The sequence below is a fragment of the Heterodontus francisci genome, chromosome 26, assembly GCF_036365525.1.
Source record: "Heterodontus francisci isolate sHetFra1 chromosome 26, sHetFra1.hap1, whole genome shotgun sequence".
Classification (NCBI taxonomy): Eukaryota; Metazoa; Chordata; class Chondrichthyes; order Heterodontiformes; family Heterodontidae; genus Heterodontus; species Heterodontus francisci.
The window spans coordinates 52,393,316-52,465,404 of NC_090396.1; the positions used below are offsets into that span (position 1 = coordinate 52,393,316).

Sequence of the window (72,089 nt, forward strand, 5' to 3'; positions counted from 1 at the left end):
AGGTTGATTTAAATTTATTAATTTTATTAATTTAAATATTTAAATCCAGGCCCTAGGCAGGGTGGGTGCCATGGAGCCTTGCCACCTCCGGGAGGATTGGGCCGGGCTCTCCCGACGTCGGCCTCCATGGCAGGCCTCTGCCAGAATGATCTTCCAGCGCACCCGCAACCCCCCCACCCCGCCCACGGAGCCCAACATCGCGGGCTTGGTAAAATCCAGTCTTAAGTGTCTAGTTATCTCATCCTTTATAATAGATTCTAAGTTTCCCTACTACTGAAGTGAAACTAACAGGTCTGTAGTTCCCCGTTTCTCTCTCCTTCCTTTCTTAAATAGTGAGGTTACATGCTACTTTCCAGTCTGCAGGACCTTTCCAGAATCTATAGAATTTTGAAAGATAACCACCAATGCATTCATTATCTCTATAACCACCTCCTTCAATACTATGAGATGTAGCTCATCTGATCCAGGGGATTTATCAACCTTCAATCCAGTGTTACGACCAAGGCAGGAGTTAATTCAATCCCACTACTCCACAGGTCACAGCATATTAGTAAAGTTTCCCACCTACTGGAAAAAACCAAATTAAACACTCGATTAGTCCCCGAGAATAAAGCACACCAAACCAGGTTTCTTTAAACAACAACAAAATTAACTATTTATGAATAAACTACATCTTAAACAATAATGAGATAACTCTATATGTAAAAAGATTCTTTTAAAATGTCCTAATTTTCCTAACCCTCATGCACACACACATACATTCAAAAAAATGGTTAACCGGGGTAAAAGACTTTTTCAGTTTACAGCCGTTTCTTAGGAATAATAAAATAATTGGGTTGTCTGGTAGGATATTTCCAGGTCAATGAGGTGTCCCAGAGTTGAGTCGTGAGATGCCACTCGAAGTCTCTCCAGGCGAGGTTGAGGATAGGCTTTCAAGGCAATTTGTCTGCAGCAGGCATCACACAGGTCTTTCAGCAAAGGGTGTCACAACAGATCTGCTTGATTTGAAGTAGCAGTCCAGCAATAGCAGCTTTCTTGATTTTTCAGGATCTCTCAAAACACAAGAGATAACAGCAATCACTCTTGAGGCAGGGATTTTTCAGAGACTGGACACAATAGGAATCTGCTACCTTTAAAATGCAGGCTTTCCTCCACAGAGAGCAGCAACTCCTCTTTTCCTGGGTCTTTTCCTCTCCAGGGGTCTTTTCCTCTCTCCAGGCAGACCAAAACCATCACCTCAAATGTAGGATTTCTTTCCAAGAGATGCAACTGTTCTTTTACAGAGAGTGAGTCTTTTCTCCGGTCTGCAAACAGGTCCCAGCCAGCTCAGTGCATGCTCAATTCACTAGTCTTTCGCAATGCAAGAAGTGAAACCAAAACTCTAACAATAAGTCATGTGACCTGTCATTTCCCTCTTCTGAGTTGTTTGGAACAGGTGTCTTGCAGTCTGTCCCACTCAGTTCAAACACCAAGTTTCAGCATTCAGTGTTCACAGAGAAAAATCCTTTTTCTCAGTTTTTAATAAAAAAACAAAGCTCTTGTGACACCAGTTAATTTTTCGAGTGCTACCTTTTTATTAATACTAATTTCTTCCAGTTCCTCATTTTTACAAGTCCCTTGGTTCCCTAGAACTTCTGGGAGATTTTCTGTATCTTCCTCTGTGAAGACAGACACAAAGTAATTGTTTAGTTTATCCACCATTTCCCTATTCGCCATTATAAATTATCCTGTCTCTGCCTGTAATGGACCCACATTTGTCCTTGCTAATCTTTTCCTTCTCACATACCTAAAGAAGCTTTTACAGTCCACCTTTATGTTTCTCACTAGTTTGCATTCATATTCCCTTTTCCCTTTATCAGTTTCTTGGTCATCCTTTGCTGGATTCTAAATTGCTCCCAATCTCGGGCTTACTACTTTTTCTGGCAACTTTCTAAGCCAATTCCTTTGATCTAATGCAATCTTTAACCTCTTTTGTTAGCCACGGTTGGGTTTTTGTGTCTTAGAGGAATGGATATTTCTTGTAATACTTCTTTAAATACTAGCCATTGCCTGTCTATCGTCAAATCTTTCAATGTATTTTCTCAATCCACCATAGCCAACTTGGCCCTCCTACCTTCATCGTTTCCTTTGTTCAGATTTAAGATCCTAGTTTCAGAATGAACGATATCACTTTTAAATTTAACATAACATTCTATCATATTATGGTCACTATTTCCCAAAATCTTCTTTACAGCAAGGATATTAAATTGCCCTTTCTCATGACACAATAATAAATCTAAAACAGTCCAATCCCTAATTGGTTCTTCAATGTACTGCTCCAGAAACCCATCTTGTACACAATTCAGGAATTTGTCCTCCACAGCGTTAGTGCTGATTAGATTTACCCAGTCTATATGTAAATTGAAGTTGCCCATTATTACTGTATTACCCATGTTCCATGCACCTCAAATTTCCTGATTTATACCATGCCCAACATTATCACTACTGTTTGGTGACCCATAAACAACTCCCACCAATGTTTGCTGCCCCTTGCTGTTTCTTAGTTCCACCCAAACTGATTCTACATCTTGATCCTCTGATCTAAGATCCTCTCTCATGAATGTACTGATCTCGTCCCTTATTAAGACCACTACCTCATCTCCCTTTCCTTTTGCCTATCCTTCTTAAATGTTGAATATCCTTTAATATTCAGTTCCCAGTCTTGGTCACCTTTAACCACCTCTCTGTAATGGCAATTAAATCATACCCATTTACCTCCTCTATTTGTGCCTTCAAATCATCTACCTTGTTGCGAATGCTGCATGCATTCAGATAGAGTGTCCTCAGTCTTTTTAACATTACTCTGCATTCTGATCCTATTTGATGCTCGTCTTCACTTTGTCTGACTTCTAATTTCGCTTTCTACTTTTCTACTTCCTGTTACCAGTTTTACTTCCCTCCAAACAGAGCACAGGTTCTCATCCCCCTGCCAATCTAGCTTAAACCCTTTCCAACAGCACTAGCAAATTTCCCTGCGAGGATGTTAGTCCCGGTCCCACCTGTCCCAGAACTGGTCCCAATGCCTCAGAAATCTGATGCTCTCCCTCCGACACCAATTCTCCAGCCACGTGTTCATTCGCTCAATCCTCCTATTCCTATGCTCACTAGCACATGGCACTGGGAGTAATCCTAAGATTACTGATTTGAGTTCCTGCTTTTTAATCTCTTTCCTAGCTCCCGAAAATCTGCTTTCAGGACCTCATCCCTCTTCCTACCTATGTTGTTGGTACCAGTGTGGACCACAAACTCTGGCTGTTCACCCACCCCCAGAAGAATATCCTGCCACCACTCTGTGACATCCTGGACCCTAGCACCAGCAAGGCAACATACCATTCTGGAGTCACATCTATGGCCGCAGAAACGCCTGACTGTTTCCCTAACAAACGAATACCATATCACTATTGCTCTTCCACTCTTCTTCCTCTCCTCCCGTGCAGCTGAGCCACCCGTGGAGCCACGGACTTGGCTCTGGCTGCACTCCTCTGAGGAACCATCGTCCTCACCAATAACCAGAAAACCGGTTAGCAAGTGAGATCAACTCAGTGGACTCCTGCACTACCTGCCTGGTTCTCTTAGGCTGCCTGGTAGTCATCCATTCCCTCTCTGCCTGCATGCTCCTAACCTGCGGTGTGACCTCCCTAAACGTGCTATCCAAGTGATAGCAGGAAGTACATGAATACAGATAATTATTTCATTAGACATAGATATATTTATATGCATTATATGTAAAAATCTATATAGACATGCATTCTTAGATACATGGAGGTAAACACAATATACAAATTACAGAAACATGGGAGACTATTGTGATAATCCAGGATCATGCACACTTACACCACACACACATGCACACATGGAGGGCTTGGCCTGAGTAGCACAGTGTTGTGTGCCATATATGTATATATGGAAGAAGAAATTAATTAAGTAAAAGGGAAAGCCACACATGTACATAGAAGGGAAGAGACAGCGCATTCAGTTTAGCCATTAGTATGCAGATTTGTGTACGTATGAATTAATTGAATGTCAACATTAGAGAAATAAGCCTTCACATTAAGCAGATAAAGAGATTAGAATATGGTTAAGGTTGCATCAAATGTTTCTCTAGTTTAAAACTAGACAGCTATCTTATGAATCGCTCATTGAATATGGAAGAAAACAAATTAATAAGCACACAAATAAACAACCAAGCAATATACTAAACACATCTTTCCCATTCAAAAGCCAGTATTAGTAGGGTAGCTGTGTTGCCAAGCCTCTCCCTATGCACTGTTTTTCAACCATTGAATTTTAATAGTTCTACAAGCTATTATGTAGTATCGTTTACCTGAGCTATTACAGTATCTGTATTGACTATCTAAGTGGCAATGCAGGAGCTATCCTTAAAGATCCATATAATACTCAATTTCCTTTTTATCCACATTAAGCAATAATACATCTTCAGTAGTTCTACTTTTATTTAATCGTCAGTTGCTTGATATGAAAACATGAATGACTGGTGTAGACTAGATCTAAGTAACTGCAATATACTAAAAGGTTTGTTTGATCCTCTAAATGTAATAAAATTCAGAATTTAATAAAATTGAAATATGGTCAAATCCACAGTCTGCTTTTTTCTCTTGGTCCTTTGTAGTGCCTTTTGAACTTCTGGTCTAAGTGTGTCTACAGCAATGAATGTAAGGGCTTTAGGATTTAGCAGTCCTATGCTTTTCACAGATTCTCCCTAACAGTTAGACCATCCTGAAGAAAACTATATTTAAATATTGACTTTAGTGGTGTATCCTCACACTCTGTTCTGTTTTCCCAATGGGTTAGATGGAATAAATTATTGTTCCTGGACCTACTAAAGGAGACTAGATAGTCTACAGAATGAATCTATGCTGGTTATGTTTTAAGGATTCAGAACCTTACATAGAGTACAAATTTTAGCGCTGCACTGGATCAAAGGAAATCAGCACAAAAAAACTTACAAAACCCATTAGTATGAGAAAGCTTTAAACACAGTGATTGAGAAGTGGGAGAACTACTTTTTCTAATTAGTCAGCCAGGAATAGGGTAAGGCAAAGAAATACCAAAGTTATGAGTTAAGAGTCAACCAGGAATGGACAGAGAAAGAAACAATATCAATAAAATAAGGAGTCTAAGAAATAAAAGAAAGACAAATACATGTTAAATGCATTAAACATAAGCTCAACTGCAAAAGCTGACATAATTGAAAGCTTGGGTGATTATTCAAAAGACACAAGTGAATGAAAACCAGGATGGAAACTGAAAATTAATATTGAAAACTGGATAGTAAAACAGATTAAAGGGAAAATTAGAATCGATTCAGCTGGTCAGATTAGATTACTATAAAGCAAATCATATGGGAGTATTAAAACATAATCAGTGAAATTATAGCACAGAAAATGGCTATTCAGCCATTTGCACCTGTGTCTTACGATCTCCTCAATTAGTGTTATTTACTATTTACTCACACATGGTTATCTACCAATATGGAAGTTCAGCTGGCATAATCAGGAAACGTTATATTGTTAATCCACATGGGAACAAAGTTACACTGCCACTTTTCAGCAGGTGGCTGACCTCTTTCATTGGTAACTCAACTCCTAACTGTTACTTTGTTCACTTAATACCACTTCTACATGTTCTGAATAGTTCCTGAATTTCCCTGATTGTCCTACATCATGAATTGATACAGATTTTCTGATCAAAATCAATGTTGGGCCTAAACAACCTGAGTTAAACAACCTTGGCAAAAATATATACATGAAAATAAAACGTAATAGAATGTCAGGTTACAGCAGCTGAAAACAGACCTGCAGCTCCAACAAGAGTTAAAAAGGCTAATAAAAAGAGAAAAATGGTAATTACAAAAATCATAAATCCATTTATAAAGGAGTTTCTAGTTTGTTATATGTAACACCCACCTGTTAATTACATACTCCAACTTCTATAGTCCCAAAACCAAACAATAATAACTTCCTCTGTCCACAATGTACCAAAATCATAAATCTGTCAATGAGGATTGAGTTTCCAATTTCTGGACCTCCTGCCAAATCATCGGAGTGTTCTAGATGGGCTTGGCCCGGTCTGCTGATTTATTGCCACACTTTCAGCCTTTGAATGGGCCAGATTTTGCTGAAAAAATAATGGTGTTTGAAACTGTGTGTGCCATTATTAATGTGAAAATCAGCTAGCAAATTGAAGCAAGGTAGAGATAGCCCATAAATTCAGAATCACCTCAAGTGGTTGCTCTTCCATTAACTTCTCGAAAATGGCATTTCATGCTTAACCTCCCTATGGTTTTCATGAAGTTGCTGCATTTGCACATTAATTACCTTTAAACTTGCCACAGAAAGTTAAGTTTAGTAATTAACAGTGTAAGTATCCTTTTAAAAATATAGTAATTGTTAATCTCTCTTGCCTATAAAATGAACAATAATAAGTATGGAGTCTTAGTACTTCAAGTTGTGAATTTAGAGATACAGCACTGAAACAGGCCCTTCGGCCCACCGAGTCTGTGCCGACCATCAACCGCCCATTTATACTAATCCTACACTAATCCCATATTCCTACCACATCCCCACCTGTCCCTATATTTCCCTACCACCTACCTATCCTAGGGGTAATTTATAATGGCCAATTTACCTACCAACCTGCAAGTCTTTTGGCTTGTGGGAGGAAACCGGAGCACCCGGAGGAAACCCACGCAGACACAGGGAGAACTTGCAAACTCCACACAGGCAGTACCCAGAATTGAACCCGGGTCGCTGGAGCTGTGAGGCTGCAGTGCTAACCACTGCGCCACTGTGCCGCCCATTATTTTAGGAGATTTTGAAAATGTCAAATTTTTAAAAATCAATATATTTCCTTTCCATCTTTTGTTCCCTCTCTCCAATCTTTCTTTCTCTTTTTATATTTCCTCTCTGTGCCTGATTTGATATTGAATTCACCCAATCTAATTTACTCTCTTTCTCCGTCCTTCCTCTGCTTATTTCTCAATCCTTCTAACATTGATTGAGGAGATACAGGGCAGGATTTTCCTGCAGGCTTCCACACCCTGCCATTAGGATGAAATGGGGGTCAGAAGCCTGCACTGTGTGGAAAACAGCCACACATCTGTGATTTTCCCTGAATTGGCCAATTAATGGCCAGAGGGTGGGCTCCCCCTCCAATTAAGGACAGCAGGCGGGCTGTCAAAGCTGGAGGGCCAATCAGAGGTTCACCAGCTTGAAAGCAGCATCTAGATGTCATGGCCGGTGAGTGAGAGAGGGTGCCCCAAAATGGAGGCACATTTTCTCCAACTTTTTCATATTTCAAATAAAAAATGGCCTTTCCAGCTGGGCCAGCACTGTCGAGGTGCAGGTGAGGGGGGTGGTGGGGGTGGTGAGGGGGGTGAGGGGGGTGGGGGGGGTGGTGAGGGGGGTGAGGGGGGTGAGGGGGGTGAGGGTGTGTGGTGGGGGGGGTGAGGGGGTGGTGGGGGGGGGTGGGGATCCCCTTCACAAGGCAGCCTTCGGCTGCTGCTGAACCCAGACAGGTAGGGAAGGCCTCTAAGCCTTCCTGATACACTAGTCCACCTGGTCTGCTGTCATGAAGCCCCCTCCAGGTTGCTAAATTGTCCCCCGCCACCTGCAGCAGCCTGGAGGCCGACTGGAAAATCCCAGTTGGCCTCCTTCAATAAGCCTACAGGCCTTTACTTACTTCGATTGGCTACCTGCCAATTGCGTGTGGGTAGTCTTGCTGCATCCCCCTCCCCCACCCCACCTCTGGGAAAATGGACCAGGGGCAGGAAGGAGCTGGAGAACCAGCACGCCACCCAGTGGCGGTATTTTAGCACCCGCCCACCTCCGTTCCTGGCCCCATTGGGGGGGGGGTGAAAATCCTGCCCACACTATCTGTCCTGTTGTTCACCAAGGTCTCAGATGCCCTATTGCCCTTGCTGCACTGTTATCAGCTCGCACTTCCAGCAACTTTGCAGACATAATTTTTTTAAATGTAAATGCCCACGAACCATGCTAATGGGGCATGCCACACAATACCCTGCTCTATCAAGATCTGGCCCTTTGAATGTTAATGGATTGTTCCACCTCAACATCACTGCTTTGTTATGTTGACCAGCTTTTGCAGGGCCTCTTCCCTAAACTTTTTCACTGTTGGCAGTTTTTTCAACAATTGCTTTCTTCATAGCTGGAATGTTGAACTTTACAACATTTATACCAATCAAGTGGCTAGTTAGTTGCTGGAGAAACATTGAAAAATCATTATTGCAGGCGCATCATGATTTGTTGCCAGTAAAATAAAACTCCATTATCAGAAAATTACATATTTGAAACCTGCATATCCCTTCAATGTCATTAGCAGTTCTTACATTTTGGAGAACAACATGTTTTAGCATTAACAGGATGGTTAGGCTTCTAGATAGTAAATGTTTCACATATACGCACAGACATACCTTGAGAATCTCCACATGGGTAGAATATTTCATAGAGTAGAGGTGTAAGAAGTGGAGCAGTGGAAATGGCAGCTCTTGTAGAGTATCGCTGGAGTGGGATTTTGAAAGTTGGGATATCTGTTAAGATGACAAATCAGGAACCTATCATTATACAGGGGGAATGCTACTAAAATGGGCTCATTGTTCAGCTGGCTGTTACACAGCTAAGCCTCTTTTTAAATACTTATCTGCAATTGTCAAAAATTGGATTGATACATCTGTCTAATCTCAGTCTGATGATCAGTAAAACAGGATGATTGATTTGAATTAAATCACAAATTTTATCCAAATGTTTTTGTGCTGCAATGGCAGGAGGGGAGATATGTATATCTGTGGACGATATAATGTGTGATGGTTTTCATTTTCTGAGTAAAATGTGAGATAGAAATAAGCTTCATGATGGAATTGGGAGGCAGATGAGGTTATTATGAGCTTTCATTGCAGAGATGATGGCACAGTGGCGCAGTGGTTAGCACTGCAGCCTCACAGCTCCAGCGATCCGGGTTCAATTCTGGGTACTGCCTGTGTGGAGTTTGCAAGTTCTCCCTGTGACTGTGTGGGTTTTCGCCGGGTGCTCCGGTTTCCTCCCACAGCCAAAGACTTGCAGGTTAATAGGTAAATTGGCCATTGTAAATTGCCCCTAGTGTAGATAGATTGTAGGAGAATAGTGGGGATGTGGTAGGGAATATGGGATTAATGTAGGATTAGTATAAATGGGTGGTTGTTGGGCGGCACAGACTCGGTGGGCCGAAGGGCCTGTTTCAGTGCTGTATCTCTAACTAAATAAATAAAGATTTGGATTCAAATGAGGGAATGAAGTTTTTTTCTGTTGGCTGTAAAATGCCTATGTGGAATTATTTTGGCCAGTTTCACCTATTTTGTGATGGAAATAGGACTGAAGTGCTAATTTAGCTTCAGAACAAATGCTCAGTTTGTGACATCCTGCATCCTGAATTTCATGGACCTGATGTGACCTAATTAAATCAATGCCCAGTAGTACTTTTTGAAATGTCTCTACAGACATTAAAAACATTCAGTTCCTTGGTTTGGTGATCAAGTGGAAGACATGCTGTGTGAGCCAGGTGCAGCAAAATCATCTCTTTATGAATACAGTTACAATTTTGCTATACCTCATGCACAGAGGAATTCATTTCTCTGTACTTGATTTATGCTAGGGCAACTAAGTGGTAATGATGGCTGGAAAAGTTGTTAAAGTAGTAGAATCCTCAATAAAGATTTGGTCTACTTCTCACTATCAACAGATGATCTACAAAGCCTAACTCCGCTTATTAATAGAACCACTTGCTGAAATAAAGCCATTGGAGTTTCTATAGCTTAAGGGAAGGTGTTGACATCTTTCTACAACTGCTCCAAATATTTTCTAACTTTCTGAGACATCTGCCCTTTTAACAGTTGTCTCCAACTGCACCTTATTGGTCTGTCGCCTAATACGCAAAAATAAAAGAAGAAATACCGAACCATTTGAAATGTGACAACACATCACTAATGAAAGATTAACGGGGCACATATTATGAGGGTATAAAATCAATTACCTTACAATACTGGCAGCTGAAAAAAACAGAAAAGACTTATTCACAGACACTTCTGGAGCAATTTACTCGAGAGTTTAATGGTATAGAAAAATTACAGGAAAATGTTCATATACTAAGCTTCATCTTACGTGATATTCCTTGCTAAAGTGAAGTAGCTTCTATAATTAGGTCTACTATTTTGCGATGTTCTTTTGATAAATTAATTTGTTACTGTTTTTATTCTTTTTATAAAGGATTACTCATACTTGTGGCCTCCCACTTTGCAACAACTGTTTTTTTTTCAGTAATTCACACTGAAATCTTTAATCACACCAACTATTTTTAAATAGTTTTTATTTTAAGGCATAGTTATTCAACCATAGTTTTTTTAAATTTTCAACTAATATTATTCAGTAAATGAATGCAAAGGCTAACCCTGATCTGGCCTTTCAATATGAGCAACATGGAACTTTCAAACACAATCACAGATATCAATGTTTATTGTTGGAAATGGTGTGTCACTACTCAGGTATTTTTTTATTATAAAGGAAAAGCTTACTGTTAAACCTGATAGAAATGTAAAATTAGCACCATACATGAAACTGAAAAGACCATCATAATTTGCCAGAGTGCACTCTGAAACCACAAGTCATCCTACTTGAAAGGATGTGAGGTAACCCGTTTATGGTAACAATTTATGTCTGTTTGTATTAGTTCCATATGTGGGTGATCCAAAACCATTCCATTTTTATTTCCGTTCCATCCGAGCTGGTTTCCAGCACACTACTAATCAACATAGACCTGTGGTAAATTGCTTTGCACCTCTTTGCAGAGAGTCTGACATGTTTACAATCGTTCACAAAACACACCACAGCGGAAACGGGTGCTCAAGTTTGGGAATAATAGTAAAAATAGACAATAAGAAAATCCTAAACTGTAGAAAGATGAGATTAATATGAGGCAACTATACACAATGAAAGGGTGTGAATGAGTATTTGTTCCTGTGAAATTTGTTCCATCAATTTTTCTCCCCTTCTCTCCTTTAAGAATACAATGCCCTAGATATTGATCACTCTCAAGTAAGTAGCCCATATGGCCATTATGCATCTGTGAGCCTGAACAGTGAATGTCAGAAGGCTATTTGACCACAATAGGTGGGGATGGAGGAGGTCAGTACAATTGAATCTGATCCTGTTGCCCAATGTCCAATTTAATGCACTTACAGCTGCAAGTGATCAGGAGTGGAGAATTTGGCTGATTTTATCCTTCCTAACCCAAGGGCACTCAAGCCAATTGTAGCACCCATCTCTAGTGATCAGCTAACTAGGCACAGACTAAGATGAGAACCTGGGACACTCCAGATTTATATAGCTTAGTCACTATCTGGAAAGGCACTAAACCACTGTGGGAGATTGAATGAGCATTTTACAAATTTTGAGTTTGTGCTAGATATTTTCTCAAGTACAACATAATTTATTACTGTGGCAGTGGAGCTGAGGCTCATCACTTCCACTACTCTGCAGAAGAGCAGACTGCAGAAGATAGAGAGCTTCTCCCAAGTCCCTCACCATCCAGTCCACCAATTTGTCCAAGGTGGACATATGTCTCTCCAAACTGGAACTGGAATCTTGAGCCTGCATGGCACCCATCTGAACTACCATCAACATGCAAACATAGACCACTGTTGTCAGAGTCCAGCTGCATCATCCCCAGTGGTGACCACAATCACTACGGTGGACTGTAGAGTGCTGATGCCATGTGTGATGATGCCACAGAGGCTGGAAGTGGACTCTTCCACACTCTCAGTCATTGTGCTGACAATCCTTACAATATGTCATGTAACTGCTTGTGTGAAGACAGCAGTTTTCTCTTCATGGCTGGGCCCAAGAAGTCCTCATCTCCACGATCCTCAGCAGAACAACTGCTGCTGTTCACTGATGCTGGGTGTTCCACCATGTACAGAGCCATCTGGGTCACTACCAAACCCACTTGGAATCTCCAAGCTGATGCCTGGTGGGATGAAGCAAGTGACGGTGCATCTACAGGAGGATTCTCCTCCTCTTGCTGTGCAGGAACCTAGAAGAGAAAAGAGACAAGAGTTAAGTTGGCAGATGGAAGTGGAATATTTGTAGCTGATAATTGAATGTAGACCTTGAAGTTGTGAAGCTGCAGCATATTTTCTGAGATGGATAAAGGGTTGCAAGTAATATGCTGGCACCCTGCTCTGATATGCCGCTAGCCTCATCTTCCCTGATGTGGCTGGCTCAGCCTAGGCCACATATCTCTATGGTGTCCTGCTCTGCTTGGGAGGATAATGTTGGCAGCTCCTCCCCTGCTTGTTCCTCTCCATAGCACAATTGAGTAACTGTTGAAAAGGTAAGTGGAGAGGCTTGTGCAGGAAGTGTATGTGTTGAGAGATGGAGAAGGAGCAAGGTGGAATGAGGATGGGGAGGTTATGCATATAAAGGGAAGTGTGTGGCATGTGAAGTGAGGAAGGAGTGCTGGGAGTAATTGGTGCTTGTGCAAGTGATAGCATGTGAAAAGAGAATAGTGTTAATGTGTGCTGTGCAGGGAGCTAAGGAAAAGGTGAGAGGTTTTGGGATGAGAAAGAGAGGAGTTGCAATGTGCCATTGTGATTGTATGCTGAAGGATGTGATGGAGGGGAGGAAATTGTTGAGTGATGGGGGAGAAGAGTGATAGGAGTGTTGTCAGGCGCTGTTGAGAATGGTAGAAAGATGAAGAACTGTACTTACCCTTGTTGCTTTTGCAGGTCATTGAATCTCTTTCTGCACTGAACCCAGATTCTGGGGTGAAGCCGGTGGCACTGACCCTTTCAGCCACCTCTATCCAAGCCAGTTTCATTGTGATCTTGGGAACACTCTTGTGGCTTCTGGGGAATAGTTGCTCCCTCGTAGCCTTCACTTCCTCCACTAGGATCTCCAAGCACGCAGCAGAAAAGAGAGGGGCAATCCTTCGACTTATCTCTAGAGGCAAAATGCGTTCGAGAGTTGTCCAATTAAAAATGCAAGCAAGGAATGCAGCCTTGCTTTAAGGGATGCATCCCCACTTTAAGTAGGCCTTGGGACTCACACCGGAAACGTCATGTGGGTGGGCTGCTCATATCAAAATGAGACTCTGAAGAAACATTTTCCTGGGCATCATATCAAAAATGTCATGGAGGCTTTCAGCCTGCCTGAATTGCAACCCAAGTTAAAATCAGGGTTTAAATGTTCTCTAATGTAAGTTGCAGTCTGGTATACGGGTATATGAGACCAATTTGACGTGCATTGTGCAATATGATACTCTATAAGAATAAATTCTGCTTTACCCACTGACATGTACAATAGAAAAACTAATAGCTAAACTCATAAATCAGACCATGAAAATTTAGATTGGATTTTGTTTAATTCTATAAAGAAAGCTATGATTATCAATTAGCAGATCTAGTTGGATGAGACAGTGAGACATTAATGTGTTACAAAGGCCACATTCCTTGAACGCCCAGATTCTACTAATGGTAATAATGATTATTACACCATATTTTGCATGGGAATGAAACAAGCACTTGGCTGCCTGTGGTTTTAATTAGCTAACAATGTTCTGTATCAGACAGGTTGTAACATTCATTATTACTATAACTAGCACTTATATATGTTACCACAATATACCATCAAAACATTCCTGATAATCTGCAAAATTTCCCATAAAATACTCCAGAATATCATTTTAGACCAAAAATCTGGAATAGAATTTTTTAAAAATATATTATTTCAGATAAACTAAGGTTCAGTGATGTGATATTGTTAAGAACAAAAAGCCTAACATTCTTCTTCTAATTAAAAATTGGGCAAGTGCCTATGTTTCAACATAACAAAGCAGGAATAAACTTGAAGCAACAGTTTCAGCAATTTCTAAGAGATTTTGTTAGTGACAATGCAAAACTAATAGCCAATCATGGCGCTTCTATTATACAAAAACATTTCTCAAGCAGCTAATGGTCCACTTAAATATCAAAAAGTATGTTAATCCAGCTATGGAGTATCCAATTTAGGGTTAAAATGATCCTGAAGTGAGAAAAGGCTGATTTAACAGCGAAGTCTGGCAAGTGCTGTAAATTTCTGTACAGGAGTCACACAAGCGTATTTTAAACAGTGCTGGACAGCCCCAAATATGTTAAAGAGACACCAAGCGTGGCAATATGTCACTGACAAAGCATACTCTGCCTTAACTACTCAGAGGACTGCACACTTTAAAAAAGCACATAAAGGTAATAAATGAACATTACTGTAAACACAGTCACCGTTAATTTCCACACGGTTCTCCCAACCTCACCTTCTATTTACACTGGGAGTTTCCACCAATCTTCCACCAAAGTTACAGTGGGAAAACAGGGAATCCTCACAGAAGTACTACATCAGAATATTTATAGATCAAAGTGAAGAAAGCTAACAGTTATTAAAAATGCTGCACTGACACAAAAAATGTTAGCAAGGATGTAGCAAGTAAGGTACTATAAAAAGTGAAAAGAATTGAGTCATGCAGATATGGCAGATGTGGTGATGGGAAAGAGATGAATCAGTCTCAATTCCCCCTGCACTTATGTTGAAAGGTGAAACTCATAAATGAAAGGGGGAGCACAGCATGTAAGGGAATAAATTCCATGATATTAAACTTACTTCCTATTACTGATTTATTCAAGATGGAGAGCTCAGAAGGTATTGAGACTATGGAGAATAGAGGAGTGTATAGAACTACTGTCTATACCATATTAACAGATGAAAAATCAACATCTCCATGGGTAAGCACATGATAATACATAAATGACATTACAGTTTCCAAATTAATGCAGTTATAAAAACATAAGAAATAGGAGCAGAAATAAGCTATTCGGCCCTTCGAGCCTGCTCTGCCATTCAATACAATCATGGCTGATCTCCTAACTCAATTCCACCTTCCCACATCATCCCCATCCCTTAATTCCCTTAGTAACCAGAAACCTATTGATCTCCATCTGGAATATGTTCAACAACTGAGCGTCCACAGCCTTATAATGTACCATCTTCATTCTTCACAGAACAAGAAGGCCCTCAGTCACACCCAAACAGCACCAAATACCTTAGCATCAATCATCACCACCCTCATTTAAAGCAAGCACCAGCACAGATACACTATAGGAGAAGTACATAGTAATGAGGACCAGGAAGTAAGACATTTATGAATAGTCAACAAGAGTTAGCAGAGGGAACGGTTGCTCAGGACAGCAAGGTCAAGTATACCGAGTTTTATGAGAAAAAGATCCGAGTGGTTTCTTTTCAAACACAAGTTATTACATGAGCAGCACTTACCTCTGTGCACTTTACATAGAACGGCGTCTAGTTAGTGGGAGGAGCCCAGCAACCAGGTACATCTTGCAATCTTCCATATGAGTCATATCATGCAAGACCGGTTTGTCATCATTGTAATCTGCTATTAAGCATGTTGTATAATTATTGACATCTGCATTGAAGACTTCACTTGCACAGACCAGATGCAAAGAAGAAGCCTTTCTCATTATCATGAATGTTCTCACTGCTGCTCTGGAGTCTTCGGGGTCTAAACTTCAAGATGCAGTTATATCTGTCTTCGACTTGCTCGGGGAACAGTATCAGGTAATCAAAACAGAGAGATTCCTAAACCTCAAATACCTATAGGTATATGCGCACACAGATTAGTGGGCATCATATGGAGATCCCCTCCAGCAATGGCTGAAGTAGAACACTGTGTGGAACAAAGTAATTGAGGTCACTTGCAACTTTTATCAAAAGCAACTATGTGCATAAATGACAATAGCTATTGTCACTGAAAGAATGAGCCTGCCGCAACCAAAGCAATGGTTGCCATTGCCAGTCCATCAGGGTTACAACAATAGAAATCTGAATTTGCAAAGTATTCTGTCTACATAAAAAAATCATACAGTGCTTCACAAATAGATGTAACAAAAACATGCTGAGCCGGGAAGGGAGAAATTAGATGGGGAGGCCAAAAGATTGTTAGAAAAAATTGGTTTGATGAGGTTTTTAAAGGCAGATAGAGAGGTGGAGAAACAGAACTGTTTAGTGAGAGAGTTCTAGCGAGTATGGACAAGGTGGCTAATGGGTTTGCCACCAAGGATGGGGAGTTACACAGAATACTGGAGTTAGAGGAATGGAGCACACAGGAGCAGATATAATCCATTTATAGAGAAGGATGGAAATTTTGAATTTAATATGATGGCAGTCACAAAATCAATATAGGTTAGAGGGAAAGGGTGGAGTGCGGCAGTTGATGGGCAGGTGTGATTTATTGCAAGAGAGGATATACGCAGCAGAGATTTGGACATATTGAAGTTAATGAAGGATAAGAGAACAGCAAGGAGAATATTGCAGTGATCAAGCCTGGAGGTGAAAAAGAGAAAGAGTTTTAATGACAGAGAGTCTGAGGAAGAGTGGAGGCAGGCCATCATGGGGAGGCGAAAGGAAGCAATCTCGGTTTAATGTATCATCCAAAAGTTGGCATCTCTAACAATGCAGCATTCCCTTAGTATTGCACTAAAGCGTCAGCCAAGATTGTTTGCTCAAGTCCTGCAGTATGCTTGAATGCACGAGTCAAATACATTGCAGATACACACAACTAGCAATGCATAACTGAATAAAATTAGCTCACTTTCAGTTTATCTTGCCTTCTGTCATTATATAATTGTGCAGAAAATAGTCATTGTAATAAAATCAAATAAATTTACAAAATATCTGATTCTTGATATGTCCCCGGTGGAGTTCTGGAAAGCACCTGTCTGGTTTAAGTTGAAGGCAGTTGCAACACGCACATGCAGAATTCACTACCCCTGGTACCGTATGTCAGTTGAATTGTCACTGCAAATCGGTGTGGACTAAATGGCGCGCCTCAGTCAGACGCCTTTGGTAGGGAAATGGATGGACATTTTTGAAGAGTTTAAAATGTTTGGATCCTTTTATGATGTGTGAACAAAATAAACGTAATCAATGAATATAGCCAATAAAAGCAGTCAGCCACCTACCACAAAGTGGCAGGGCAATATCGGAATTTCTTTGTTCCCAATTTACTTGTTGACGATATAACCTTTTCAGAATTGTGTCGGGTGAAGCTCCACATTAGCAAATAAGCATATGGAACAACAATATCATTTTAACCTTGGTAGCTGAGAAAATTCTTACAGAAGTTAGTAAATGTTAAAACTGCTTATTTTTAGACAAAAAATACAAACTTTAATTATCAAAACTCCAAATTCCAAAACGATTGAGACAAATTGTATGCTTATTCAAAGAACATAATAAATCAGTGAATATATTTGATTTTAACTGAAGCAAATCTGCTGGTCTTCCTTGGAAGTCAGATAGATTTAACAGGACTGTAATTGTCAAGGGATGTTTTTGTTCGTTTAGCTAAGTTAAGTAAGTTGAATAACTCTTTGGAAAAGCAACCATATTAAAACAGTTGGCTGTATTTATATGGAATGGCACTGAAGAACGGCTTGTTCCTCCCTTTAAAGCAATCCTGACTATTTTTGGAAGTTATGCTATCGTGTTTAGTGTGTTTATCCTTTGTCTGCTTGCTTTTGATTGATTGTAAGAGCTTGCAGCAGCGAGAGGGTTAATCCGATGACTCCATTCTCAACGTTCTCCATTCACTTGGCAACCGCTGACCCGTGCCTAGCAACGGTCAGAGTAGGCGAAATCCGATTGGTCAGTAAGTGATGTGGGTGACGTCACCGCTCCGAGGCCGGAGTGACGGGGGGTGGTAGCACAAAGTGGAGCGAAGCGGCGCGGAGATGGAGGAGCTGAGTGCTGTAGGAGAGCAAGTTTTCGCAGCGGAATGTATTCTAAGGAAAAGATTGAGAAAGGTTGGGGGAAAACAGTTTGTAAATGAGGCTCACAATATTGCACAGGGTTTCATTCGTGGTGATGAGGGAAGACTGATTTATTGTTGTTTATTTTTGTAGGGGAAGCTGGAGTACTTGGTGAAGTGGAGAGGATGGTCTTCCAAGTGAGTGGCATCAGGTTTAACAATACAACAACAGGAGCAGCGTGCTCCCAACTCCAGCAACGGGCTGGGCTAAGAGCTTCCTCCTTTGTTTCCCCCTTTTACCTCTCTTATTTCCCCGAATCTTATTCCTTCTCATCACTTCCATTGGAAAAAAAACCGACTGTGTTCTGTTTCCCTGTACTTTGTTTTACAATCCCCTGTAACTATACCTTTTTGTTTTGTTCCCTTTCCACCCTTTGATCTTTAATTGTTTTGTGTTATCTATTGTATAATATATCGAGGGTCTTTTAAATGAGTTACTTCCCTCTAATAATTTCTACTCTTGCTATATCTTGCTCAGGTATTTGAAACTTCATTTTGTAACTTTTATTTCTGTTTTTATGTTTAAGTTCTGACTTGGTTTCACTGTTTGTTAATTGGTAATATCTTTATTTTGCAGATATTTTTATTTTGTAATATTTCACTTATTTTTGTTTACCTTTCCAAACATGTTTTCTTTAATCACTTCAAGGCAATACTTTTACATCTTTTCAAAGATGTTTGAGATGTGGGATATTTGTAAAATAAAGAAAACCGTTGTGCTAAAATACATAATTTGCGGATTGCAGACTTACCCTTTCTGAATGTTCATTATTATCCAAATAAGGTAGATGGTTTTTGTTTGCTGATTTTAGCATACAAAATTAATCATGCTGGTTGTGGTTTGTTGCATCTTAATGCCTTACATTTATCTTTGTTTAGTTCTTGGAATTGCTTTAAACTTGTCGTCTTCTAAAATGCATTGTGATTTCACACACTCTTTGGGTGTCATAACTATGTTTTGTTTTTTTTTACAAAAACACAGCAGATAGTATGCTAATAAACTGCTTTTGTTTTGATGTAATCAGGTGGCTTCACAATAACCAGCTGTTCCCTGTTTCACAGTTTACTTACTTTCCATCTGTGCCCCTCTACAAAAGATCAGTTTTTCTGTATGAGACCAAATGCAAAGATGATGATGTAGTCGTTACTCACTTATTACAGAGCTATTGGACTTGATTTTTTGAGTAGTAGAAGACAGAATACAATATATTTGGCCTGAGCTTTTGCAAACTGTAACAGATTTGGTTTTAATCCTTTTACTTGATGATTGTGAGAGTGAGGCTGGAAGTTCAAAGAAGTAAAATCAAATCAGAGGAGACTAAAATGCAGTTGGAAGAGGTATTATTGCATGGGAGCTCTGAATTTGCTACGACTGAGCTCATGAGATTTTTTTTAACCATCTAACCCAAACAGAACAATGATAGCTTAGTTTCAGAACTAGTGTACACCATTGGATTTATGTTGCAGTGTTGTAAGGAAAAGACTTTCAGTTTTAAGATGCAACAGACATGGAATCCTGGCTGAAACATTCCACTTGCTAACTAACCTGGGGCTACTTCCTACCAGCCACTTATCAATCTGTAAGTAACATTATCCCCTCATCTCCAATTCCTTGTATATTTCGCTGTTCTCTTTCTAGCTCTGCATAATCCTTTGTAGCCTTTTGCATTCCTTTCCCGCTCAAATGATCACCTCATAATCTAAACCATTAAAGGTATTTTATTTCTGTTAGGCTTAGTTTCTTCTGCTTAAAGAGTAAGTAGTGTTTCATATGAGTGAAAAGTCACTTAAAATCCTACATTGAGGAATGATTTTCTAACCTAATTTGCTTTGGGGCTATTTTAAAGATGAGCAATTTTATGGTGCAACTATTAGCAACAAAATTAAAATTAAATGCTACATTTGCATTACATTCTATTAATGTTTAGTAATCTTGAGGGTAGGTGTTTGTTGAAGAGATCCTAATAGGCCTTAATTTGTTCAGCATTGTACAATAATTTATTTTTTTATTCATTCATGGGATGTGGGTGTCGCTGGCCAGGCCAGCATTTATTGCCCATCCCTGATTGCCCTTGAGAAGGTGGTAATGAGCTGCCTTCTTGAACCACTGCAGTCCATGTGGGGTAGGTACACCCACAGTGCTGTTGGGAAGGGAGTTCCAGGATTTTGACCCAGCGACAGTGAAGGAATGGCGATATAGTTCCAAGTCAGGATGGTGTGGGACTTGGAGGGGAACTTGCAGGTGGTGGTGTTCCCATGCATTTGCTGCCCCTGTCCTTCTAGTTGGTAGAGGTCACGGGTTTGGAAGGTGCTGTCTAAGGATCCTTGGTGCATTGCTGCAGTGCATCTTGTAGATGGTACGCACTGCTGCCACTGTGCATCGGTGGTGGAGGGAGTGAATGTTTGTAGATGGGGTGCCAATCAAGTGGGCTGCTTTGTCCTGGATGGTGTCGAGCTTCTTGAGTCTTGTTGGAGCTGCACTCATCCAGGCAAGTGGAGAGTATACCATCACACTCCTAACTTGTGCCTTGTAGATGGTGGACAGGCTTTGGGGAGTCTCACGCCGCAGGATTCCTAGCCTCTGACCTGCTCTTGTCGCCACGGTATTTATATGGCTATTCCAGTTCAGTTTCTGGTCAATGGTAGCCCCTAGGATGTTGATAGTGGTGGATTCAGCGATGATAATGCCATTGAATGTCAAGGAGAGATGGTTAGATGTTCTCTTGTTGGAGATGGTCATTGCCTGGCACTTGTGTGGCGTGAATGTTACTTGCCACATATCAGCCCAAGCCTGGATATTGTCCAAGTCTTGTTGCATTTCTAAACGGACTGCTTCAACATAATCTATTCTTTCTCCTCCTTCCCTGACCAAATTAGGAACATTTTAGGATTACTGTGAAAGGGACTTGAACAGGCAAATCACAATCGTGTCACATAACTGCAATTATTAAAAAAAACTTTCATTAACCAAGCACTACAGAGAAGAAACTAGTTCCTTGCACTCCTCCAAATTGTAACATCCTTAATAGCATGAATGAGATGCATTAACAAACAGATATTTAAGATACATTGGGGTTAGTGTGTTTTAATGCTTGCTTAAAAGCATTATATTTTTAGTTCCAAACTGCTCCTGTGACTGACAAATCTATGGCACTTGCATATATCAGTTAAATCATACTGAGGGCTTCATTCATTTAGGCTGTGCATGTGGTTGCCATTGTGTTTGATTCTGCTGTTTTAGAATTGTGGGAAACTGAAAGCAGATCATCATATTTAGACTTGATTGTCAGGACTCCCTCCCAAACTGGTGCCTGATAAGAGACAGTTACATTTACAGCCAGATTAGCATTAGATCCATCATGGGAAACAGTCTACCAGACACTTTGGATTATGACAAAATTGAATTTTTAATCTCCTAGGGAAGTACTAAGATTGTTGAGAAAAATAATGTTGCATAGCTCTTCTGAAAGGCTGGTTAGGTATTCTTAATCCTTTAGATGGAAACTGTACACTAGTTGGTCTGGTTGAGATATCACATGAGTACTTAATCCACATCCTTACTGGGTGGGGGGTGTGCATTGAGCCAAATGCTTCACCTTTTTGCTACTAGCAGTAAGAAGTGTAATAGGCTGTTGACCATTGTGTTTTTGCCCTTACTGTGACAGACATGCAGGTTATATTTACAAGGATTGTGACTGACCATGAGGTAATTCATAACCTCAGATCACATTAATTTACAACAGAAGAGAAGATCCATAGGCCAACTGCATCTTTGGATTTCTGAGAGCCTGCTTGCCCTAACCTTTTCCTGCACCCTTTTTAACATTTTTCCTTTCCTTGCTTTAGTCAACTGCCCTACAAGGGTCAAGTTAGAATCTTCTAGCAGCTGATCACTTCCATCTTTCTCTGCTTACCTGTTTCACTACCTTCAAGACCAAGTGATATTCTATAATCTCCAGTGCAAGCTCACTACTGGGAGCACTGTTTCCATGGTTTGAAAAACCTTCACAAACCTGTGCTCCATGTTGTCCTCTATATGAGTAGACACTGCAGAAAGTCTGCCTAGATTCCCTGATATGGGAAAGTGTAATAGAAGTCCAGAATATAAGACCCTTATGGAGTCAACTCAAAATCATGACAAAAAAAAATGCCACAGCCTACATAAATTCCACTTCTCAAGTGCGCAAGAGCCAGAACAACAGACTTGTACACACAGTATTGGTCTGAGTACAGCATGGCACTGAATTTTCAGAGTAGTAGTTTTTTTGGATGAGAACTTAAACTGAGGCTGTCTGTTTGTAAAGGTGGACGCAAAAAGATCCCATGGTATTATTTGAAAAAGAACTGTAGAATTCTCCCAGTGCCCTGGACAACATGTATCTAATTGCATAACATTTACTCTCTCAACCATTACCTTCAAAACAGACCGACTGGTCATTTCCCATGTACTATTCATAAGACTTTGTGTGTGCAAAATGAGATGTGTTTGTCAACAGTGACAACACTGCAGAAGTAATTCATTGGCTGTGAATTGCTTTGGGACAGGTGCTACACAACTTTTACAATTATAAGCTTCCATGTGGCACAATACATTTGTATGCTTGTGATTCTCCTCACGGCAAGTTCCGACGTTGTCTGTACCATCAGAGGAAAATTGATAGGCAGGTCACCCCAGCCCGTCCTCTTGTACCTATCCGGTAACAATTTGAGACCTGGGAAAGTAAACTGTGCACAGTGTGATATTAAAAAAAAATGTAAATATGAGTAGAAATTTCTAAATCTTAGAGTGCATCTATATTTTTAAAAAGTCACCATTTCTCTTTGTATTCTTTCACCTTTATTCCTCATTCCATTTGCTTTTCTTGTTACTTTGCTCGAGTTGTTCCTTTTTTTTTGCTCTAGCTTCCTCATTTTTCTAACCATTTATCTGACCTGCCTGTTTCTGCTTCCTAACTCCTGATATTGCCTTATAGTCAACCTTCATTTCAGCTTGCATCTGCTGTTTGTTTTTCCTTACCCAGATTGGTGCAGTGCTGAAGGTTACTTTGTTGCATGCTCCTGAAGCCTCCTTCTTCACCTTTCATTCCATTCCAGCAAAACAGGAAAGAAAAATAAATATTTCCCCTCACACTAAGCAGTCACCTCATCAGGCCTGTCTGGCTGACCGCATCTATAATAGCTGCTGGTATAGCTCTGCAGGAAAAACCTGAGGTTTCAGTTGGGCAATTGTAATGGATGCAAAGAATGACCCCCCAGGTCCTAGTGCCTGCAGTTAGTTTAATGAACTGGCAGCAGGCTGTTGTTGCAGTCTATTTTTATCTAAAGACTTTCTAAAGTGATTATTTAAAAATAAAAGACTTTTTTAAACTGATTGTAAATAAGGCTGCTTTCTGGATAAACCTCTATTTATAATTCACAGATTTAAGATTTATTATTACAATTTGAATAGTAAATCATATTGAGGCATCTTTATATTCCTGTTGCATCTGTGTCTGTCATTATTGGTTAATCTTTAATTTTTCATATTTATAGCAATCTACATTTTACCAGTTTTGTTCTTATCTCACATTCTTTTTATAACAGAAGGAAAGAAAGCCTTGCATTTATATAGCATCTTTCACAACCTCAGGACATCCCAAAGTGCTTTACTGCTACTGAAGTACTTGGAAATGTAGTCACTGTGGTAATGGTTGAAATAGCATATAGGTTGTGAGTCTGAGAAATGAATGCCACACAGTGGGAATATGCTTTTTTTTTAAAAAAAAAAGCCCATTTAAAATCTGTTATTAAGATATTGTTGTTTTTGGCCAAAATCTGGGATTAAACAAATATCCAGAATATCCCAATAACAAATTTTCATTAATTCTGCAAGCCTGACTACTGATGTTTGCAACATCCCTATCATTTTGACCCCAAGCTAAACTTCTGACTTCAGAATCTCTTCTTTGGCCTCCTTATCTCGAAAGACAATGGGTAAGCGCCTGGAGGTGGTCAGTGGTTTGTGAAGCAGCGCCTGGAGTGGCTATAAAGGCCAATTCTAGAGTGACAGGCTCTTCCACAGGTGCTGCAGAGAAATTTGTTTGTCTGGGCTGTTACACAGTTGGCTCTCCCCTTGTGCCTCTCTTTTTTCCTGCCAACTACTAAATCTCTTCGACTCGCCACACTTCAGCCCCGTCTTTATGGCTGCCCGCCAGCTCTGGCGAACGCTGGCAACTGACTCCCATGACTTGTGATCAATGTCACAGGATTTCATGTCGCGTTTGCAGACGTCTTTAAAGCGGAGACATGGACGGCCGGTGGGTCTGATACCAGTGGCGAGCTCGCTGTACAATGTGTCTTTGGGGATCCTGCCATCTTCCATGCGGCTCACATGGCCAAGCCATCTCAAGCGCCGCTGACTCAGTAGTGTGTATAAGCTGGGGATGTTGGCTACCTTGAGGACTTCTGTGTTGGAGATACGGTCCTGCCACCTGATGCCAAGTATTCTCTGGAGGAAGCGAAGATGGAATGGATTGAGACGTCGCTCTTGGCTGACATACGTTGTCCAGGCCTCGCTGCCATAGAGCAAGGTACTGAGGACACAGGCCTGATGCACTCGGACTTTTGTGTTCCGTGTCAGTGCGCCATTTTCCCACACTCTCTTGGCCAGTCTGGACATAGCAGTGGAAGCCTTTCCCATGCGCTTGTTGATTTCTGCATCGAGAGACAGGTTACTGGTGATAGTTGAGCCTAGGTAGGTGAACTCTTGAACCACTTCCAGAGTGTGGTCGCCAATATTGATGGATGGAGCATTTCTGACGACCTGCCCCATGATGTTAGTTTTCCTGAGGCTGATGGTTAGGCCAAATTCATTGCAGGCAGCCGCAAACCTGTCGATGAGACTCTGCAGGCAATCTTCAGTGTGAGATGTTAAAGCAGCATCGTCAGCAAAGAGGAGTTCCCTGATGAGGACTTTCCATACTTTGGACTTCGCTCTTAGACGGGCAAGGTTGAACAACCTGCCCCCTGATCTTGTGTGGAGGAAAATTCCTTCTTCAGAGGACTTGAACGCATATGAAAGCAGCAGGGAGAAGAAAATCCCAAAAAGTGTGGGTGCGAGAACACAGCCCTGTTTCACGCCACTCAGGATAGGAAAGGGGTCTGATGAGGAGCCACCATGTTGAATTGTGCCTTTCATATTGTCATGGAATGAGGTGATGATACTTAGTAGCTTTGGTGGGCATCCAATCTTTTCCAGTAGTCTGAAGAGACCACGTCTGCTGACGAGGTCAAAGGCTTTGGTGAGATCAATGAAAGCAATGTAGAGGGGCATCTGTTGTTTACAGCATTTCTCCTCGATCTGACGAAGGGAGAACAGTATGTCAACGGTCGATCTCTCTGCACGAAAGCCACACTGTGCCTCAGGGTAGACGAGCTCGGCCAGCTTCTGGAGCCTGTTTAGAGCAACTCGAGTAAAGACTTTCCCCACTAAGCTGAGCTGGGAGATTCCACGGTAGTTGTTGCAGTCACCGCGGTCACCTTTGTTTTTATAGAGGGTGATGATATTGGCATCGCGCATGTCCTGGGGTACTGCTCCCTCGTCCCAGCACAGGCATAGCAGTTCATGTAGCGCTGAGAGTATAGCAGGCTTGGCACTCTTGATTATTTCAGGGGTAATGCTGTCCTTCCCAGGGGCTTTTCCGCTGGCTAGAGAATCAATGGCATCACTGAGTTCCGATTTGGTTGGCTGTATGTCCAGCTCATCCATGACTGGTAGAGGCTGGGCTGCATTGAGGGCAGTCTCAGTGACAACATTCTCCCTGGAGTACAGTTCTAGGTAGTGCTCAACCCAGCGGTCCATTTGTTTGCGTTGGTCAGTGATTATGTCCCCTGATTTAGATTTGAGGGGGCAATCTTTTTGATGGTTGGCCCAAGAGCTCTCTTAATGCCATCATACATTCCTCTGATGTTTCCGGTGTCTGAGGCCAGCTGAATATGACTGCATAGGTGTTGCCAGTAGTCGTTTGCGCAGCGCCTGGCTGTTCTTTATGCAGTGCTTCTGGCTGCTTTAAGTGCTGCGGATGTTAAATCGCTGGGGGCTTTCTTGTAGTTCAACAGTGCAATGCGCTTAGCGGCTATGACCAGTTCCAGCTCTTCATTATGAGATTTAAACCAGTCTGCATTTCTCTTCGCACTTTTGCCGTAGGTGGTCAAAGCTGACTCATAGATGGCGTCTCTGATGTGGGCCCACTTGGTCTCAGCATCACCTGTGGGAGTGTTTTGAAGGGCTGTTACAAGTGAATTTAGAAATTTTTGTAACAGCTGTGGGTGAGAAATTGTGCTCGTGTTGATGCGCGGGTGGCCCTTCTGCTTGGAATGATGCAACTTCTTTGGTCTGAGTCTAACCTTGCTGCGCACCAGGGAGTGGTCGGTGTCGCAGTCCGCACTGTGGAAGCTGCGTGTGATTTGAACACAGTTTAAGGCGGCTCGCCTTGTGACAATGAGGTCTAGCTGGTGCCAACGACGCGATCTTGGGTGCCTCCATGAAACCTGATGACCGGGTTTAGTGTGAAAGAACGAGTTGGTGATGCAGAGGTTATGATAGGTACACAACTCAAGCAGTCTCTGCCCGTTCTCATTCATCCTTCCAACGCCATAGCGCCCAAGGCAGGAGGGCCATGAGTCATGGTCGGCCCCAACCCTGGCATTCAAGTCCCCCAGCAGGAATAGGTGTTCAGTGTTGGGGATGCTGCTAATGTTATGGAGTTCCTCGTAGAACTGATTTTTAGCTTCAGGTGGGGAGCAGAGTGTTGGAGCATAGATGCTGAGTAGGTGTACTGGACCAGAGGTGGTGAGCAGTCGGATGGACAGTATGCATTCCGAGCCATTTGAGGGAGGCTCTAACATGCTGAGCAAGGAGTTTCTGATGGTCAAGCCCACTCCATGCTGTCTTGGTTCTTCAGGATCCCTGCCCTTCCAGAAGAAGGTGTAGTCTTGCTCTGCTAGGGATCCACTCGCGGGGAGGCGAGTCTCCTGAAGTGCTGCAATGTCTACATTGAATCTACTGAGCTCGTTGTTAATGATGGCGGTCTTCCAAGAATCGTTGATTTGTGTAAGGTCTTCCGACAGGCCAGGACACATAGTTCTGACGTTCCAGCTTGCAAAGCAAAGGGCTGGTACCTTCTTTCCTTTTTTCGTGTTGTTTGGTGCGGTGTATCAGTCCACCTTTCAGGTAATGACCCTGAGCTCCAAGCACCCATTGAAGCAGGTAGACTGTGGCGGTACAGAACCTTATTGACCGGGGGCTGCCCGGTTTGAGGCGGGCGCTAGCTGTCCAGTGAGGTGCAATGACCTCTCCCACCGACAAAGGCAACCCGTGGCGCCCAGTTTCTACACCAATTTATCTGGACTTATAACTCGTAACTGCTGCCTTCCGTGTTCTCTACGTTACAAAGATTGCCTACTTCTACCTTCTGTCATATCATCTATCTTTGCAGACATCTGTTGCTGAAACCCTTATTCATGCATTTGTCACCTCCAAACTTGATTTTTCCAATGCTTCTTGGCCAAACTCCTTCTTAAAACCCAAAACTCTGGTGCACATATCATATCCCACACTGTCTCACTTACCCATTGCCTGTCCTTGCTGATCTGTATTGGCTGCTGTTTCCACAATTCCTCATATTTAAAGTTATCTTCCTTGTCCATAAATCTTTCCATGGCCTTGTCCCACCCTATCTCCATAACCTCCTCAAGCACCATAGCCCGCTCAGGGATCTCCATTCTTTTAACTCTGCCTTTCAGATGAGATGTTAAACCGAGGCCCCAAGGGGAATTTATCCCTTAATCTACATCACAAAACAGATTATCTGATCATTATCACATTGCTGTTTGTGGGAGTCTGCTGTGTGAAAATTGGCTGCCGCATTTCCTATGTTACAACAGTGACTACACTTCAAAAGTACTTCATTGGCTGTAAAGTGCTTTGAGGCGTCCGGTGGTCGTGAAAGGTGCTATATAAATGCAAGTCTCTTTTTCCTTTCTCCAGCTTCTAGTTTAAACCCCTTCCTTTATCCCACCACTGGTGGTTGTGTCCACAGCCCTCATGCCCCAGGCCCTGGCTTTCTCTCCCTAAGACTCTCCTTAAACTTTGAGCAAAATTTTGGTCTCCCTTCATAGTCTCCCTGTTTGACTCAGCAGTCATTTTTCCCCTCTGAAGTGCCTTGGAATGTTTTTATATCATAACGGCACTGCTTAAAACTACCTCTACCATCTCGAAGGACAGGAGCAGCAGGTGCATGGGAACACCACCATCTTCATGATCCCCTCTAGGTCACACCATTTTGACTTGTCCCTGGGTCAAAAACCTGGAACTCCTTGCCTAACTGCGCTATGAGAGTACCTTCATATGGACTGCAGCAGTTCAAGAAAATGGTTCACTACTTTATCCAAGGGCATTTAAGGATGGACAACACGCTTACATCCAATGAATGAATGAATTTAAATAAAAATACAAATGCAAATTGTAGTTATGCTAGTTTCTGTTCAAATTCTTTTCATTGATGGATACTAGTGATTTGCATGGGCTGAAATGGATGGTGAACGATATAAATGCAGTGAATATTCCAATGTATCGCACACTTATACCATAAAATTATTGCATCTGATATTCATGTACAAAAGCTTAACACATTCATTTGACATTCTTCTGTTTGCTATTTTGACAAATGGTAAACTTTTAAATGGGCTAATTCCTCAATTGATCTGCTGGATAGAGGAGTGTTGTACAAACCCATTAAACATTTGCACACCAATATTAGAAACTAAGTTAACTTTATTCTGCATTTAGAATGACAAACCATTGAAAATTCATTAACACCCCTGTGGTAAATGCCTTGTGTGAAAATTAATCTTTAGCTAATTTTCAATAGTATCTTTTTTGTGCATACAAGTCTTAGCTTTGGCCTTAATGCACTGGTTAAGTTTTAATTAACAAAACTGAGTTCCCAGTAAAATGTTAGTTTGTTGGACACTGTTTGTATAATTGAGCAAAGAACTACTACTTCTACATGGCCCAATGTAATTCTCCAGTTTCAGATTTAGGCTCCAAATAGGGCCAATTCAATAATCAAATGGATGAAATGCTTAAATTTAAAAATAATTCAATATAATACCAGAAATGTAATTAAAAATACTTGAAAGGAGAATGGTGGGATGGAGATTGAACAAAGCTCTAGGTTTGGTTAAGTTTTGTCTCCTAGTTCAAAAGTGTGTTTGATGGATTTTCCATTAACGTAAGATGATCTCACTTTTCAATATCAGAAAAATTTAATTGTCAAAAATATCAGGTTGACTATAATTGTAATTTTGGCAATTTTCAGTGCAGGCTTATGCAAAAGTGTACTGCACCTAATACACAGGTAAATGGTGGAAATATCACTAAATCCATGTTTGAATTTACAGGGTTAATAGTAAACACTAAGTTCAGTGTCTTAACAGAATAAAATACAACATCTACATTTTTGCTTTACTTTGTTAATGACCTATTATGTTGTGTTTTTCTGACAGACACAATAGCTGGGAGCCAGAAGAAAATATTCTTGATCCACGACTCCTGCTAGCTTTTCAAAGGAGGTAAGAATATTTGATAACCAAATTTTTTTTTCCTCCTATACTCTGTTTCCTGTTCTGCACTCCAGACAAGAGAGTGAACAGATCATTTGCACCTTCTGCTAATCCTGATATTCACTCAAATACTTTGAAACACAAAAGTTCAACCCTCAAGTTTCTATTTATTTATGTTTTCCTCTGCTTAATTTCCCTGCTCCACAAAACGGAGATTGGGAACAGTTTGTACCATTTTTCTTTTTTCCACATTTAGGGAGCATGCTGGAATTATTAACAAACATGTGAATATTTGGTTCCATTGGGAGTATCTATGGAAACTTTTTTGTTTATTTCAGCCAACAAGAGAGAGAACTGCAGAATCGGAAACGAGGCAAGAGGCCCAGGGGCAGGCCACGAAAACATGTGGTATGATTTTTTGTTTTTGTTTTTGTATCAGACTAGTGGTGAAAAGTGTAATTTTTTCCCAATAGCTTAAATTAACTCAAGTCGAATTAATATTACAAGAAAACCATTGCTGGGGCACTTTCCGGAATCTGTTGTCAATTCAGATAACAATACCTTTTAATAAAGTTAATTTGTAGGATTTTTTTTCGTTCATGGGATGTGGGCGTCGCTGGCTAGGCTAGCATTTATTGCCCGTTCCAAATTGCCCTTGAGAAGATGGTGGTGAGCTGCCACCTTGAACCACTACAGTCCATGTGATGTAGAGACACACAGTACTGTTAGGAAGGGAGTTCCAGGATTTTGTCGCAGCGATATTGAACGAAAGGCGATATCGTTCCAAGTCTGGATGGTATGTGGCTTGGAGGGGAACTTGCAGGTGGTGGTGTTCCTAAGCATCTGCTGCCCTTGCCCTTCTAGCTGGTAGAGGTCACAGGTTTGTAAGGTGTTGTCTAAGGAGCCTTGGTGCATTGCTGCAGTGGATCCTGTAGATGGTATGCACTGTTGCCACTGAGCATTGGTGGTGGAGGGAGTGAATGTTTGTGAATGGGGTGCCAATCAAGAGGGCTGCTTTGTCCTGGATGGTGTCGAGCTTCTTGAGTGTTATTGGAACTGCACCCATCCAGGCAAGTGGAGAGTATTCCTTCACATTCCTGACGTGCCTTGTAGATGGTGGACAGGCTTTGGGGAGTCAGGAGGTGAGTTACTCGCCGCAGGAATCCTAGCCTTTGACCTGCTCTTGTAGCCTCGGTATTTGTATGGCTACTCCAGTACAGTTTCTGGTCGATGGTCACCCTCAGGATGTTGATTGTGGGGGATTCAGCGATCATAATGCCATTGAACGTCAAGGGGAGGTGCTTAGATTCTCTCTTCTTTGAAATAGTCATTGCCTGACACTTGTGTGGCACAAATGTTACTTGCCACTTATCAGCCCAAGCCTGGATATTGTCCAGGTCTTGCTGCATTTCTACACTGACTGCTTCAGTATCTGAGGAGCCGTGAATGGTGCTGAACATTGTGCAATCATCAGCGAACATCCACACTTCTGACCTTATGATTGAAGGAAGGTTATTGATGAAGCAGCTGAAGATGGTTGAGCATAGGACTCTACCCTGAGGAACTCCTGCAGTGATGTCCTGGAGCTGAGATGATTGACCTTCAACAACCATAACCATCTTCCTTTGCGCGAGGTATGACTCCAACCAGTGGAGAGTTTTCCTTGATTCCCATTGCCTCCAGTTTTGCTAGGGCTTCTTGATGCCATACTCAGTCAAATGCTGCCTTGATGTCAAGGGCAGTCACTCTCTCACCTCGCCTCTTGAGTTCAGCTCTTTTGTCCCTTTTTGAACCAAGGCTGTAATGAGGTCAGGAGCTGAGTGGTCCTGGCAGAACCCAAATTGAGCGTCACTGAGCAGGTTATTGCTAGGCAAGTGCCGCTTGATGGCACTGTCGACGACACCTTCCAGCACTTTACTGATGATCGAGAGTATACTGATGGGGCGGTAATTGGCCTGCTTGGAGTTGTCCTGCCTTTTGTGTATAGGATATACCTGGGTAATTTTCCACATTGCCGGGTAGATGCCAGTGTTGCAGCTGTACTGGAACAACTTGGCTAGGGGTGCGGCAAGTTCTGGAGCACAGGATTTATACAATAATCAGTTAGTCTGGTAAATAATATATGTCTTACAGCAACCAATACCAGTTTTAGATCCTGTCCTGATTTATAAAGAGCATTGTTATAAATATTAATGACAATTTCCCCAGAGTTTTACTTTCAACTTTAACTTGAACCTCCTGCTGTTGGTTGCATTTTAGTTTGGTTAGCAATCAGCTGCCTCTATTTGGGCTTCAATGTGGAAAATAACAATGGCACATTTATTTAAAACGCAAATACTTTCACTTAGCAGACAATATAACTCAATTTGTGTCCCTTTCTAATGGATAAGTAAAAACTCTTTTTGATATTTTACTATTGTGTAAAGTATGTTTAAAGTGAAAATTCCATTATGATTGCTTGGTCAGCCATAACAAGTCCTTTGATGTGTTTGTAGTGCTCCATGCAGATTTTTTTCCCCATTATTTTGGCAGTGAAATGGGCAGACATGTGGCAGATGAAATTCATTGCAGAGAAGTGTGACGTGATGCATTTTGGGAGGAACAATGAAAAGAGGCAATATAACCCAATTTTAAACATGGTGCAAGAACATAGAACTGGGGGTTCAGATACTCAAATATTTGGCGTTTTCAGGATCAGTTGATAAAGCTGATTTTTAAAAAGCTTTATAAATAGAGACCTGGGCTGGAATTTTTTATTGGGCGGGAGGCCTCATCCACTGGCCGAAAAGTCGGTGGTGAGCCTGCCTCCTCTGGGCCTGGGGAGCCAGAATGGGAATTTTCGTTTCCTAGGTCTTTAATTGGCCTTGGGCGGGACTTCCACCTCCTTAAGGCCCGAAGTCCTGTCTAATGCAGCTGCCAGCCAATCAATGGGCTGGCAGCTCTTAGTCCCAGCAGCGCCACGGTGAGCAGTGGCCACTGCTGGGACTATACCCAACCATCGCAAGCAAGTTGAAGGACGACTCCGGAACTAAGGTAAGTTTTTAGGGCCGTGCTGGGGACAATTAGTCAGGCCCCAGCAAGGTTAGGGGGTGCAGGGGGAGTGTTGCGCGTTTGGGGTAGTTGGGACTTCAAGGGTGACCCTCCATAGGGCACAGGGTACCCGATCAGGAGGGCTCCCACCAGCCCGCAAGAAGGCCGCCTGGTTTCACCAGGTGGGCTTTTTGAGGCTTCTGCCATCAGGCCTCCAAGGGTAAAATACCCACGGTGGCGGGCGGAGGCCCTTAGGCTCCAGTTGATTGGCCACTTGAGGGCCTTGATTTGCCTCGGGCAGGCGGGCCGTTTCATGCCGCCCTGCGTAAAATTGTAAAATATAGTCGGTGGAATGGCCTCTTCCTGTGTTCTTTAATCCATTGCATTAGATTAGACCAAACTTTTTTTAAATAATTGTTTTAACTTTCAGTAATTTTCTAAATAGTTGTTTGGTAAAGAACTGGAGTATTGCTGAAAACAGTGACATTTTGTTGGTGCTTTTTGTCTTGCACTCAAGGACAATTCTCAAGAATACCAATGTAAGGGAAAACAAATTTATATTGTATGAGAAGAGAATGCTGATTGGTTGGCAAGTGGACTCTGATAGAGGTGTTGCTGTGGAGAATGCACCAGTTTATGGTGACTGACAGTTAACTGCCAAGATAAAAGCAAAATACTGCAGATGCTGGAAATCTGAAATTTAAAACAAAGTGCTGGAAATGCTCAGCAGGCCTGGCAGCATATGTGGAGAGAGGAGCAGAATTAACGTTTCAGGTCAGTGACCTGATGAAAAGTCACTGACCTGAAACATTAACTCTGCTTCTCTCTCCACAATTAGTTGCCGAGCTTCGTTTGAAATTTAAACCAGGCATCTTGACTCTGGTCAAGGCATTGGCCTGATGAATGAACTGGCGAATGGCTTTCACTTACTTGGTTTAGGTGAAACAGGCGGGACTTTTCTAAATATTAAATCTAGAATTAGTAGTTGGCAGGAAAAAAGACAGAGGTGCAAGGGGAGAGCCAGCTGTGTAACAGCCCCGACAAACAAATTTTTCTGCAGCACCTGTGGAAGAGCCTATCACTCTAGAATTGGCCTTTATAGCCACTCCAGGCGCTGCTTCACAAACCACTGACCACCTCCAGGCGCTTATCCATTGTCTCTCGAGATAAGGAGGCCAAAGAAGAAGTCTAGAATCATCATTTTTTTATTATTGATTGGAGAAAACTTGTCAAAATGAGTAATGTCACAATGTGATGTACATACCAACACAAGGATGGGATTCGTTAAGAGAAATACATTTTTGTTTAAACTTTAGTTGTGCACTAGCAGAATGGTAGATGTGTGCAAATACACAGGAATCAATTAATGGGACAGAATTTACTGTTTGTTTAAGAAAAGATAACGATGAGGATAACAGCACTCACGATTACTTATGCGCAAATTGAGCAGCAACTAGCAGTGAGTGAGATGCATGGTAAAACACAAAAATCCAGAAGTTGCTGTTAGAGATATGCTACTCTGCCATAAGCTGCTTGCTGTCTGGCTCCCGATTCAAATGTATTGAACAGTGTCAAGTTCCTGTACTTGGGTTGTGGATGCAGTCCACGCTCGCCACAGAAAGTTAGGACTTGCCTATTTCAGTCTAAAATACCAATTTTAATGGCATGCTAAGTCTTAATTACTGTTTTCACATCTGTGCAGTGGCACTGAAATTTTAAGTGTGGAGATTCATTTCTTCAACTATTAATTGTTGGAGATTTAATTGTTTTTCCTCCCTTCCTCTCCTCCTTTCTTTCCTTCCTTCCTCTCCTCCTTTCTTTCCTTCCTTCCTCTCCTCCTTTCTTTCCTTCCTTCCTCTCCTCCTTTCTTTCCTTCCTTCCTCTCCTCCTTTCTTTCCTTCCTTCCTCTCCTCCTTTCTTTCCTTCCTTCCTCTCCTCCTTTCTTTCCTTCCTTCCTCTCCTCCTTTCTTTCCTTCCTTCCTCTCCTCCTTTCTTTCCTTCCTTCCTCCCTCTCCTCCTTTCTTTCCTTCCTTCCTTCCTTCCTCTCCTCCTTTCTTTCCTTCCTTCCTTCCTTCCTCTCCTCCTTTCTTTCCTTCCTTCCTTCCTTCCTCTCCTCCTTTCTTTCCTTCCTTCCTTCCTTCCTCTCCTCCTTTCTTTCCTTTCCTTCCTTCCTCTCCTCCTTTCTTTCCTTTCCTTCCTTCCTCTCCTCCTTTCTTTCCTTCCTTCCTTCCTTCCTCTCCTCCTTTCTTTCCTTTCCTTCCTTCCTCTCCTCCTTTCTTTTCTTTCCTTCCTTCCTCTCCTCCTTTTCTTTTCTTCTCTTTCCTTCCTTCCTCTCCTCCTTTTCTTTTCTTCTCTTTCCTTCCTTCCTCTCCTCCTTTTCTTTTCTTCTCTTTCCTTCCTTCCTCTCCTCCTTTTCTTTCCTTTCTTTCCTTCCTCTCCTCCTTTCTTTTCTTTTCTTTCCTTCCTTCCTCTCCTCCTTTTCTTTTCTTCTCTTTCCTTCCTTCCTCTCCTTTTCTTTCCTTTCTTTCCTTCCTCTCCTCCTTTCTTTTCTTTCTTTCCTTCCTCTCCTCCTTTCTTTTCTTTCCTTCCTTCCTCTCCTCCTTTTTTTTCTTTCTTTCCTTCCTTCCTCTCTTTTCTTTTCTTTTCTTTCCTTCCTTCCTCTCCTCCTCCTTTCTTTTCTTTCCTTCCTTCCTCTCCTCCTTTCTTTTCTTTCCTTCCTTCCTCTCCTCCTTTCTTTTCTTCTCCTTTTCTTTTCTCTTTCCTTCCTTCCTCTCCTCCTTTTCTTTTCTTCTCTTTCCTTCCTTCCTCTCCTCCTTTTCTTTTCTTCTCTTTCCTTCCTTCCTCTCCTCCTTTTCTTTCCTTTCTTTCCTTCCTCTCCTCCTTTCTTTTCTTTTCTTTCCTTCCTTCCTCTCCTCCTTTTCTTTTCTTCTCTTTCCTTCCTTCCTCTCCTTTTCTTTCCTTTCTTTCCTTCCTCTCCTCCTTTCTTTTCTTTCTTTCCTTCCTCTCCTCCTTTCTTTTCTTTCCTTCCTTCCTCTCCTCCTTTTTTTTCTTTCTTTCCTTCCTTCCTCTCTTTTCTTTTCTTTTCTTTCCTTCCTTCCTCTCCTCCTCCTTTCTTTTCTTTCCTTCCTTCCTCTCCTCCTTTCTTTTCTTTCCTTCCTTCCTCTCCTCCTTTCTTTTCTTTCCTTCCTTCCTCTCCTCCTTTCTTTTCTTTCCTTCCTTCCTCTCCTTCTTTCTTTTCTTTCCTTCCTTCCTCTCCTCCTTTCTTTTCTTTCCATCCTTCCTCTCCTCCTTTCTTTTCTTCTCTTTCTTTCCTTCCTTCCTCTCCTCCTTTTCTTTTCTTCTCTTTCCTTCCTTCCTCTCCTCCTTTTCTTTTCTTCTCTTTCCTTCCTCTCCTCTTTTCTTTTCTTTTCTTCTCTTTCCTTCCTTCCTCTCCTTTTCTTTCCTTTCTTTCCTTCCTCTCCTCCTTTCTTTTCTTTCTTTCCTTCCTCTCCTCCTTTCTTTTCTTTCTTTCCTTCCTCTCCTCCTTTCTTTTCTTTCCTTCCTTCCTCTCCTTTCCTTTCTTTTCTTTCCTTCCTTCCTCTCCTTTCCTTTCTTTTCTTTTCTTCCCTTCCTTCCTCTCCTTTCCTTTCCTTTCCTTCCTTCCTCTCCTTTCCTTTCCTTTCTTTCCTTCCTCTCCTCCTTTCTTTTCTTTCTTTCCTTCCTCTCCTCCTTTCTTTTCTTTCCTTCCTTCCTCTCCTTTCCTTTCTTTTCTTTCCTTCCTTCCTCTCCTTTCCTTTCTTTTCTTTTCTTCCCTTCCTTCCTCTCCTTTCCTTTCCTTTCTTTCCTTCCTCTCCTCCTTTCTTTTCTTTCTTTCCTTCCTCTCCTCCTTTCTTTTCTTTCTTTCCTTCCTCTCCTCCTTTCTTTTCTTTCTTTCCTTCCTCTCCTCCTTTCTTTTCTTTCTTTCCTTCCTCTCCTCCTTTCTTTTCTTTCTTTCCTTCCTCTCCTCCTTTCTTTCCTTTCTTTCCTTCCTCTCCTCCTTTCTTTTCTTTCTTTCCTTCCTCTCCTCTCCTTTCTTTTCTTTTCTTCCCTTCCTTCCTCTCCTCCTTTCCTTTCTTTTCTTTCCTTCCTTCCTCTCCTCCTTTCTCTCCTCTCCTCTCCTCTCCTCTCCTCTCCTCTCTCCTTTTCTTTTCCTTCCTTCCTTCTTTCTTTTATTTCCTTCCTTCCTCTCCTCCTTTCTTTTCTTTTCTTTCCTTCCTTCCTCTCCTCCTTTCTTTTCTTTCCTTCCTTCCTTCCTCTCCTCTCCTCTTCTTTTCTTTCCTTCCTTCCTTCCTCTCCTCTCCTCTTCTTTTCTTTTCCTTCCTTCCTTCCTTCCTTCCTTCCTCTCCTCCTTTCTTTTCTTTCCTTCCTTCCTTCCTCTCCTCCTTTCTTTTCTTTCCTTCCTTCCTTCCTTCCTTCCTCTCCTCCTTTCTTTTCTTTCCTTCCTTCCTTCCTTCCTTCCTCTCCTCCTTTCTTTTCTTTCCTTCCTTCCTTCCTTCCTTCCTCTCCTCCTTTCTTTTCTTTCCTTCCTCTCCTCCTTTCTCTTCCTTCCTTCCTCTCCTCCTTTCTCTTCCTTCCTTCCTCTCCTCCTTTTCTCTTCCTTCCTTCCTCTCCTCCTTTTCTCTTCCTTCCTTCCTCTCCTCCTTTTCTCTTCCTTCCTTCCTCTCCTCCTTTTCTCTTCCTTCCTTCCTCTCCTCCTTTTCTTTTCCTTCCTTCCTCTCCTCCTTTTCTTTTCCTTCCTTCCTCTCCTCCTTTTCTTTTCCTTCCTCTCCTCCTTTCTTTCTCTTTCTTTTTCTTTTCTTTCTTTCTTTCCTCCCGCCCTCCACTGTCAGATTGAAGAGTTACTGCTTTGTGTACGGGGTGAAGTGTGATCTGTTTCCAATAACTGCTTTATGCAGAAATAGTCTGTTTAGGAAGGTGTTGTGTCAACTAATCTAGACTGGCAGTCCCATTTCAGTACTAAGGAAATGCTGCATTATCAAAGCTGCCATCCTTCAGATGAAAAGTCCCTGTTCTGGTGATTCAGTGCAGTTAAAGATCCTGTTGTAGTATTCAAAATAAGACAAGCAAAATGTTCTCCAGTGATCTGGTTAGTATTTGTCCCTCAACCATAATGTTTTTTGATAAATAGATCGATGTGACTTTGGACTTATTGTTTTGGTACAGTGCTGGTTTAGAATGGCTGCTGATTTTGTCTGCATAACAGCCTCTGCACTTCACAAAGTAATTTATTGCCTGAAGTGCTTTGCAGTGTTTCAGTATGAAAGGTACTTAACTGAATGAAACTATTATAATTATTAATTACTGTGATGTTTTAGAGGCTGTCAAATGTTCATTAGTTAGAAATGCTAAGATTTGCAGATTAAAATGATTTTTACAAATCTGAGTGTAGTTTTTTTTAAAAAAAGGAATAAACAACGTCCGAACAAAACCAACTGCTGAATGAGGCAGGGCAAAAGAGTTATATTGGTGCAGGGATGTTTGCAAAGTATAGACTGTTTTCATGGAAGTATTAACAAATGTTTCTTATCTCCTGCACACTTGAGGAACATGCAATTCTGATTGTGCATGTGATGGGTTCCTGAATTTAAAGGATCACCATTTTCAAGGAAAAAAATGTTTGGTCAATCTTGTGTGCAAAATCATTGTCTTTCAAGTTTTTTAACTACTGAGAAGAGAAAGTTGGACAGAAGGTTTCTTGAGAGTTCTTGCTGGTGGATTGGGCTTCTACTTATTCTGATAGTGTTACCCCGCAGTGACATATCTAACCTATTTATATGGTGAATCAGGGCATGTAAGTCTGCATCATAGCACAAATTGAATGTGCCACTGGGTATTGGAGGTCCTTTATGCAGATATTTGTTTGTGAAATAGATTTGCCAGTCCAGAAAGATGTACTCTGCATGATATTTTACTCTGCTTTGAGTTTTCTGAAGTTACTCTTTTTTAAAAATGAGTATCAAAAGTGATTAAACTTGTTTGATCAGTCTTGAGCAAGGGAACTCAAACGGAAATAAAAGTTGAAAGAAATACAGGAAAGGAGATATTGGGTGTTACATATTATTGCTTTCACAGCTGTGGCAGACGGATCGTGATTGCAGTACCCCTAGCTAATGCTGTTTTCTTTTTCTAATTGAAGAATAAAAAACTGCTACATCTAGATTCTGCTAACACCAAGTAGTATTAACCACCTCCAAAAATTGTTTTTTATAAATTGAACTATAAAGGAAATGTCACATTCCTGAAACCAAATGATTGACAACAAGAATTTAAAACCTGGCCATTCTGTTAGAAATCCTGTTCTACTGTATTATTACAGTGCTTGATTTAACACAGCTGGTACCTTAAGGGAATCAGCGACATCTAGTGTATAATCTAGACGACCGATCACATTAGCTGCTTGGTTTTACAAGAAAATTGAATCATTTGTGGATAAAACTACAAGCTAAAGCTCAGTCCCTCAATCCCTAAAGAATGATGAAAAGAGACAGATAAGTATTTACTCAGTTTGATACTTTGCTTTGTTATACAATCATTGCAGGCATGATTTTTAATTGGGAATGTTTAGTTGTTAAATTTGAAAAAGAAAAGTGCCGGTTGGCTAAAGTGATTATGGAAAGAGTTTCAAAATGAGTTTCTTTACAAGTTTAAATTTTTGCTGTCCCTGCTACCAGCACTGTGCATCATCTCACAGCTGAGTAACTAGACAGAAAACCTGCTTGTTCACTTCTGCTAATTCCTCTCTGAAACTAATAACTAGTAGAGGTATTCCTAGACAGCAACCTTGGGAGACTTTACTTTTTTTCTTCTTTTGCCCTGATAACCCATACAAGATGAGCTGATGCTGTAGGTAACTGTGGTCATAAACCAATCTTCTACAGCTATGTGGCACAAAACATTGGAAACGATTAAACATTAAGCTGGATTTTAGCTGTTGCTCAGTTGGCCAATGCTGTGGGTGGGCTGACCACCCAATCTCTCTGACAGAAGGGATGGTCCATATCCAGGATCTGGCCTCGTTAACATACATCCAGTGAGCTGCACGCCCCAAATGGGTTTCTCACTGGCTCTGGGCCAATGCAATATTGGGTGCCCATATGATTGACCCAGTTGCCAGTAATGTAAGTCCAGAGGGGGATACAATTGCACAAGTAGTGGGGAAGCCTGGCAGAGCCCTCCCTTACCCCACAAAAAATTTCAGCACTTAAGGTTAACCTTCGCTTTATCTTCAGCCACCAGTTCTTTCTGAGCAGAGCATCAACTGGTTACGCTCACGCAGTCGGCAGTTAAAATTGCTTCGGAGTCCTATGTATGTCTTTGTACCCTGATTGACATAGATTAAGGAGATTTCCACTGTGAGCACTTGGCTGACCCAGAGGAAGGCCCTAAGAAAAATGGTTGTGGAGTGGGAATGGAGCAGTAAGTCCACTACCAATTAGCTTTCGCTAAGCAGGTGGCATTAAATTACTCCCTTTTAATGTTTCTGCTTACTGTCTTTTCTGTCTATTTTCAGCTGTTTTAACTTAATTTCTAAATACTTTTACAGTTTCTGCACCTTTTTTTTTCTCTTTCTAAAACAAACACATTAAATCCTGTACTTGGCTTTTTTCCCTGAGCCTCTATAAATTCAGTCTTGAAGGTCATGTGGATGTCTTCTGCTAAAAATAGAATGCCACTTTGTGTAGCAATGGATCCTTCCCTACTCTAGGGGCAGTATACAGGGTAATCTTCCTGGTGTTTGCACATGGCAAGGAATCTCAGCTGCTGAGAGCCATTTGTGGTAAAATGATGTCCTGTCCATCTAAAGTCATGGTTTTTTGCCAGTGGGTGAGGGTCAATTACCCCGCCTCCCCAATGTACGCATGAAAAATTAACCCAGTAGCTTTAGCCTGCAACTGTCATGTGATCTTGATACTGGTTGCAAAGATTGGAAAATTCCCTTTACTTCTCCAGAATTGACATCCTTGGCTTTCAAACACAAAGTAATTCAAATTTTCCTATCATTTCTACAGTTTTAATTGGTGACTAATTGCAGATTTGCAAGAGCCTCTTGGATTAATGTGCTATGTATGGAATGAATAAGCTTTATTATTGAAATAAATTGTCTTCATAGTCTTATTTTCGAAAATCAATCTAAGATCTGTACATTGATTACGCTGCTCGTGCAGCAGTGACACGTATGTATTTTTAATGATGCAGAAACAAAAAATGCTGGAAATGCTTAGCAAGTCAGACACCATTGGGCTGGATTTTGTGCTGGAGCTGGGGCTCCTTGCGCCAGAGCAAAAAGCGGGAGGGGGCAGGAACCACACCTCGGCCTTTTTGCAGCCATCGCCCCCCCACTTGCCCTGGAGCAATCCTCCGGTCTCTAACTTCTAAGTTTCACAAGCTGGGATCCCCATCCCTTTAAAGACAGGGATCCCTTCTCCAGAGCTGCTGGCCAATCAGAGGACTGGCAACTCAGCAGTACCAGCAGTGTCACTGGGAGCAGTGGCCACTGCCAGTACTGCAGAGGCCTCGGACACAGGCCCAGCACTGGAGCCCTGGACCTCAAGTAAGTGAGGTGGGGTCGCTGAGGCCAGTCTGGAAGGCCCGGCAATGGGGGGCTGGGGTGTGGTTCAGTCCAGGGGGAGGGGGTAAGGTTTATAGTGGGGATTCTCCATGGGCCACAAATTGCCCACAAAGGGGGACCCCCCCCCCACCAAATCTACAGAGGAGACGCCTCATTTTACAAGGCGACCCTGTGTGGTGGTGGCCCCACCTCCGGCCACTGGTAAGATCCCAGTGGTGGCGGGAAGAGGCCCTTAATTGACCGTTAATTGACCAAATTGTCTGTTCTCTCCAAAGATGCTGTCTGACCTTCTAACTGTTTGCAGTATTTCCTGTCTTTATTTCAGATTTCCAGCATCTATAATTCTGTTTTTTTTTGGTTGATACAGAATTTGCAGAGACAGAGTTAGTTTGTGTTCCCTTTTTGTTTTGCATAGGAACAAGAAGCTCCTCTTTCATCAAAGTCAAGCAGTTCTTCTGAAGAGGATGAGGATGAGGATGACGAGGAGGAGGAGGAAGAGGAAGAGGAAAGTGATGATCAGACCCAGAATACATCCCGGAGCAATGAACGGCGGGAAGAATCTGACCGTATCCTTCAGAAACGGAGCCAGACTGAAATCAACCAAACTAAAGATCTGAAGGACACTGGCAAAAAGAAACGCACCAACAAAGTAATTTGCAGTGAACTTCGGAAGAACATAAAAATTAAACCAGGAAAAGCTTTAAAAACATCTGGAAATGATACAAGTGGTGACTCTGGAACAGATGAGTCGTTGAAAGAGAAGCTGGGAAAGCCAGAAGGATCTTTGAGTGAGAATAATGTGGGTTCAGAAAAGAGCACATTGGAATCTTTGACTGCATCTAGTGGAATGTTAAATTCAAGCATTTTCAGTTCATCAAAATCCAGTAATTCCAGGTCAGCCTTGCAAGCAGCAAATCGTACAGGATCAGGCCAGCACTCTTCCAGCATACATCCTGCTAGTCCAATAGCGCTGAATAAATCTGCCTCTGAAATGCAGCCTGGGAATGCAACATTGCTAAATCCACAAGGAGTGAATGAGAAAAATAAGCTTGGATTAATCAAGAATCCTGGAAATGCTAAAAGCTCGATTGAGTTTTGCAAATTGGACTGCGACTCAAAGGGTTTGAATATTCCTGGATCAGTGAAGATCAATTCCAGTGTTTGTAGTTCAGCTAATTCAGGATCAAATTCCCAGAGTGTGAACAGTCAAAGTGGTAGTGTCCTCAACCGGAATTTACTAGTGCCAAACTCTCAGAATACTAATAATTCAGGGTTAAATTCACATGCCTTAAATCTGCAGAGTACCAACAAGATGGGGCTGAGTTCAAAGAGTGTAACTAGTCCAGGAGTGAATTCATCGGGTTTGACTTCAAAAAACATCAACAACAATTTGTCATTTGTGATTTCCAGGAGTGTTGGAACTCCAGGACTGAATTCAACTGAATTGAACTCGCATGTTGTTACTAATAAAGGATTAAGTTCACAGGCTGTCAGTAGCCAGGCATTATGTGAGAGCAGTGGAAAAGAGGGTGTTGAGAAGGAGAATCAGATAAAAGTAGATAAGGAGACTACAAATACTGCAATCCATCATTCTGACAACCAATTCAGAGATAGTGACAAAAAGGATATTTCATCTGAGACATCCAAACAGAGCAGCAACATGCCAACTGAATTGAGCACAGGTGAGGAGACGATGAGTTCGGACTCAGATCATGACTCTTCGTTTTCGAGCATGGTTCCAAACCCATCCATTTCTGTCCAGACAAACCAAGACTGGAAACCTACCCGCAGCTTGATCGAACACGTGTTTGTCACTGATGTAACTGCCAATCTGGTCACAGTGACAGTGAAGGAAAGTCCGACTAGTGTGGGCTTTTTCAACATCCGACATTATTAGAGCTTTAGTTGAAAAAGAAACTCTAGTGATCGAACGTTATTCTTCCACTGGAAATCAGTTTTTATCTGGGCCTTTATGAGCTTTTGACTGGTACTTTTATAGCTGTAAGCACCATTTTACAATGATGCACAAGTTACAGTTTCTTCCACTTTGAACAAAAATAGTGCATTAAATAGAAAGTGGCCCATTTTTGAAATGGTTATTTTTGTCAGATTTATTCTGTCGATCTGTAATCCAACCCACAAAACCTTCTTTTGCATGTAGGATGTATTATGTAAATTGAATCCGATTTGAGTACCTGCAAAATAACATCCATACTTGTCTGTCCATTTTTATAAAATGAAGGTTAAAGAATGAAAAATGTGAACAAATAAATAATTTTGTATTGATGCCAGGGGCAGTAAAAGTCTGGGGAGATCAGCCATGACGAAGGGCTATGTTTTAGTGATATATTCTAGGTGTTTAGTCAGTGCATGAAACTTTATAAATATAGAAGGAAAAGTGACCAGGGAGGAATAGTTAACTTGTTGCTGAAACAACTTATGAATTTGATTTATATTTGTTAGGAAATGCAAGGAAGTTATTACCCAGCAACAAGTGTACATGCTCTTATCAGCAGGGAAAGGACCAGTGTTGATAAATCTGTGGAAAGTCAGGGCAGCTGGGAGCCGAGATAATAACCTGCCACCAGAAAGTCCCAACATCACCTATAATTGTCTGCTTCAGTTGGGCTGATTTAAAATTAGTGTTCTGCAGGGGCACAATATGGGAAGTGAACAAATTAATGCTATTTGATGATATACCTGAGCAATTTTAGTCTGATCCTTGTACAGTGGAAGCTTCTTGAAACATTTCAATGGTGGCCAAAATATTTTGTTCAATAATTTGATCAAGAAAACTCTACAGAACATGAGTTATTTAGGTTAACCGTGACTAGTTATGGACTCTATGTAATCCATGCTGATAAGCAGTTAATAGAATCAAACTGACATTGTGGCCACCAACAGTGTATCAAATGACAAGATGTAATTTTTGAGCTTGTTTTGTTGGGTAGTATAGTTTAGGAACTAGGTTACAGGATGGAATAAGATACTAGCCTTTAATCTTTTGGGCAGACATTTAATCCCTCCTAACTGGATTCAAAGTACCTTTTCAAACTGCTCGCAATTGTATTTGAAATCTTCAGGCTTTTAAAAACCTAGCCAATCCCTATTTTCTATTTATCTCAATTTTTTTTTATTTTCAAGCATGGTGGTATCCTGCACCGTAGATGTTGGATTCACTGTGGAGTCTCAACTTAACTAACAGCTGGAGTTTGGCCACCAAGACTTTGAACCCATGACTCCGGTGATACAAGCTGAGTACATGGGAGCAAGATGAGCCATTCAGCCCTTTGAGCCTGTTCTGCCATTCCATTAGAATATGGCTTATCTGTACCTCATCTCTATCACTTTATGCTCTTACATAATTTGTTAATCTCAGTCTTAAATTTCAATTGATCCAGTATCCACAGCCTTTCAGGGGAGAGAATTCTACATTTCCACTGAAAGGTGCTTCCTGATTTCACTCCTGAATGGTCTGGCTCTATTTTAATTTTAGAATTTTACCCTCTTGTTTGGGATTTCCCCACCAGAGCAAATAGTTTCTCTATATCTAATCTGTTGAATCCTATTATCATTTTAAATACCTTTAAATTAGGTCACCTAAATGCAAGGAATGCGACCCAAAATTTTGCAACACGTCCTCATAATTTAATTGTTTAAGGCCCATTACCATTCTGGTGATTCAACACTATTGTTTTCCCTCCCACCCCTCCAATATCATCTGCCCAGAACTGAACACACTATTCCCAATGGGGTCTGATCAAGTCTCTGTACAACTGAAGCATAACTTCCTCCCCTTTTGTATTCCGACCCTCTTGAAATGAAGACTAACATTCCATTAGTCTTTTTGATTATTTGTAGCTGCATAAGCCAAGTTCAAAACCTAATTAACAACCTTGCTGGTGGTTTAAAAAGTTTTGAAATGTAATTTTAAAATTAAACAGCTCGCTGTCTGTTTAATAGATAAATGGCCATACGGATGAGGTACTGGAGAGTGACTGGTGGTCATGAAATCATACTTGAACAAGGAATTAATACCTTCAGGAGGGGAAAGAGAAGAATAAGGGAGAATAAACTAACTTTTTTTATTATTATTATTATTGAGGTCTTGAATAGCTGTAGATTTAACCTTTAGGCTAACTCTCAGCAGTAGGTTCAGCATTAACTTAATTTTTATAAAATTAAAATGCGTATCGAAGTGCTACTGTGAAATTGTTTTTGTACTCTAGTTTTCTCAAAGGAACAAAGTTGGTAAATAAAAAAAAATTCAAACAGCAATGAATTCATTACTTTGAACAACTACAACACTTATGAAAAGTCCACGTTTTTTCCCCCCTCCCCACACTCTACAGGAGACAATATGTTGCAATTCTATCCTCACTGCTGAAAAAAAGGACAGGTCTGTGTGGGCTGTCTTACTTCACAAGTGTTACCCATACTGTTCTTTGGTTAGTTCAGTGCAGGTTTTGCTGGAGTCCCTGCATCCAGCAGCCCATCCGTGCATCTATGTCTAACATGTGTTTATAGCCTCACACCTCTCAAAAGGTGTTAAACATTTCTAGAGCAAGTAACTGTTCATAAACCAGCAATTCGTACAAAATGAACCAGTTTTCTTCAAGTTATTTGTGCATTTGTTATTCTTTGTAAAAAAATTATGGGGGAGAAAACTCAACCTACCTGTAACAGTAGCTATTGTTTGCCATAAAAGCTTCTAAGAGCTTTCCCTCCTCCTCTAGAGCCAGGAGCTTCAAACTTCAACAGAAGCATAGAGCTCTAAATCTTGTTCTGATGCATTAATCAGAGTTGCAATTTTCACCCTCTCCTTTATGAAACTACCATACTTGAGTGCACAACGGTAACCCATATTACAAAGCACCAGGCAGAAAATTAATGAATAACAAAGATGAGGTGAAAGCTCAAAACAAAAAATGAAGGATTTAATTTTTTCATGACTTTGAACAGTTTACTTACTAAAACTCCTGTGCTGAAGATGTGGTTTTGGATATGTTGTTTGTTTGTGTTGCTGTGGGACACCCGGCTACAGAGAAATTTTGCGATGTGCTTTGATGCTGAGCTTGAAGATTATCGTGAAATTTAGTGCGGATGATAGTAATTTGTTGGCACCCAGTTTTGGGCACAAAGGCAGCGATGGAGTGACAGTGGTGGTATGGAACCGCAACAGCATCTAAACCAGGAGGCCCAAGGTCTGGCTGAAACTGATTTAAAGTAATCAAGCAAGTTCCTCCGCAGTCAACTCCTCTATTTGAAGCACATACACAACAGACAACAGTCCAAATTTAAGTCGTGGGAGGGCTGAACTGGAGTAGAATGGTGTGGGTGCAATGATTAGGATAGTGTGGGGTCAGGCTCTACTCTTCCTCCAGCCTGAATTTTTAATTTTTTGTTCTTTAAATTATCTTTTGCTGGCTGCTACAGCTACTGTAAAGTGGAACAGGTCTGGCAGTATTGAGTTTTCTACAATGTATGTAAATGAGGGACAACAGCAACTTGCATTTATATAGTGTCTTTAATGTAGAAAAATGTCCCAAGGCGCTTCACAGGAGTGTTGGCTATCCCATTGTGCATCTTGAGTTAAAATTTCCCTCCACTAAATTCGATAATCTCCAAGATCAGCACCAAAGCACATCACAAAAATTCTCTCTGGTCTGGTGCTCCACAGCAACACAAAAAAACATATCCCAAACAACTTCAACACAGGAGTTTTAGCAACTTAAACTATGTAGAACAGTGAATAAATTAAATTTGATAACGAGCAATAGAAGGAGCTGTTTGGTCAAAGAGGTAGGTTTTTAAGGAGGAAAACGAGGTAGAGGAGTGGAGAGGTGTAGGGAGGGAATTCCAGAATCTAGGGTCAAGGCAGCTGAAGGTACAACCACCTTTGGAGTAATTTTAATTAGAGATGTCAAGAGACCTGAATTAAGAATTGGAGGAGGTTGAAATAATATCACAAAATGCTGAAAATAGCAGGTCAGGTGGCATCAGTGGAGAGGGAAATTAAGTTAACGATTCAGGTCGATGACCTTTCATCAGAACTCAGGTGATGAGTCAGTACCCAACTCTGCTCCTGCTTCAGCTTATCTGCTGCTGAAACCCTCATCTGTGTTTTGTTACCTCTAGACTTGACTGTTCCTATGCACTCTTGGGCAGCCTCCCACTTTCTACCGTCTCTAAACTTGAGTTCATCTAAAACTCTGCTGCCCGCCTCCTAACTCTCACCAAGTCCTGTTCACCTGTCACTCTGGTTGCTGACCTACATTGGCCCCCTGTTAAGCAATGCCTCCATTTTAAAATTCTCAACCTTGTTTACAAATCCCTCCATGGTCTTGCCTGTCCCTATCTCTGTAATCTCTTCCAGCCAAAAAAGCCTCAGATATCTGAGCTCCTCTAATTTTGGTCTCCTGATCGTTCTCTGTTTTAATAGCTCCACCATTGCTTGCCATGCCTTCAGCTGCCAAGGCTATAACCTCTGGAATTTCCTCCCTAAACCCCTCTACACCTCTATCTCACTTTTCTTCTTTAAGAAACTCCTTAAAACCTACCTCTATGATCAAGCTTTTGGTCATCTGACCGAATATCTCCTGATGTTTCTCTGTCATTTTATTTTATAGTGCTCCTATGAAGTACCATGGGACATTTTATTATATTAAAGGCCCTAAATAAATACATGTTTTAATATTGGGAAGATTTTTTTTATTCATTCATGGGATGTAGGCCTCACTGGCCAGGCCAGCATTTATTGCCCATCCCTAATTACCCGTGAGAAGGTGGTGGTGAGCTGCCTTCTTGAACCGCTGCAGTCCATTTGGGGTAGGTATACCCACAGTGCTGTTAGGAAGGGAGTTCCAGGATTTTGACCCTGCGACAGTGAAGGAACGGCGATATAGTTCCAAGTCTGGATGGTGTGTGACTTGGAGGGGAACTTGCAGGCGGTGGTGTTCCAATGTATTTGCTGCCCTTGTCCTACTAGTTGGTAGAGGTCGCGGGTTTGGAAGGTGCTGTCTAAGGAGCCTTGGTGCATTGCTGCAGTGCATCTTGTAGATGGTACACACTGCTGCCACGGTGGTGGAGGGAGTGAATGTTTGTAGATGGGGTGCCAATCAAGCGAGCTGCATTGTCCTGGATGGTGTTGAGTTCTTGAGTGCTGTTGGAGCTGCACCCATCCAGGCAAATGGAGAGTATTCCATCACACTCCTGACTTATGCCTTGTAGATGGTGGACAGGCTTTGGGGAGTCAGGAGGTCAGTTACTCGCCTCAGGATTCCTAGCCTCTGACCTGCTCTTGTAGCCACGGTATTTATATGGCTACTCCAGTTCAGTTTCTGGATGTTGATAGTGGGGGATTTAGCGATGGTAATGCAGTTGAATGTCAAGGGGAGATGCTTAGATTCATTCTTGTTGGAGATGTTCATTGCCTGGCACTTGTGTGGCGCAAATGTTACTTGCCACTTATCAGCTCAAGCCTGAATATTGTCCAGGTCTTGCTGCATTTCTACATGGACTACTTCAGTATCTGAGGAGTCATGAATGGTGCTGAACATTTGTGCAATCATCAGCGAACATCCCCACTTCTGACCTTATGATTGAAGGAAGGTCATTGATGAAGCAGCTGAAGATGGTTGAGCCTAGGACACTACCCTGAGGAACTGCTGCAGTGATGTCCTGGAAGTGAGATGATTGACCTTCAACAACCACAACCATCTTCCTTTGCGCGAGGTATGACTCCAGCCAGCGGAGTGTTTTCCCCCTGATTTCCATTGATCTCAGTTTTGCTAGGGCTCCTTGATGTTATACTTGGTCAAATGCTGCCTTGATGTCAAGGGCAGTCACTCTCACCTCACCTCTGGAGTTCAGCTCTTTTGTCCATGTTTGAACCAAGGCTGTAATGAGGTCAGGAGCTGAGTGGCCCTGGCACAACCCAAACTGAGCATCACTGAGCAGGTTATTGCTAAGCAAGTGCCGCTTGATGGCACTGTTGATGACCCCTTCCATCACTTTCCTGATGGTAGAGAGTAGGCTGATGGGGCAGTAATTGGCCGGGTTGGACTTGTCCTGCTTTTTGAGTACAGGACGTACCTGGGCAATTTTCCACATTGCAGAGTAGATGCTAGTGTTGTAGCTGTACTGGAACAGCTTGGCTAGGGGTGCGGCAAGTTCTGGAGCACAGGTCTTCAGTACTGTTGCTGGAATATTGTCCGGGCCCATTGCTTTTGCAGTATTCAGTGCCTTCAGTCGTTTCTTGATATCACGCGGAGTGAATTAAATTGGCTGAAGTCCGGCATCTGTGCTGCTGGGGACTTCAGGAGGAGGCCGAGATGGATCATCAACTCGGCACTTTTGGCTGAAGATTGTTGCAAATGCTTCAGCCTTATCTTTCGCACTGATGTGCTGGGCTCCCCCATCATTGAGGATGGGGATATTTGTGGAGCCACCACCTCCAGTTAGTTGTTTAATTGTCCACCACCATTCACGGCTGGATGTGACAGGACTGCAGAGCTTAGATCTGATCCGTTGGTTATGGGATCGCTTAGCTCTGTCTATCGCATGCTGTTTACACAGTTTGGCATGCAAGGAGTCCTGGGTTGTAGCTTCACCAGGTTGACACCTCATTTTGAGGTATGCCTGGTGCTGCTCCTGGTATGCCCTCCTGCACTCTTCATTGAACCAGGGTTAGTCTCCTGGCTTGATGGTAATGGTGGAGTGAGGGATATGCCGGGCCATGAAGTTACAGATTGTGATTGATTCTGTTGCTGCTGATGGTCCACAGCACCTCATGGATGCCCAGTTTTGCATTGCTAGATCTGTTCGAAATCTATCCCATTTAGCATGATAGTGCCACACAACGCGATGGGCGGTATCCTCAATGTGAAGGCGGGACTTTGTCTCCACAAGGACTGTGCGGTGATCACTCCTACGAATACTTTCATGGACAGAGGTATCTGCGGCAGGCACATTGGTGAGGACGAGGTCAAGTATGTTTTTCCCTCGTTGGTTCCCCCACCACCTACCACAGACACAGTCTGGCAGCTATGTCCTTTAGGGCTTGGTCAGTAGTGGTGCTACCGAGCCACTCTTGGTGATGGACATTGAAGTCCCCCACCCAGAGTACATTTTGTGCCCTTGCCACCCTCAGTGCTTCCTTCAAGTGGTGTTCAACATGGTGGAGTACTGAGTCATCAGCTGAGGGAGGGCAGTAGGTGGTAATCAGTAGGAGGTTACCTTGCCCATGTTTGAGCTGATGCCATGAGATGTCATGGAGTCCGGAGTCGATGTTGAGGACTCCCAGGGCAACTCCCTCCCTACTGTATATCACTGTGCTACCACCTCTGGTTGGTCTGTCCTGCCGGTGGGACAGGACATACCCGGGGATGGTGATGGCAGTGTCTGGGACATTGTCTGTTAGGTATGATTCCGTGAGTATGACTGTCAGGCTGTTGCTTGACTAGTTTGTGGGACAGCTCTCCCAACTGTGGCGCAAGCCCCCATATGTTAGTAAGGAGGACTTTGCAGGGTTGACAGGGCTGGGTTTACCGTTGTCGTTTCTGGTGCCTAGGTCGATGCCGGGTAGTCCATCCGGTTTCATTCCTTTTTATTGACTTCGTAGCGGTTAGGTACACCTGAATGGCTTGCTAGGCCATTTCAGAGGGCATGTAAGAGTTAACCACATTGCTGTGGGTCTGGAGTCACATGTAGGCCAGACCAGGTAATGACAGCAGATTTCCCTAAAGGACGTTAGTGAACCAGATGGGTTTTTACAACAATCGACAATGGTTTCATGGCCATCATTAGATTAGCTTTTAATTCCAAATTTATTAATTAAATTCAAATTCCACCTTCTGCTGTGGTGGGATTCGAACCCATGTCTCAGAGAAATACCCTGGGTCTCTGGGTTACTAGTCCAGTGATAATACCACTGCCTACCCCCGAGGGTTGGAGGTTAGGCAGTCTTGGTGATGGCACAGATACATGGTTGGAAGCTCATCTGGGGGCCAAATCCGAGACCAAAGTTGCGAACAGTCTGCTTTAAGCTCGGACAATTGCTAGGGAAAGGGATAAAGTTGGTAGTTAGGGAATGGAGTTTGCGTCGAGGACTGTAAGCACCAGCTTCAATCTTTCCAATATTTAGTTTGAAGAGATTTCTAGTACAGGATGTCAGACAAGCAGTCTGACAACTTAGAGACAATGGAGAGGTGGTTGTGTGATAAAGCTAGGTGTTGTCAACGTAAATATGGAAGCCAACCTGTTTTTGGATGATGATGCTGAGGGGCAGCATGTAGATGAGAAATAGGTGGGGGACTCCAGAGTTAATGGTGTGGAACTGGAAGAGAAACCATTCCAATTGATTCTATAGTTACGACTAGATAGGCATGAATGGAACCAGGTGAGTGCAGTTCCACCCAGCTGGATGACAGTGGTGAAGTGTTGGAAGAGGATTGTGTGGTCAACCATGTCAAAGATTGTAGACCGATTCAGACAAAAAAGGAGGGATAGTTTATCATGGCCACTGTCACATAGAATGTCATTTATTTATTTATTTAGAGATACAGCACTGAAATTTGCCCTTTGACCCACCGAGTCTGTGCCGACCATCAACCACGTATGACTTTGATAAGAACTGTTTCTGTACTTTGGTGGGATGGAAACCTGATTGGAGGGATTCAAACATGGAGTTCTGGGAAAGATATGTGAGAATTTGGGAGGGAACAGCATGTTCAAGGATTTTGGAGGGGAAAGGGAGGTTGGAGATGGAGCAGTAATTTGCAAGGACAGAGGAGTCAAGGGTTGTATTTTGAGGAGAGGAATGGTGATGGCAGATTTGAAGAGGAGGAGGAAAAGTACCTGAGCAGAGATAATCGTTAACAATATCACCTAATATGGGGATAAGGATTGGCAGTTGGTTGGTCAGCAGTTTAATGGGAATAGCGTAGAGGGAGCAGGAAGTGGGTCTCATGGACAAGATGAGCTTGGAGATGGCATGACTGGAGATTGCAGAGAAACGAGTGAAAGATGCAAGCTCAGAGCTAGGGCACTGGGGAACCTTAGAGGAAATTTGGCCCAATAGGTTAGGGGAAGTGGTAGAGGCAACTGAATGGATGGTCTCATTCTTAGTGACAAAGAAGTCTATTAGCTGCTTGCACATGTTTATTTTAATATGTTTCATGGGATATGAGCGTTGCTGGAAAGGCCAACATTTGCAGCCCATCCCTAATTGCCCTTGAGAAGGTGGTGGTGAGCTGTCTTCTTGAACCACTGCAGTCTATCTGGTGTGGGTACTCCCACAGTGCTTTTAGGAAGGTAGTTCCAGGATTTTGATCCAGCGACAGTGAAGGAACAGCGAATATGCAGATGGTGGTGTTCCCATGTCTCTGTTGCCCTTGACCTTCTAGGTGGAAGCGGTCATGGGCTTGGAAAGCGCTTTTAAAAAAAAATTTGTTCATGGGATATGAGTGTCGCTGGCCAGGCCAGCATTTATTGCCCATCCCTAATTTCCCTTGAGAAGGTGGTGCTGAGCTGCCTTCTTGAACCGCTGCAGTCCATGGGGTCGGTGCACCTACAGTGCTATTAGGAAGGGAGTTCCAGGATTTTAACCCAGCGACAGTGAAGGAACGGCAATATAGTTCCAAGTCAAGATGGTGTGTGGCTTGGAGGGGAACGTATAGGTGGTGGTGTTCCCATGTTGAAGGAGGTGTGGTGAGTTGCTGCAGTGCATCTTGTATATGGTACACACCGCTGTTTCTGTGCGTCGGTGGTGGAGGGAGTGAATGTTAAGGTAATGGAGGGGTATTGATCAAGCGGGGTGCTTCATCCTGGATGGTATTGAGCTTACTGAGTGTTGTTGGAGCAGCACACATCCATGCAAGTGGAGAGTATTCCATCACACTCCTGACTTGTGCCTTGTCGATGGTGGAGTCAGGAGATGGATTACTCACTGCAGAATTCGTAGCCTCTGACCTGCTGTTATAGCCTCAGTACTTATGTGGCTGCTCCAGTTCAGTTTCCGGTCAATGGTAACCCCAGGATGTTGATAGTGGGGGATTCAGTGATGGTGATGCCATTGAATGTCAAGGGGAGATGCTTAGATTCTCTCTTGTTGGAGATGGTCATTGCCTGGCACTTATGTGGCGCGATTGTTACTTGCCATTTATTAGCTCAAGCCGTAATGTTGTCCAGGTCTTGCTGCATATGGACACGGACCACTTTAGTCTTTAAGGAGTCGCAAATGGTACTGAACATTGTACAATCATCAGTGAACATCCCCACCTCTGACCTTATGATGGAGGGAAGGTCATTGCTGAAGCAGCTGAAGATGGTTGGGCCTAGGACACTACCCTGAGGAACTCCTGCAGCAATATTCTGGGCTGAGATGATTGGTCTCTAACAACCACAACCATCTTCCTTTGTGCTAGGTATGACTCCAACCAGCGGAGCGTTTTCCCCCTGATTACCATTGTCTTCAATTTGGTTAGGGATCCTTGATGCCACACTCAGTCAAATGCTGCCTTAATGTCAAGGGCAATCATTCTCACCTCATCTGTTGTTGGAGGAAAGTTTGGAGGAGGCAGGAGAGAAGTGTTTGCAAAGCCGGTTTGTAGTAGAGAAAAGAAGCTGAAGGTTATCTTTGCATTCCAGGATGATTCTGGAATAGTGAGCAGCTTTGGCAGAGCAGAAGAGGACCTAATAGTGTTTTAAATGGTCTTGCCAGTTCTGCTGGTATATGGTTATACAAATTTCCACCAAATACATTCAAGACTGCATCTGTTGGACTTAAGGGAGCAAAGATGAGGGCCGTACTGAGGGAATAACCAGGGTGAGATAAATTAATGGTTTTGATGGGGTTATGGTATCAAAGGGCAGGTAACATCGTGGTTGAGCAGATTGGTAGCTGCAGAAATACCAGTGAATGGAGAGCCAAAGGCTAGACAGTTGGGATTTTGGAAGTGCAGTTGTAAGTGTATTGGGAGAGTTTTTCCCAGGGGCAGACACAGAAGCAAGTAGAGTTGTAGGAAGTAGGGAACTAATGTCTGCAGGAAACTAATGTCTGCTCCTTCAACATTCCCTTTAAGGATTACTGTTTAGATTCTCAATGCTAGTACACATAGGTGGGGCATGCGCAGTGCTTACTCCATCTAGTTGTACCTCAAAATTGTAATTATAATTCTATGTTCATACGAGTACCCAGATTTACATATTAAAAAATGCCTCCCTTCTAAGACAAGTGGGCACTTCAGCCACCCAACTCAGCACCCTATACAAGATGGCAGTGGCTGTAGCACCAGCATAAATAGAGCGGTTGATGATTCCAAGCCATTTTCAGGCTCATTTACATTATGTGGGCTGGCACAAGATTGGCCTGAGTGAGTTCAACCTGAACCATGGAAGTTAAGCCTGTTCAAGGGCTTAATAATTGAAGACCCGAAGATGGGAATAACCTTCCTGATGCAGCACTAATACAAAATGTTTCTCATGAGCTACAAATCTATCATGGGAAGTAAAGGAATGGAGTGAGGGGGTGCATAATGTAACTAATAGAATAACAATACAGAGAGGGAGAGAAGTATAAACAAAAGCTCCTGCATTTTGGAAGAACAGGGCATTGAGTCCTTTCTGGGATATGGTTCCATGGGTACTAGTTTCCTCTGGTACTTTGCCCAAGTACCTATTCTTAATTTGCAAAATCTTGATAGTGTGTGTCAGCAGGTTAATTTATCATCGCGAACATCACAACCAAGCCCAATCCTCAGTTAACCGGACATCTACACAGAGACACATTTTCAGTATATGTCACTGAATAGCAATCGTGTGCCGTTTTCGTCTGTTATTGGTCTAAAGCCACCCCTGCAAAGATCAGCTCAAGGAATAGAATGGTAATTAAATATGTGACTTTCTAGTCTGTTTGGCTCAGTTCCATGCTGTGCTTGCCAACTGAGTTGGAGTTTATTTTAAATCTTTACCAGGTAATTGCTGTTCTTCATTCTATTTGATACATGTTTCCTGTGGACATAGTTTTGCTGACATGCTGGGGTTACAGTTGCACCTCGATCTTTTGACATCCAGAAAGGAATTCAGAATTTCTGACTTCTACAGAACTGAATGATTACTGTCCAATATTTTTAGTTTTTAAATTTATACTCCTGTCTAGACAACTGACGAATATATATAATTTTTAGAAATGTATAGAAAAGAAATAACTTGTATTTATATAGTGCCTTTTATGGCCTCAGGACATCCCAAAGCACTTTACAGTCCAAGAATTATTTTTGATATGTAATCACTGTTGTAATGTAGGAAGTGTAGCAGCCAATTTGCACTTAGCAAGGTCCCACAAACAGTGATACACATGGCTATATAATCTGTTTTAAGTGATGTTGGTTGAGGGTTGAATATTAGGCAGGACACTGGAGAAAATCCCAATATCTTCAAATAGTGCCATGGAATCTTTTACATCCACAGGGGGCAAGTGAAGCTTCAGGTTAACATCGCATGCAGAAGACAGCACCTCCAATGCAGCACTCCCCTCACTACTGCAATGAAGTGTCAGCCTGTATTGTGTACTCAAGTCTCTGGAGTGGGACTTGATCCCATGACCTCACTCAAGTGAGAATACTACTACTGAACAAAGGCTGACACCTAAAGCTGGGAGTCTGCTAAGTTCCTTCTCCTCTTGGTGAAGGAAATTATTAGGAGGCAGCCTGCACAACATCTGTCAAGCAAGCAAAATATCCCATCGAAACTCTCGGCTGTACAATTTTACAAGGAAAGGGACAACTGGCAACAGGCACAATGGCATGGAAAACTACTGTGTGGGGAATCACAAGAACCTACCTGCGTTCCATCTCTTCATGAAGCAGCATTCCTGAGGTAGATGTTGGTTGAGATCGTGGCCTAGCAAATAATAATTAATTTGGATGTTGATTGTTGGGCACTCTTACCTGTAGTTTGATCCATACATCATCGGTGGTAATGATCTACTCCTTCCCTGTTTGTTGCTCAAAATTGTTATCTCTGAACAATGTGTGTCACCCATTCGGGTTGATTTTATGCCTGTGTGCTACTGGCAGGAAGACTCACAATACACTTATGATTTCCAGCTATGTATTACTGGGGAGTGAACCTGCCCAACAGTATCACACATGCCTGTAAAATTGGTCTTTATATACCCTCATCAACCTGCCACAAGGTGCACACGAGCAAGGCAGAAAAGGATATGTTTGTGCATTTCTTTTCTATTTGCTTCTTGTATGTCTTAGGAAATGAATTGAGTTCAATGTGGGGAACTATAAAAGAATCCACTGGATCCAAGAAAGGTAAATTGGAATATTTTCTAAACTGTGGTGGAAAAAAAGGATTTTGTCGCATCAAAGTTTATTGCAGTGGTACTCTTCAACTCTGAGGGAAGAGCCATAGCTGTGGTGAAAACTAGTTGCTGGTCAATATCCAAACTATGGCACAGCTATATAACGGTCTCTTTTAAGTAAGGTATCAAATACACATCTTTGATATGCCCAGAGAATATTTTCTTGGCCAGTAAATGCAGGTCTTGGTTTTTGGACAGATGCACATATAGTGTGTCAGACAGACGCGCCTTTCTTGCCCTCTGACGAATTGCTCTTTCTCTTCCATTGTAGCGCTCAAAGGAATTCTGATCCTCCCCATTTTGTTTGCTGCAAGTGAAATATCAACTGAAAACACAACAGTTCTAAGAAATGCAAATGAAAATCCAAATCTTGCATTGTAAAGAATCAAACCTACGCAGCAACAAACTTTAATAGGCAAATAAAAACCTAGATCAAACAGTATAATAACCAAAAAAAAGTTTTTTTAAAATGGCTACTCACATTTAAGGAGCCCACTTGTGCAGGCCAGACTAACCACAAGCTTCTGTGACCATTTCAATAGGGCAAGCAGTACTGCCAATGAGAAAGCCCCATAATCCAGCATGGGGCCTATTTCAATAACATTTCAATGGCTAATAAAATTCCACTTGTCACCCATGCAGCTTTGAAAATTTTAACATTTGTTTTTACCACCAAATGTGGCTCACTGTGAATCAGCCATGACTTGCTTTGCAAACCCACACTCAACTCCAATGAGCAGCCTCACTAAATCTGAGCTTATATTAAGCAGTCAGTAATACTAATACTGAGTAGCCTAGCAATAATGTTATGTAATCTTAATGCTCAAACTCTTAATGCATTTATATGAAATTATTTTACCTGCTTGTTTAATGATGGTGTTAGCCTGATTATTTTACTCAATTTTAAACGGGTTAACACCTCCTTTACAATAGTGGGAAAAGTAATTTCAATGTCAGGTATGCATTTTAAGCATATGAACACTGTAATTTCTAGGCTATAAATTATTAGAGGAAATAAAAAGTCTAATGCTTTAGACAGAACAATTTGAAGTTATCCTACAGAAATGCTTCTATCTCCTAAAATAATACTAGATTGCTTTGAGAACCACTTCAGCAGCTTTGATAATTGCGCCCTGGGAAAATACATATTAATACATCCTACTGATCCATATTTTTTGACAAGTTCTTTGCTATTAGATAGCATCCTCAAGTCCAGATCGGTACCATTCTCCCTGTCATTTCACTGGGATTAAATGAGTGCAATGAAAATTGGATATAGAAGTTTCAGTTGAAGAACTGCATATTATTTTCCAAGCTTATTGTGTTGTAAAAGGAACATAAATAGACCATTTGGCTACTGAACCAATCATGTCAATTTGTTAGCCATGTTGGCTCTGTCAATTCCCTGCCTCATGTTCAATTATTAATCCCCTGGTGTCACTGTGGTCAGGCACATTGAACAGAACCAGAATAACATCATCGTTTAAAAGCTGCAGTGCTGTATGTTCTAAACAACTGATACCTTACAGTGATCTCAATTCTGTAATTTAATTGTGAATTTAAATGAATAATATTGACTGTAAAAACCTGATTTTATGATCTGGCATTCCCTTAGCTGGCTTTATTAGATTTCTTTGTTTTAATTATTTCAGAAATCCATTGTTCAAAATACAAACTGGACTTCCTCACCCTAAGCAATATTACAAATGTAAATGTAGTATTACAAATGGTAAAGGTCTTTAATTTTACACTCTATCCTCATGCCTTACCTAGTTTTAACACGCAAGACAATTTGCAAGTTAATTTAATTTTCGTGCGTTGGGGTTCAAAATGGATAGCTGTTCATATCACAAATATTAAATCAACAAAGAACTCAGGATACAGATTTTAGTGGAATCTCCAGATAGCTAACATTTGTCTATTGGTGAAAACACCATAGAAATGTATGGGTTTTAATCTGATGGCAAGAGCACTAAATGCTTGAATGCTCACAGGTGAAACAGGAGAGTAAAAATGCACATAATAAAAACAGAAAATGCTGGAAATACTCAGCAGGTCTGGCAGCATCTGTGGAGACAGACCTGAAACGTTGGGCTGGATTTTGTTCTTCAGTTGGCGTTGGGTTCCGTGGCAGCGGGGTGGGGGGGGAGCCTGAAGATGCCTTAGGGAGAGGGCTGCCATGTACCCTAAAGCCAGGAGGGCCCGGCCCGATATTACCTGCAGCGACGAGGCCGCCCCGCCGACGCTCGGCAACGGGACCCCAATTTGAATATTTAAATAGGTTATATCGAATGAATTAATAACACCCACGTTGCCACCTGATGTTCCGTTGTGATCTTTGGCCCAGTGGCCAGCAGTCCTGCGCCTTCGGATCCTCGTCTGGGGAAACAAAGTGCCACACTGGTGGGGAGGCAGGGGAGGTAAGTTTATCAGTGCGGGTAGGTGGGGGGGGCGAGGGGGTGGGTGTTGGTGGGGACGGTGGGAACAGGGTCAAAATAATGTCATGGGTGTAGGGGATGGTGGTAAGGGTTGGAGTTTAAAGTTTATGCAGTTTGTTGGGGGAAGGTCAGATGGACAAGGTAAGTGCTTTGGGGCGAAAGGGCAAATCATTAATTTAATTGTTATGGGGAGGATGGGAGAGGGGCAGAAGAAATGCCTTTATTTTTAATTCTTGTACCTTTAAATATTTAAACTTCCTGGTGGGGCTGACAGTCCTTTAAAAATGACATCAGCGCCTGCACACAGGCAGCTGATGCCGCTGCCGGGGACGGATGGTGGGGGGTGCAGTGCACCCCGGCTATTTAAATGAGCCACTGAACAGAGGATTGTGGTGGCTCTGCGACATGTGGGCCGCTGTTTTTTTTGCCCGCTGCCAAAATTTGCGGCGGGTGCAGAAAATTCAACCTGTTAACTCTGTGTCTGTCTCCACAGATGCTGCCAGACCTGCTGAGTATTTCCAGAATTTTCTGTTTTTATTTCAAATTTCTAGCATCTGCAGTACTTTGCTTTTGTTAAGTAAAAATGTGTGTTTATTCAGCATTGTTGCTATAAATGCCCATCTAGTTTTCCAGTGGGAAAATAGATTTTGTAATCATGAAGACCAGAAATCAGCACAGTTTCAGAACCTTCGTCGCAATCCATAACCGTTTGTAGGCTTTAAATTGGTGCACAGAATTTGCAAATTTAGAGCCAAACCAGCTTAGAAATTCTTGTTCATAGTACATTGTTAGAGTGTTGAATTATGCATGCACAAATACTAAAACATGACTTCTCATTTTCTTCATATTGTATTTTACTAGAGCATGCTCTGGATGACTTAACAGTAAAATAAGCTTCTCAGTCACTGCTGATTTGCTTTTTCATCTTTCTGATGCAGGCATAACATTTCCTCAAATAGTTTGTATATTAAATAGTCAGCTGACTGAATATTGTTACGCTGCTGCCTAAAGGACTAGTAGTCTACAGGGAAAAGTGCTTTCAGTGAACTTTCACCCCACGTTCTATGCCATTCTTTTAACAGCATCCTTTCTTTTTGAACAAATTCTTAATTGAAGGTCTTTCCCATTGAATTCAGAAGGTCCCTGTCTCAGTCATGCAGAAGGGAAGCAGCCAGTCTGCTAACACCACACAGGATGTACATTACTCGCCAACATGAAAATTGATGTTTGATTATAGAGGTGCTCTGTGAGAATTTGCATCCCTGCCAGACACCAGCAGAGTACACCTGCTTCATTTCCATTTGATTGAAATGTCTGACTTTTGTGCTGTGCAGGTGGAAATGGTTACAAGATTTTTTTAAAAAGTCAAAATATGAAAACAAAGCTTATATTCACACATTTTATAGATCTCCTTTGGTTCTCAGAAGAAATCCAGCATCTGTTGTTTGGCTTCCATTTTTTTGTATGGTCTCGCTCTGGGATTCTGTAACTACTCTGGAGCAGCACTTCTGCTGTGGCCCTGATTCAGATATTGGTAGTTTTATTTTATTTGTTTGTGGGATGTGGGCATTGCTGGCTCGGCCAGCATTTATTGCCCATCCCTAATTACCCTTGAACTGAGTAGCTTGCTAGGCCTGAATGATCCCTGAAGTCTTAATCATTGAGGAGGAAGAAAAGCCATGTAACCAATTAGGAAGAGGAAAATTCGGAAATGTTCACGAAGGTGGATATTCACAACAGAAATTACAGTTGTGTATTGGTTTTACTTTCCACCTGGTGTCAGACCAAGTCGGGTTTGATCTAGACTTGATTCTCGAGCTATACTGACATTTTCACTTTGATTCACACTCAAAACTAAACTGCATTTTGGCACTATAAAAGCAACCTTTATAAGTGGCTTCCCATTCAACTGGTTACTACTCTTAATTCCTTAAAGTGTTTTTCTAATTTGTTCAGTTTCACCTCTGTACTTTGAGTACTATATTTCTCATCATTTTTCCTGTAATTTTTTTCTTTAATTATTTTCAAGCCTTTCGATCAAGTTCTCTGAATTCTTGCTTTCTCATTTCTTTTAGCTATGCATTTGTGAATGTTTATGTATTTTTTGAACACTGTCGTGAATGTAAATTTGAATCAGTGTGCTTCATGGCTGACAGATATGTTAAATATTTTCCGAAACACAATGGACATAGGTGATGCCAATACAATCTTATAACTGTATACATAGATTCTTTATAAATAATATTTGCTATTTCTGGTATCACGTCAAAATTACATAAATTAACCTGCAGTCAGCTGCTCACACAATATTTTACATGTAAACTTTATATATAGTACAGTAATACACTGAGCAGTTCAGATCACAATATAAATTGCACCAATCGATGGCATCTGAATCCCAAGAATGTTACTGCTTTGAAATAATTCATACATATTTGATACTCTCTACACTAATTGCATTATTAATAGATACATTACTGAATTATACTGGTCCTATTAGCATTAAGAATGAGGCATATTGGATTTTAATTGCTTACATTGTCAGAAATGGTGGCCTTGTGTCAGTTCATAAAGAACATAATATTCTTTCTGGAGAACATTTAACAATATTAACATACTTGCTTAAAACTTCCAGTACACTGTTAACATTGCATCATTAAATAAAGCATTTAAAATCTAATCATTAATTTTAAGAATCTGTTTTTATTTCTTAAAGATCTTGGGGATGATTTGAACCTCATTTTGCCTGTTTTCTGGACAGAAAACAGGTGTAAATATTTCCAATTTTGGGGGTTAACCTCCAACACTCGATTCTGGCAAGATCCGAATTCTAGGTCCATGCCTTTTTTCTTAATTTGTCATAATATGTTTCTGTCACATTGTAACCTGCAGAAAAAGGTCTTGATTGTATTCTCATATATTACACTGGCAAATCACAAAAGATTTATATCACAAGAACTGAAACCGGGTTTCCATGGATGATGGCTATAATCTGCTTCACTTATGTATATAACAATTCTACTGGAATGGTAATTATTACGCACACAATTTTTATAAAGCAAAACATTCAAATAATTAAATAACTATTAACCATTAAGTGCTCCTTCAAATCTCTCTCTTTGACCAAGCTTTTGGACATATGCCTTTACAGTTCCTTATGTGGCTCAATATCAAATGTTGCTCCATAATGCTCTTGTGAAATGCTTTAGGAAGTTTTATTACGTTAAAGGTGCTATATAAATACAAGTTGTTGTCATATTTCTAGTGACAAGGAACATTCTATTGTGTTTTGTTCTGGGACAGGGAACCCTAAACAAATTAATCAGCTATTTAATTCCCTTATCACAAAACATAACAATAACATAACATACTGACCATACAATGTAAGTGTATACAGAAGATATTTAAATGTGAAATAGAAGAAAAGCAAGTAAATTTGTTTACAAAAATATGGTGATATAATTAGCACAATTCAAATAAAGATAGTATTAAACTGGTAAAAATTAAGAAATTCAATGCCAGATATGTATTACAAAGTGCATGGACCTATCCTCCAACAAGCATGCATCCACAGAGAGAGAGAGACTCATCATGTTGGTCAGTAACTGCAATAATTAGCAATCCTGCTAAATTAGCTTCTATTGTTCAGTGCTAAGAAGCACAAAGCAATAACACCATTGAAAAGATTGGCTATTACGTTGCCTATCCATCTTTGCCTTTTCTAATTACTAAGGTTCTCCTCAATGTCAAACATTCAGCCTCTTGTTTGGGGATAACTGCATTTGATTTACACTGAAGCAAAGTAATGAAGGTGGAATGGAAAAGCTGATTGAAAAACTGGGAGTATTCAAGAATGCACCACCCTTGTCACCATTGGCAACATCAGTATTGTAAAAGCTTATATCTGCCATGTGATGGAGTGTTTTAGCCATTTTGTCAGCCTGCCAACAAAACCCACTACAATTACATGAGGGCACAAATTTAAGAACCACAGAAAGCAAAAATGAAAAGTTGGAACAAGATATTTTATACAAACTCTTGTTGCGCATAATTTCTTTTAAAATTGCTTTGGATTTTTTCTTACAAAAAGAAGAGCATGATGAGATGATTCATGTGGAGAAAATGACCAGTGAATACTCGATGGGCCTGTTTCTGTGCTGTAACCTTCATTTTCAGATGTATAACTAACAGTGTGTGGCCCTACTGGGAGGTGTGAGGCTAACCCTGAAATGAGCCTCAGGCCTCAAATTTGGGTGAACTGCCAGGACTTTTCACACCACCGGAGGCAGCTCGCCTAACTGCGGTAACCAATTTCAGTTCACTCATCGACAAGCAGAAGGGGGAGAGGGCAGAAATCAGAAATTGGCGGCCCATCTCACTGCTTAATGTTGACTACAAGATTCTGTCCAAAGTCATAGCCAGTCGAGCCAAGTCTGCTCTGGAGTTGGTGATCCACCCCAATCAGACCTGCACTGTGCCCGGCAGGAAGATCTCTGATAGTCTCGCGCTACTCAGGGATACGATCGCCTACGTATGGGACAGGAGGGTGGACACCTGCCTCATCAGCCTGGACCAGGAGAAGGCTTTTGACAGGATATCGCACACCTACATGATGGACGTGCTTTCCAAAATGGGGTTTGGGGAGGGAATCTGCAATTGGATCAAACTGCTCTATACAAACATCAGTAGCGCAGTCTCAATCAATTGGTGGGTATTGGAAAGTTTCCCGATCCAATCTGGAGTCAGACAGGGCTGTCCTCTCTCCCCGGTTTGTTTGTTTGCTGTATTGAACCCTTTGCTGAGTCTATTAGGAAGGATGCGAGCATAAGAGGGGTGACAATCCCAGGCAGCGGAGGCACTCAGGTTAAAACCTCCCTGTACATGGATGACGTTGCCGTCTTCTGTTCAGATCCGCTGTCTGTGCGCAGACTGATGAGCATCTGCGACCAGTTCGAACTGGCCTCGGGAGCCAAAGTTAACCATGGCAAGAGTGAGGCCATGTTCTTTGGGAACTGGGCTGACCGATCCTTTGTCCTCTTCACCGTCAGGTCAGACTACCTGAAGGTGCTGGGGATATGGTTCGGAAGGGCTGGGGCGTGCACCAAAACCTGGGAGGAGCGAGTAGCCAAGGTACAACAAAAGTTGAGCATGTGGGGGCAGCAATCTCTCTCCATTGTGGGTAAGAACCTGGTCATCAGGTGCGAGGCACTCACATTGTTGCTGTACGTGGCACAGGTCTGGCCCATACCCCAATCCTGCGCTGTGGCGGTCACCCGAGCCATTTTCCGCTTCATCTGGGGATCTAAAATGGACTGGGTCTGGAGGGACACGATGTTCAAATCTCTGGACAAGGGCGGGAAAAATGTACCCAACGTGGCCCTCATCCTGATGACCACCTTCGTGTGCGGCTGCATCAAGCTGTGTGTAGACCTCCAGTATGCAAACTCCAAGTGTCACTACGTGCTGAGGTTCTATCTGTCTCCGGTGTTGCGAAGGATGGGCCTGGTCACATTGCCGCGGAATGCTCTATGCAGTTGGACCGTGTCGTACCACCTATCCTTCGTGGAGCAGTTTCTGCGGGAAAACACCTTTGACCACCAATCCATCAGGCAGTGGTCTGCACGGAATGTCCTCAAGGCCCTACGGGAAAAGGAGACAGTGGATCCTGTCGGATGGTTCCCCGAGCAGACCGTCAAAGTCATTTGGCGGAATGCCTCATCACCAGAACTTTCAAACAAGCACCAAGATGTAGCTTGGCTGGTGGTGAGAAGAGCCCTCCCCGTCAGATCCTTCCTGCACGCCCGAAGTCTTGCCCCCTCTGTGCAATGCCCCCATGGTGGCTGTGGTGGGGAAGAGACGATTGCCCACCTCCTCCTGGAATGTGTCTTTGCAAAGCAGGTGTGGAAAGAGATGCAGTGGTTTTTGTCGAGGTTCATCCCAAGCAGCTCTGTAACACAGGAGTCTGTGCTCTACGGGCTGTTCCCAGGGACGCACACCGAGACAAACATCAACTGCTGCTGGAGGACTATCAATTCGGTGAAAGACGCCCTTTGGTCTGCCCGAAACTTGCTGGTCTTCCAGCGCAAAGAGTTGTCCACAACCAAATGTTGCAGACTGGCACATTCCAAGGTCCAGGACTACGTGCTGAGGGACGGACTAAAGCTTGGGGCAGCCGCAGCAAAGGCTTAATGGGGAAAGACCACAGTGTAAGGTCCCCCCACCAAGCTGAACTGAGGGGCTGGATCCATGGGAAACCCCTTGAACTGTATTGGGAAAATTTTCATTTGATGTAAAATGTTAAAATGTAATTGGCATGACAAATGTGAAATGGAAGGGTTGTGAGGCAACTCATGATTGTAATGAAGCAAACGGACCTCCTTTGCACTGTTTGTATTTTTTTACTTGGTGCTGTTTGAAACTGGTAATGTAATTTTTATAGAATTTTATGAATAAAGTATATTTTGGAAATAAAAAAAAAATTTCAGTTCTCCGACATCACCAGCAGCAACCCTTGGTAATTAATGGGAGGAGAACAGGAGGGAAGCTGGCTGCAACCATCAGGAGGGTGATAGAGCTGAGAGCAGTATTCCTGCTCCTCTTGGCTCCACAGGAAGGTATTAAAAATCAAAACACGGGTGTTGTTTGGATCTCAACAGCCACAAATCCTGATCAAAGCAGCCTGCTCCGCTCCTTGCAACCCAGTTTAGGAGATGAGTCCTAAAGCAGACATTAGGCCTCTCATTTACATAGATAATGGACCTAAGACCTGTTTTAAGTGGCTGAGAAATGGCCTGGCCCAAAATCAGATTAGATTGGTTTTCTTTCAGGCATCCTTCAACCACAGGACATTGCCCAGAGAATGGCATAACAACAGCAACAAGAATTTGTATTTATATAACGCCTTAACATATTAAAGCCTCCCAAGGTGCTTCACAGGAGCATGAGCAAACAGAATTTGACACCAAGGGGGGAATTTTATGCTCTCCCCCTTGGCAGATTTGGAGGCAAGGAGAGCATAAGATCAGGTGGGCTGGTGGTGAGGGGGATCCCACTACTTTCCTGCCTCCGCCAGAATTAAGTCCGGGGCTGAAAGCCCTGTGAACTAATGCCCAATTAAGGGCCTCATCCTGCTGCTGCCACAATTAGTCATGTGGCCCTGTCGCCGCAGGGGAAGGACAGCTGGAAAAACTGTGCTGGCTGCTTGTCGCCTCCAGCAGCACCTGTTGTTATGTCATCTAAAGCACACAAAAAAAATACTCAAACTTTTCATGAGCTGTGCTGTACAGTACATAAAGGAGAACTTCAATCCGAAGAGTACTATATTTGTGGTGAGTAATCTATATTTTAATTATAAGTTGACTTTCCGCAGCATTTGACAAAAAAGAGTTATGATATGACAATTTGTTATCTCGCAAACCTTGTCTTAGCACCATGAGGTAACAGATTTATTTCAAGATTTTGAAATCAATTTCTGAATGTCATAACTTTATATAATTAAAAGATGATTTTTCAGAAACAACCATCAGAGACCTTCTATATATTCAGTATTTAGATATTTACATTGGTGGCAAACTCTAAAATGTTTTTTCCAAGTACAGTTTGTCTTGAAAAGTAAAGATATTGAATACCCTAAAAATGTATTGAGATAATGTTAACTCTTTTACATCCAGTAAACCATTTCTGATAAGATCTAGTGAGTCACACAATATTGAAATACTAATGGTTTGGGGATTTATCTCACAGTAAAAATAGGTTGTTTTTCCGTTAAATTTAATAATATGAACAAATAAAATTATTAATGGTCTTTCCTAATTAAGAAAGGAAGAAAAATGAAAAGGAAAAACACATATTCCTGCATGGTCAGATGTAGAATTTGTAGCTTTCCACTTAGTGATGGGGCAGGAATGGAGCACAGAAGAAGTTTGGTCTTGATTGAATCTTGAGATAACCACTTCAGCAGAGCAGAATTCAATAGTCAAATACAATTCTTGTATAATCTGTATTTTACACGGGAACGCACTCACTCACACTTATCGGAATACAACAACAACAAATGCCAAATGTCACAAGATTTTTTATTGATTTGTCTTTGTTAATGCAATGTAGACAAAGAGGATAATGAGACTTGTTTTTAAAAATATATGCATACATTTATAAAGTATATTAAGTTGGAGTTTAACCACTTTATTTAAAAGGATAGAAATAGAACCTTTGGGCTGGCTCAGAAATGAAACAGCTAAGTGCTTGAATCATACCAGGAGATGCTAAGTTCAAATCACAGATGTACCTCTCACCATAAAGCCATAAAGACAGGGCTAAATTGTGGCGAGTCGAAGAGACTTAGTAGTTGGCAGGAAAAAAGACAGAGGCGCAAGGGGAGAGCCAACTGTGCAACAGCCCCGACAAACAAATTTCTCTGCAGCACCTGTGGAAGAGCCTGTCACTCCAGAATTGGCCTTTATAGCCACTCCAGGCGCTGCTTCACAAACCACTGACCACCTCCAGGCGCTTATCCATTGTCTCTCGAGATAAGGAGGCCCAAAGAAGACCTCTCACTTAATGAATATTGTATCTTCTGTACTAGACTATTAAACAATGCATATGTGAACCCTGACCCTAGGAAAAGTATGTAAAGGCAAGGAGCTTGCGTGAGAAGAAGGAGAATAAGCAGCTTTTTAAAAAGTGAACCAAAACTGTAAATCTTCTAAGTCATGTCTTTCGAAATGGTTTTCATATCATTTCTAAATACAGGTGAGTAAATTATAACCATAAAATATACAAGAAAATATCGGTAACTTGCTAAGTTTTGCAGTAAATTAAGTTTAATTTTTTGATTTTCTTCTGCAGCCCTTCCATTTGTAGATTTTGTTTTAACAAATGATCATAGGAATATGAAGTGAATTATTCATGAATGTGATTCTTAATCTAATGTTTAGCATTCCAAAGATCTCAAATCTGCAGATTGCTTATAAAGATGCTACAAATTGAACCTTTCTCTCCTGCTATACTACTGACACTGATGCGTATACTCTTCGATTGTCATCCTGCGTTAAACGGCTGTAGTTATGAAATAAACAAATGATAACACCATTGGTAACGATTGCTGCTGCATTCTGAAATTTCTATTAGAAAGAAACATCTCATTTATCATTCATCTGACATGTCTTTAAAGAAGGAACAAAATATGTCAGGTAGGAACATTCTTAATCAAAACAAATCACCATTGTTTTGTTTTATGCATTACAGTACTGTGAGTGTTCTGTTCTTCTGTTGTATACGGTTACACATAACAAATAGTTGTCTGATTCGGCCACTGTTTTCCCATTGTATACTTTTGCATAAGGGCAGTGTCAGCATTCAGTAACGCAATCCATTTACTGTACTAAATGGCAGAATAACATTTGTGCAGACTCCAAATTTAGAAACAATTTAGCTTTTTACTTATTAATCTGTACAGTTTAGTATAGTACATCAGTTATTACACTATACCTTTGATTATTAAACAAACAATAGACTATATCATATAGTAGAGTGCGTTAAGCGACTAGTGCATCGCACGACACAAATGCAAAAAAAAAGGCTTAAACGTACAACCTTTATGGAGTCTACATTATTGCAAAGTGTAACTGACACAGTACATATAGGTTGTATTAGAGAAGATGACAGGAGTATTCTTTCCTACTCATATGTAAATAGATATCTACTCTGGTCAATTTTCATGAAATATTTGCTCCAAATTTCAAAAAAAAGTGTTACGACCATGCACCCGGTGTACAGGTACAGGCATACACTGCCCTCCAATACCATTCACCACCATTCTGCTGTTTACTGCATTCTCTGGGGGAAATGTCAGGCCTTTTCCCAGTAAAATGGATATAGTGGCCCCTGTGTCCCTGAGAATTACTATGAGCTTGCTTGCCCCACTCGAGGGGCATGGGGTCACTTTCCCTTCAAACACAAAACCCTAATAGCCTTCAGGAATCCTATTAACTTTTCCTGCACTTGTAGTAGTAAACTTCCTGGGTTGCACTCTTACTGCAGTTAAAGCTACAGCTTGCTCTGTTGTGCTGTCCTCCAGGATTCCTTCTTCACTGAGCTGGTGTGCCCTGATTAACCCTACAGGTTTTCCCTTTAGTTTCCAGCAGTCAGCTTTTAGATGACCTAACTTATTACAATGGAAGCACACAGGTCTCCGGGTCTCACTCCTGCTCGCAGCACCTTCCTTTTTGGCTGGAGGAGGGCCCCCTGTGTCTCCTGCTTTTCTTTTTCTCCCAGGATTATTGGGCTCCTATCACCTTCCCACCCTTTGTCCTTTTCAGATATGTGGGGGATATAGGAAAGGTTCTCTCCTAGGAAACATACTTATAAATTGAAGCAAACTTATTAGCCAGTACGGCCGCTTGCCGGGCTCTCTGAACCCGCTGCTCCTCTACATGGGTGTTTATGGAGAGTGGGACAGAGTTTTTAAATTCCTCAGAATTACTTCTCTGAGATTCTCATAGCTGAGCTGTGCTTTAAGACCCCTCAGCCACTGGTCAAAAGCCAGCTGCTTACTTCGTTCAAGCTCCAGATAAGTTTGATTAACTTGCTTCCTGAGGGTTCTAAACTTTTGGCAACAGGCTTCAGGTACTAATTCATATGCCCCGAGGATGACATTTTTTGTCAGTTCATAATTTGATGAACTCTCATCTGGCAACAGGGAATAAACCTCATGGGCTTTTCCAGTTAGCTTGCTTTGTAATACAAGAGGCCAGATCTCAGCTGGCCATTTTCGCTGCCTTGCCAGTTTCTCAAAAGACACAAAAAATGCTTCCACATCTTCCTCATTGTATTTTGGGATTAGTTGAAATAGTTTTAACAATTCTGTACCCAGTCCTGCATTACGCACCTCTGTATTGGCCATGCTTTCACTGGGGTTACTCTGTCGCTCCCTAGTTAACTCAAGCTGCTTCAGCTCTCTTTCTTCGCATTCCTTCTGGAAGATTCTTTCTCTCTCTCTCTCTCTCTCCTGCCTCTCTTTGTCTTCATGTTCCTTCTGGAAGGCTCTTTCTTTCTCCCTCTCTTCTAATTCAAGTTTTCTTTGTTCCAATTGTATCTTTGCTAGCAATATCCTGTTGGAGATTACTTCTAACCTTGATTCTGCTTCTTCAGATTCAAGGGAAAAATGGTTGGCCACTAGCCTTAGGAGTTCAGATTTCCTAGCCTTGCACGTACAGTGATCCCACACTGCTCAGCCATTTTCCTCAACTCCTCCATAGACAGTGCTTTTAATTTATCCCAAGTGACTTCACCCTGGCCTGGAGAGCTACTTGCTTCAGTTGCAGACATGTTAGTATTCTAGCACACACAACCACAAGAAAATCTGTATTGAAATCTTGCTCTTTTTTTGATTGGGAATAAATTGGCTTCCCACTTCCAATTTCTCTCATTTGTCTGTGGGTAAAATCCAGGACAGTAGCCCCCAAATTTCTGTTAGCACCTGGTGAGAAGGGGTCTAGGGTTCCCTCTCAGCTTTCACCTGGTCTTACTGTAACAGGGTTTTGTTTTTAAACATACCATTTTTTAGTTCCCCCTTAGTGAATCCTTATTCACTGCTTTCCAATTGTAAGGTAAAGAAACTGGCCAAAAAGGTTTTCTTAGGTTTAAAGAAGAAAAGTTGAAATTTATTAAACTTAAACTCCAATTCGGTTAACGCCCACAGATACACGATGTGCCCACACTAGCATGCAGGCGTGATAAACACACTTGTAGATAGACACAGAAAAGAGCAGAATAAATAAAGTGGAAAAAATTTGAGGCAATATCTGAAGATGTTTTTGGTTACTGTTCTTCAAGCTGGCTGTAGAGTCCTTGATTGTAGGTAGGTCTCGCTTTTTATTGGGGCCCAGTATTCTTCTTAACCCTTGTTCGATGTAGGAGACTTTTCGCTTTTGTGGTTTACGTCTTCAGTGGATTTGGAGTTCTGTGAAAAAGAGATGGGAGCATATAGGAGAGGCTGTGGCGAGTCAGCCAGGAGAGGTCTTTACAGTCCAGGAGCAAACAGTCTCTTGCCCTCAAACTGTCTGTACAATTCAAAAAAAACTCAGGTTGCCCAGCAGATTAGTCATATGACTAGTGGGTTTGACCACGTCTGTTTATGGATTTGGCCTTCTTAGCAGTCATCCTGGAATGTGAGCTTCCTCATCTTCAATGTCAGGTGATCAAAGCCCATTGTGGGTTGAATGTGTCAGGGAATGGTCCTTTGTCTCCACAAGCCCTTTTTTTTATGTAGGTAAATTTCTTTTTCAGCTATGGCTGATCTGTTTAATAAATCATTTCCTTGTTCCAGCAACAGTGTAAAATCAACGTTCATATGACAAAATTAATATGCCTCATTCTTGGCAATTGGGGGTCTGCAAGACAAAAGACTTGTGCATTGTTTAATTTAATTGCCCATTTTTGTTATTTCCTGCTTGAAAACCTAATGCACATCCTGCCACAATACAGCTATCGCAAAGGTCCATTCTAATTTCCAAATGCAGTCAACACAATGGACAATTGTAATTCTTCTAAAAATTATTACTAGAGTAGGAGTTTTTGCATGCAGAACATAGTGAGATACTTTTTTTTAATAGAAAGCATTCCTTACCCATGCAAATCTGTAGTGTTTTAATCATCTTTAGTACTGCTACTGATTACTGACATTCCACCTTGACGTTGAGTACAGTGTTGTATTTTAAGTGGCTAAACTGAAAACAACAACAAGAAATGCACAGGTATGCAAGTATTCTGGTTTAATATTAAATTATCTAATAAATTAAAACAAAAATGCAATTATTATTTGAGCCCTTAAAATAGTAAGCCTTAAGGTACTGGAACGATACAACTCCTATGATATGAATAGACAGGATATTATTAACAGGTATAGAATAAAAGAGCAACATATTATCCATCCATATCTAATTAAAAATCTCATGCACTTCCTATCTGCATTATTCAACCTCCTGTTGTAATGTTTTCTTCATACATTTTGAGTCAACCTTCTTTACATTATAAATTTCTATGTCCACCCTTATTATGGTACTTGTCCATGTATATGTGTCACTGTGATTGTGCA

General features: G+C 41.7%; 1 protein-coding gene and 1 long non-coding RNA gene across 3 annotated transcripts; one reads left to right on the forward strand and one right to left on the reverse strand.

Moving 5' to 3' along the window:
* Positions 1-728: 728 nt before the first annotated feature.
* LOC137384340 (uncharacterized) lies at positions 729-23,140 on the reverse strand. The gene is made up of 4 exons (XR_010977573.1): positions 22,979-23,140; positions 8,492-8,608; positions 5,967-6,177; positions 729-1,658 (listed from the first exon to the last, which is right to left on the reverse strand). It is a non-coding gene; the product is annotated as an uncharacterized lncRNA (long non-coding RNA).
* cbx2 (chromobox homolog 2 (Drosophila Pc class)) lies at positions 16,929-45,420 on the forward strand. Of its 2 annotated transcripts, none has more exons than XM_068058224.1 (5): positions 16,929-16,997; positions 18,056-18,099; positions 29,509-29,574; positions 29,904-29,973; positions 41,598-45,420. In XM_068058224.1, exons 1-5 carry the CDS (start codon positions 16,971-16,973, stop codon positions 43,077-43,079), a joined length of 1,689 nt encoding a protein of 562 aa, XP_067914325.1. In that variant the 5' UTR covers positions 16,929-16,970; the 3' UTR covers positions 43,080-45,420. The 2 variants fall into 2 exon arrangements, with proteins under 2 accessions (XP_067914325.1, XP_067914323.1); XM_068058222.1 differs by lacking the exon at positions 16,929-16,997 and adding an exon at positions 17,863-17,956.
* Positions 45,421-72,089: the final 26,669 nt, after the last annotated feature.

Coding starts and splice junctions, on each gene's coding strand:
- cbx2 (XM_068058222.1), top strand. CDS start 17,885: ATGGAGGAGCTGAGTGCTGTAGGAGAGCAAGTTTTCGCAGCGGAATGT. Junction 17,957..18,055: donor TAAGGAAAAGATTGAGAAAG/GTTGGGGGAAAA, acceptor TTATTTTTGTAG/GGGAAGCTGGAGTACTTGGT. Junction 29,974..41,597: donor GCAGGCCACGAAAACATGTG/GTATGATTTTTT, acceptor TGTTTTGCATAG/GAACAAGAAGCTCCTCTTTC.